Source organism: Lactuca serriola, chromosome 9, assembly GCF_051521515.1.
Source record: "Lactuca serriola cultivar US96UC23 chromosome 9, Lser_US96UC23_V15, whole genome shotgun sequence".
NCBI classification, from domain to species: Eukaryota; Viridiplantae; Streptophyta; class Magnoliopsida; order Asterales; family Asteraceae; genus Lactuca; species Lactuca serriola.
Window position 1 is genome coordinate 117668832 of NC_136416.1, and position 72089 is coordinate 117740920.

The 72089-nt window shown below is 36.6% G+C and overlaps 1 protein-coding gene across 1 annotated transcript; it reads left to right on the forward strand.

Moving 5' to 3' along the window:
* The first annotated feature begins 31165 nt into the window (after positions 1-31165).
* On the forward strand, positions 31166-32519 carry LOC145074580 (Putative AT-hook DNA-binding family protein). The gene has a single exon (XM_079020938.1). The coding sequence runs from the start codon at positions 31338-31340 to the stop codon at positions 32289-32291; it is 954 nt and encodes a 317-aa protein (XP_078877064.1). The 5' UTR covers positions 31166-31337; the 3' UTR covers positions 32292-32519.
* The last annotated feature ends 39570 nt before the right edge of the window (positions 32520-72089 follow it).

Sequence of the window (72089 nt, forward strand, 5' to 3'; positions counted from 1 at the left end):
AGTTATCTACTAAGTGAATATGTCAAGTCACATGTGACAAGGGTTGAATAATCTCAGAGTGATGGATTTGACCCTATTGCGCAACTCTTGTCTGAGTCCAACCGTTGTAGGGATAATTCTGTTACTCGAAGGATTATCTAAGATTTGTTGCATGTGATTGTATTCATCAGGTGGATGACTGGTATTATGAAGAGTTCTTCAACAGCTAATGTCAAGGTGAGGTCGGGAAGCTAGGAAAGCCCAGGGATTGCTTCGGTGGGTTTTGTTGCGTTGGGTAGCGAATGCTTGGTGTATGGAATTTGATAAGGTGACTTAGAGGATTCAGGAGGATTCTTGGGGAAAGTATGGATAGGTGCGGAAGGTGGTATTAGGCTCATACTACTGAAAGCACAGGATCCATACTCGAATCGGGGAGAGTCTTAGTAAATCTAGGGAGCCTATGGGATGAGGATTATTGGGTATATGCAGATCTTTTGCATCTTGTTTTTGGCATGGTGTTGAGCACTCAGGAATGGGATTCTGGTTATGGTTCCGGCTTAGGTGTAGGTACTGAGCCGATCGATGCATGAGGTTATCCGGTTCAACGACTCGGGTGGTTATTTGGCTATCAACGGACTGAGGTGAGAGCGGTTCGAAGGCACCAATGTCGGCCTATGGTTTTTTATACTTAGTATGATTGTTGTCTGCATGACTCCTGCATGTGTTATGTGTTTTATGTTTACCAAACAAGGCTCGATGTTAGGCGGGTCCTGATAAGTATATTGTATGCTGGTTATCTGTAGGTGTTTTTATAATTACCGGGTACGACCCGATGCCGAGCAGGGCCCGATGGCTAGTCTGTATGCTATTTATCTCTGTGATCATGGCACGTGTTGTGTGTTTATATGTTTATATGTTTATACTGGGCGAGGCCCGATGCCAGGCGGCCTGATGACTGACAGATCTATATACCAAATGGGGCACGATGCTGAACGGGTTTCGATGTTGGGCGGGGCCCGATGATAGGGAACGACTCATTATGTGTTTATTTATTTATGTATGATATGTGGTATTTTGGGGAACTCACTAAGCTTTGTGCTTACGGTTTCCAGTTTATGTTTCAGATGCTCCGTTTTTCAAAAATGGAAGAGCTCGGGATGATTGCAGGACACACACAACATGTTTCTGCATTATGTGATTTACTATGATTTAATGATGTTTTGCTAAATCTTGACTACCTTGGTTTTATGGAAATGATATATATTAATGATTTATTAATCTAAAAACGAAAATTTTATGTCATTATTTTTGGTTCGTTTCATTCTCCGTGCTCACTCTCCGAGGAACTCATTTTGTGTAACATCCGGATTTCTAGGTACATTATTTATTCATTTATTTAGGAGATTTTGGAGGGACTCGGCGAGTTGATGCTTAGACTCGCCGAGTAGAGTCACGAATTCCATCCGAGTTAATTACCGGACTCGGCGAGTCGACTAGTGGACTCGGCGAGTCTGTGCTGTTTAATGAAACCCTAATCCCCGGGTTTGAGGCCTATTTAAAGGGGCTTATAGCCACCAATTGCGGCTACCAGACCCATGAGTGAAACCATAAGTGATCTAAAGCGTTTGTGAGGAAGGAGAGGCCATTTTTGATCCTTGTGTGGGTGTTTTTGCAAGAAGAAGGTGACCAACAAAAGAGGGAGCTAAAGTGGGGCGCTATTCTATGGATTTCAGAGCCAAAGAACTTCATATTGAGGTATATATTCGATCCTTCTTCAGTTTTAGGTGTTAATCCTTGAGAGTTAGGGTTTCTAGCCCATTTAGAGTGTGAATGATGGTGCAATTGGTCCCTTCTTGTGTTGAAGCTTCGGATATGGATCCAAAGAGGTCCAGAGACCTTAACTCCCTGATCTTTATGGGGTGACATTGGTTAATATGAGCTTAGGGTGACATATTGAGGCCATTTCTTCAAATAGAGCCATTGGATCTTTGCATGGGCATCAAGATCCAGACTTTACGTGTTTATATTGCTTAAGGAGGCCAGATCTATGGGTTAAAGGAACGGATCTGACCTCAGGAGGTCATTTGAGCTTGAGCATGGCATGAAATCGCCGAGTCCCAAGAACAGACTCGACGAGTAGGGCTAGGGTTTCCCATAGTTCACTCGGTGAGTAACTTGCCGAGTTGGGGGAATGACTCGGTGAGTCAGAGGGAAATAGAGGACTGGAGTTCAAGGCGGAACTCGCCGAGTTCATAATGGGACTCGGTGAGTTGAGTTGGGGTGGCCCCGCGATTCATGCCAGGTGTAACCCGTCGAGCAGGGGAAAGACTCGACGTGTCATGCGAGACTAGAGGGATAGTGGACACGCGTACACTCGCAGAGTCACCCATGTGCACTCGGCGAGCCGGGTCAAAGTTTGACTGTTGACTTTGAGGGTTTGGTCAACAATGGGGTCTTTGTGTCAAGAGAGGGGTAAAATGGTCTTTTACCCTTCTGAGGTTGCCGAGAGAGGGTTGAGACTAGTTTCGAGAGTTATATTTATGAGAGTATTTACTTTATGTGATTAGGCGGAGGCTAGACCATATTTCTACCGAGTCAGAGATTTACCGAGACATCTGAGGTGAGTCTTCTCACTATACATTACCTAGCGTGGTAACAGAGTTATGTGCTAGTGTATTGTATGCTATTTATGTGTTATTGTGATAGGTGATATGCATGATTCAGAGTTTCCAGAGTTAGGACCAGTGGGTCCATAGAGTTAGGGCTAGAGGGCCCACAGAGAGAGTCAGGACTGGAGGGTCCCATTGAGACACACTGACCAGAGGGTCAGCAGAGTTATAGCCTTGAGTGGCTAATATATGTTAGAGTGGTATTTTGGGGAACTCACTAAGCTTCGTGCTTACAGTTTTTAGTGTTATGTGTTTCAGGTACTAGTGAGGAGCGCGGGAAGGCGCCGACATGATTCGTACGCACACACACATGGAGTTTTATGTATTTCGATATTGGGAAATGTTTTGTGGAACAGAGATATGATACAATGAGATTTTATTAATAATTGTGAATGAACAATGTGTTTTGAAAATGTGAAAAATTGCTTTAATTCTTACGGTGTTACAAGTTGGTGTGAGAGCCTTGGTTTGAGGGATTCGAATGCATCTTCGGTCGTATCTGAACTCAAACTGAGGATTTGAGAAAATTTTTGATAACAAAACAATTTTAAAAGAGTAAAAAGAGTTTTGAGACAAACAGAGCAGAGCCGTGGGTACGATCAGCCAGCGCCCGAATGGTGATTTCCCAAAATACCCTTGCAATAAGTGTTATGAGATATATTATGTTATGTTATATGATGAGTTATATTATGCATGCTAGAGTAGACTAGGTATTCTTATTAGGACTAGAGTGGCCTGATATGTGATGCCTTAGTCTAGGAGTTTTGCTGCTAGGGATGCTTGAGAGTGTTTAGATAGCAGCGAGGAGCTTATGAGAGATCTGCTAGTGAGTGACATATGATTAAAGAGAGTAGAGTACTTGGGATTTGGGACTCTGGGAGGAGGACTTGGGATGGAAGTTGATACGGTGTGGACGGTAGTATTGGGCCCGTACTACTGAAGACACCGGGTCAGTGCACAGACCAAGTAAGAATCCTTAGAGTACTAAGGAACAAGTAGGGTGGAGTCATCGAGTGTGGGTATACTTGAGCGAGTCCCTAATATTGTTATGTTATATTTCAGAGGGAGACAATGGTTGGGACACGCCACACACCAGGGAGCAGCAATACTAGTGATGAGGAGATCCGTAGGATCATTCATGAGGAGGTGGCTACGGCCGTCAGGGCAGAGATACCAGAGATGTTCGGGTCTATCAAGACCACACTGATAGAGAAATTTGATGAGAGATACGCTGCTCTTTCTGAGGCTGCGGTTGCTGCGGCAACTGCAGCCATAGCTGCGACTAGGCCGCAGGGTGGTGATGCGTTGCTGCTCCGGGAGTTTAGCAACACAAAACCATCGGAGTTTGATGGGACCCAGGAACCGATTGCAGCGATGAGGTGGATTTCAAACATCGATGGGTGTTTCTTTACTTGCTCATCTCTTGAGCATTTGAGAGTCCGGTTCGCATTGAACCAGCTTCTCTTAGGAGCGAAGGACTGGTGGAAGTTTGTGACGGCGCATTATTCGCCTGCTGAGCTTGCTGCAGTGACCTGGGAGAGGTTCACTGCTATGTTCCGAGATGAGTACATTCCCCAGGTGGAGAGGGAGCGTTTCGCCCAGGAGTTTCTGACCCTCAAGCAGGGTACTTAGTCTGTTACAGTGATTACGAGGATGTTCCATGAGCGGGTGATGTTCTGCCCAGAGCACATGTCCTCCGAGCAGGCTTGTATGAGCCGATATCTGAGCATTTTGAGGAGGGATATACGAGAGTTCGTGGCGAACTCGACGTACTGGACATTTGCTGAGCTTCAGGCAAATGTTCGGAAGAGGGAGATAGAGCTGGAGACCCAGGCTAGGGAGGAGGCTGAGTCTCAGTGGAGAGATCGGCGTCCGGTGCAGTCTCAGCCAACAGCCAAGCGGGCCAAGCCCACTGATTCGAGATCTGGGAGTCAGAGGGGCCGCACTTGTGGCAAGTGCGGCAAGAGCCACGATGGGGTGTGTAGAGCGGGGTCATGCTACAAATGTGGCAAGGAGGGGCACATGGCCAAGGATAGCCCCAAGGGGTTTGCAGTATGTTTTCACTACAGCCAGACCGAAAGCCGGAAATCAAAGTGTCCACATTTGCAAGGGACAACTCAGGGAGCATCTCAGGGATCCGCCCCTGCTGCTGTGAGAGCTACAGACAGTCGGCCCGTAAAGGCCGAGGCACCAAAGGTGCGAGGGAGAGCCTTCCAGTTGACCGCGGAGGAGGTCCGTGCAGCGCCCAGTGTCGTAGCTGGTATGTATTCTTTCATGTATTTATTTTGACGTTTGATATATTGTGTCTATATTATGTTATGTGTAGGTACTTTTCTTGTAAGTTCTGTACCTGCCTTGGTGTTATTTGACTTGGGTGTGAGTCGGTCTTTTGTATCTTTGGATTTTAGTCAGCACATTAGTATTAGCCAGGAGGCGTTGAGTCAACCTCTGAGAGTTTCCATAGCTGAAGAGAGGGCGGTGTATGCCACCGAGGTGATCCGAGGGTGTGTACTCGATATTTTCAACGTTGAGTTTCCGATCGATTTAGTTCCTATTGCAATGGGAGATGTCTGTGTCATCGTGGGCATGGACTGGTTGAGCAAATTTGGAGTGTTTATCGACTGCGAGAGACAGCTGGTGACCATACAAGACCCTAGTGGGGGAGTTCTTACGGTGTACGGCGAGGGTACACGTTCTGGGTCAACATTTTGTTCGGCCGCTAGAGTGAGACAGAGTCTACAGCAGGGATGTAGTGGGTTTGTGGCATATGTGATGGATACGAGGGTTGATTCAGGAAGACCGAGGTCAGTTGATGAGGTTCCGATAGTGCGAGAGTTCCCGAATGTTTTCCCAGAGGAGTTTTCGGGCGTGCCTCCTAAGAGGCAGGTAGAGTTTCGTATCGATTTGGTTCCGGGGGCAGCACCTATCGCTAAGGCGCCCTATCGCCTTGCACCTCCAGAGATGCAGGAGTTATCCTCGCTGCTTCAGGAGCTGCTGGGGAAGGGGTTTATTCGGCCGAGCAGTTCGCCATAGGGAGCGCCTATCCTCTTTTTCAAGAAAAAGGATGGTTCACACCGGATGTGCATTGATTACCGGGAGTTGAACAAGTTGAAGGTCAAGAATCGTTACCCGTTGCCAAGGATCGATGATTTGTTCGATCAGTTACAGGGAGCATCTTGGTTCTCCAAGATTGAATTGAGGTCTGGATATCATCAGATGAGGATATCTAGAAGACAACATTCAGGACTCGTTATGGGCATTACGAGTTCGTGGTGATGCCTTTCGGGCTCACCAATGCACCGACGACATTCATGGATGTCATGAACAGAGTGTGCAGGCCGATGTTGGACTGCTCGGTGATCGTGTTCATCGACGATATATTGGTGTAATTGAAATCCTGAGAGGAACATGAGGAGCATTTGAGGGAGATCCTTGGAGTTTTGAGATCGGAGAGGCTTTACGCCAAATTCTCCAAGTGTGATTTCTGGTTACGAGAGGTCCAGTTCCTTGGGCACCTCGTTAACCAGAATGGGATATTGGTCAATCAGGTCAAGATTGAGGCAGTGATGAGTTGGGAGGTGCCGAGATCCCCCACCGAGATCAGGAGTTTCTTAGGATTGGCAGGCTATTACTGGAGATTTATCAGGGATTTCTCCAAGATTGTTGTGCCACTCACCAAGTTGACCCGGAAGGGTGTTGCTTTTTCATGGGGCCTAGAGTAGCAGGCCTCCTTCGAGACACTTCGCCAGAGACTATGCGAAGTTGTTGGAATAGTGTCTAAGGCTGCAACTATGTTAGGCAAGTATTTGACCCGATTATGCATGGTCCTTTTGGGTTGCCTTCACCATAGCAACCTGACAGGATGATTTATTATGAAAGAATAAATATTATTGATATATTATGAGAATAACATAATGAATAATAATGTTTTTATTTGATTAATATAAGTCATGAATTAATTAGTATTAATTTGGTGATTTAAAGAGATTAATTAAATAAGAGGGTATAAACTGTCAATTGTTTGATAGTTGCACTTTGGGCTGTAAATCCTTAAGGGATAAGGGTTGGACGATTCTAGGGCTTGAGATACCCTCAAATTCTTCCAAGGCTTATCTTTGGAAAGGATTTGGATTGCTTTAAGGAAAGATTATCCAACTAGGGTTTAAGGGTGAAACCCTAGGAGCCTTACAAGTATATATAGACCCCTAGGGCAAGGGAAATCGGCACCTCTGCTAAAGCAAAGAAACCCTGGCTGATTTCTAATCCCTTTCCTCTCTCTCAAATCATCCTCCTTGCTAGTTGGTGTTTGTAATCCATTAGAGGAGTGACAATTGTGACTATAGAGCTCCAAGAAAACAAGATCAAAACAAGAGATTCAAAGGTAAACTTCTAGATCTGATTTTGTATTGTTCTTATACCTAATTAGTCATTAGAAGTCTTGGATTCAAAGAATGTTTAATTAGAGAAACCTAGATCCAATCATTAGGGTTTGTATGTGCACATAGGAATGTTCATATGGCCAAAACCCATCAGTGGTATCAGAGCCTATATTGGTTTCTATTAAATTGTTGCTTGTTTGTTTGAATCTTACCTGCAAAATTCGAAATTTGTGTTTCTGAGTCATGGACTCGGCGAGTTGGCCAGACTCGGCGAGTGCCATGGTGCACTCGGCGAGTCTGAGCGTCAGGAAGGGCCAAATTCGGCATTTTTTGATATTTATCTTATGGAAACTTGCCTTTATCATATTAGATCAACCCTCATCCGATTTTTTGATATATATATATATATATATATATATATATATATATGACTATAATCTTGATCTAATTAAAGAGATTTATCAATTAATAAAATATTTAATTTCCTTATGTGATAATTAATTAATTACTTTGATTAAATTGGTAAATTATTATGCAAGAAATCTTAAATAAATCAAATATGGATAATTATGGAATTAATTGTTAATTAAGATTATTTAGTATTTGATCCTCCATGTTTTAAATGTTTAAAACTTGTCCTCAAGTTTTGAAATTTATGTTTTGTGATTAAAAGTTTAATTTAGACAATTTAAATTTCAAACCCTAGAATTTTACAAGTTTAAAATACAACCCTATACTAATATAATATTATAAGATTAATATATATATATATATATATATATATATATATGTATGTATGTATAACTAAAATGCTAGTCTTACCGTTAGTAGGCCTCATTCACGAAGCCGATCTATAAGGTGGGTATAAGGTTGCGGCCTATAAAATGGCGCTTAATGGGTGTACACTCATACCCACCGCTTGCTTGATCGGTGGAGGGTCGTTAGCCGAATGGGTAGGATAGGGCAACCTCATCCTCTCATTAAAAGTATAATATGAAATACAAAGTAACTACATGTTTTTAAAATTTCCCAATCTTAGTTACTTTAGGTAAAGTGAATTGATGCAATCCCATGAAATTACACTTTGCAGCCTTGCTAAGAAGTTAGTGGAGCGTGTGTGGTTTACCGGCACACAAATTGGTTCTAAGCAAAGGTGGCAAAGGGTGATTCATTGTTTATCATAGTTCGATGGAGCGTGTGTGGTTTACCGGCACATCGAATAGGTGATCGTAACAATGAAGGCACCATGTGAATTTGCATGGTAATTCACACCCGCTTTGTGATCCTCGGTATCCTAGTTACAAACAAGAGGGGCATATCGAGATTTAAACATGCCATTGAAATGTTTCAATGAATCTCATCTAAACCTAGGAATTCTCAAATTCATTTAGAACTTAAAGTTAGGTTTTGTGGTGGAGAATTAGTGAATCATCATTCACTTACCTTCATATTATTTGCATGTTGGATTACGACATCCCTTTTCTAATATGTAAATATTGTTGTTGGATCCTAGCCATAATTTTTCTTATTGGGTGATAATTAGGGATTCATATTCTAATCTATCTTTGTCCTTTCTAATCGTAGATGTCGAAGGCAAACAACGCTGCTGCTAGTTCATTCACATTGATGAGCCTTTGTCAAAAGGTCACCTTCGATGGAATGAACTTTAGCGAATGGATAAGATACATTCGCACTATTGCTCGCTATGAGGATAAGGAGTATCTCCTCGATGAGAAGCTCGAGAAAATCAACCCTGAAATTGCTACTTCGGCTGAAATGACCGCTTTTGAAACTCACGAGCGTGATGCAACGAAGGTTCATTGCATCATGATAGCCACTATGAACTCCGAATTCCAAAAGTCCTATGAGGACATGTACCCGTACGAGATGCACCAAGACTTATTAGAGAGATACCACCAGAACGCGAGACAAGAGCGTTATGAGATTTTCACTAACATGATTTCCGCTAAAATGGGTCATGGAGAGTCTCTTACCGTGCACCTGCAAAAGATGCAAAGGTATGTCGACCGTCTTCGCAAGTTGAATGTTGACTTTGGGGAAGACTTGGCGATCGACATGGTGCTTCACTCTTTGCCTCCAAGTTACAATCAATTTAGGATGACCTACCACATGAACAAAGAAGAGGTCACCCTAAGAAAGCTCCAAGGTCTCTTGAGGGTCGCTGAGAGCAACTTCAAGGACAAGTCTGTTGCACCAACTCCCAATCCACCCGATGCTCCTGTGTTGGCTATTGGACAAGGAAGGGGAAAGAAGAGGAAGGCTTCATCTAAGAACCATCGCAAGGTTAAGTCCCGAGATGGTGCCTCTTCTAGTGGGACCAAAGTTGATCCTACTAAACCCTGCCCTAACCCAAAGGAGGCAGAGTGCCACCACTGTCACAAGATAGGACATTGGAAGAGAAGCTGCCCAGAGTACCTGCAAGCCATCAAGGAAGGATATAAACAATTAAATCTAACGATTCATCTCATGCTATTTCTTGGGTTCTTGATATCGGTTGTGGTTACCACATTTGTTCTAATGTGCAGGGACTAAGAAGAAATAGGGATGTAGAGGCTGGAAGAATAAATCTAATCATGGGGAACAGAAGATCGTCGCCTGTGACCAAGATTAGAGTATATTCTTTAGTGCTTAGGAATGGTTTATCTTTAGATTTGAACAATTGTTGCTATTCGCCAGAAATGGCAAGAAACATCATTTCATTTCATGGTTTGTTTAGACAAGGTTTTAGATTTTCTTTTAATAATGAGAATGCTTCTATTTTGGCTTATCTAAATGGTGTCTTTTATTTTGAAGCTATACCATGTAATGGAATTTATGAAAACGTTATGATTGTAGATAACTTAGGAAATGATGTTTTATGCATGGATTCTTCCAATAGTATGGATAGAGCATCCTTGTGGCATTGTGTCACACCCCAAAACCAAGAACGACGGAAACGTTCTGGGGTGGAGGACATCATGTATAGTATCACAACAATGTAAAGTAGTAAACAAGCAACAACATCATCCATTGCATTAATAATAGAATTATTATACAAGTGTGTTCTGTCAAATTTTGATAAACACTAAAGCATAAATCAAAATGAAATATGAGTCTTGAACAAGCTCCATCTTCCTTTCTCCTTGCATCGGTACCTGTCTATGATGACCTGAGGATACAAGTAATTTTGAAAGCGAGTATTAGCTTTGAAGCTGGTGAGATCATAAGTATTTTAGTGTCTTAATTTGTATGTAAGAATTTGTAAGTTTATGAACGGTAAGTATGGAAAATCTATATGAATTGTAAGTATTGAAAATGTATATGAACTGTAAATGTAAAAATGTTTGTAAAACAACTGTAAACGTTTGAAAAACCCTAGAAATCCCTATGATTCCTACTATTATATAAAGCGTGTCTTCTACCAAGACCTAACTGTTCTCAATGTAGTCTTCTACCAAGACTTAACTGTTCTAAATGTTCGTTTATTGTAAAAGTGTGTAATTTTCCCAAGTGTAACTATCATTATAAAAATATAGTTTTTACATTAAATGTTTAAGTGAAATGATCACTAAATATAAGAAAAGGGAAAAATAAATGTAGTACTGTAGTGTTGTATTATAGGAACTACTGCTGTACTAACTACCTTAAACCGGATTTATATTAAGACATCATGTGATTAATTGTGCCATACTATTGACTGGTAACAACGACATAAGAATGGTCGTAAAAAGGTATGACGTTTGGCACCCGCAGACCTGCAGGTCCCGCTGTAGTTAGCAGCAAGGTGTAGGATAGTCAATCCAGTATAGATCTATACGCAAAATCATGCTCTCCCTTCAAGAGACTCTGGCTACAACTCGGGCCATGACATTTAAGGCATGCTCCGATACATATCACAATAATTAACGTATTCATATATATGTAATGTAATGAACTGTTCTAGCTGTAATGTACGTGCTCTCTACCTAGCAAGTATAGTAATGTACTCGTTCTAGTATCGTTGTATATGTTCTTCCTAGTATAGTTGTATATGTTCTTCTCTAGTATAGTTGTATATGTTCTTCCTCTATTATAGTTGTATATGTTCTTCTCTAGTATAGTTGTATATGTTGTTCTCTAGTATAATTGTATATGTTCTTCTCTAGTATAGTTGTATATGTTCTTCTCTAGTATAGTTGTATATGTTCTTCCTCTAGTATAGTTGTATATGTTCTTCTCTAGTATAGTTTTATATGTTCTTCTCTAGTATAGTTGTATATGTTCTCATAATAGTAAGTATTGACTCATGAATGAACTGACTCATAGTATGATATTGTGTTCTAGTAATAGTTCTAGTACCTTCCTAAACTACCCATATGGTAGTTTACTAGTAACCTAACTGGTACGTATGGACATGGATGTATACCCTTGCTACCCAAGGGCATGGGATGAACTGGAAGGACCTTTTATGACTATATATGTACACATGATATATAACTAATATTTAAACGACCTTCGGACGAGTACCCGATATCCCACCAGACCACATCTCAAGCGCGAAAAGGAAATAGGGTGGATAGCCTTCCTAAGTCTTTTAAACATTTCTTATATAACTATACATATAGAGGCATGCAATTTATAATATAAAAGCATAATATAAGATTTGTAAAACTTTTGAACATAAATATTTTCTAAGAAAAGATCGACTTGATGTCGATCTATAAAATGGTTTCGAAGGCATGGGTTTGGTAAAACGGTTTAGTATAAAGAGCATTTGTTTGAAACACAATTGTAAATAAGTTTGAAATGTAATATATAGATTAAAATGTACAGTGTAATAAGGAGTTTTTAAACACATAAAGTGTTTATGAAAAACATTTGAAGGAAACTGTTTGGTAAAACGGCTAATGAGTAGCCAATCATTTGAATGCTGCTTATTAATCACATGTGATTGATATAATAATTAGCATAATTCTACTTGTATCCCCCCATAAAACATTTAAAAATAGTTTAAAACATTGATTAAGGGGTATGAACTCACCTGCAGTAAGTGACTGGAATTGAACGGACTGTTATCGTAAGGAAGGATCGGACAAGTGCTTGGTGTCAAGTGAAGACTTTAGACACACACAATGATCCTAATTACATATGAAGACATATTTATATAAATAATTAGTGATTAAAACACTAATTATAAAAGTATAAACATTTTAACGCGAGGAAAACACTTTTGGTCAAGTGCTAGGAGGCAAATGGGTTGCAACAAAGGAGTGCAAAACATCTAATGGGAGTTTATGGTCAAATGACCATATGCTTTGGAGTTTACGGCCCAGGGGAGTAAACTCCTGGCCGTAAACTCTCAATAAGGTCTCTAAATGAAGCTTAGAATTAATACAACTTTAGTGGTGAATTGTTTCAAGGCTAAATCAAGTGTTTGGGTGACATTTGCCCCCTTTATAGGGGTTTACGGCCTGGGACCATATCCCATGGAGATTAAGGCCGTAAACTCCTTTGGGGGAAGGTTTATGGTGTTTTCAAGTCCCTAATTTAACAAGGAATGAATCGAGGCAATTGTCCAAGGCTTTAGGGGGATTCATGGCACAATTTGGTACCATTTAATGGAGTTCACGGCCCTGGAACATCTTGGGCCGTGAACACCTTTTTCTTGGTGTTTTAATGGTGTTTGCTTGCTCCAAACACACTAGGGTACTTGTCATAATTCAAGCCTAAGCCTTAGGAAGTGTTTCAAGGCATTTTGACACCTAAAAATGGAGTTCACGGCCCAAGAACCTCCTTGGACGTGAACTCACTTTCATCATTGATTTTAATTGCTTTTGGTGTCCTAAACATGCAATGGTGGGTTCTAGTTCGAGTTCTAAAGCTTTGAGGGTCATTGGGACACTTTTGGCCCTTAAAATGGAGTTTACTCCCCAAGTGTTCTTGGGCGGTAAACTCCCAAATCTTGGTGTCTTGTTCCGATTTTGATGTTTTCTAGTCCTATACACACTAGCATACAAGTCTAAGGTAGTTACAAATCACGGGGAAAGGACTAGGTAGCATTTAAGCCACATATTGGAGTTTACTCTCCAAGAACGTTCTTGGGCGGTAAACTCCCGAATCTATTTGTTTTGTTATGAAATTGATGTTTCTAAACACAATCTAAGCTATATAACATAACTAGATCGAAGTACTCACAATTTGGGATAAAAACCCAAAGATCCGTGAGAGAGAATTTTGGCTTTTCTCTAATTGGAAATGTAACTAATGAACTATTTGGTTCAGTTTTCTATATATAGTCCTGGGATTTTTGACATAAAATATTTTTATTCCCGGAATGAACTATAATATCCTAAAGTTTTGGAATAACAGTGTTGCACAAAACCCTAGTGCATCCACTCTCCTAATATCTTCTTAAGTGTAAATCCTGAAAACTGCCAAACTTATACTCGAAGTCTGAATTTTTCACTGTAACTGTTCTACTTCTATTGGCTTCAAATGGTTTGTACAGAATGGAAATTTCGGGTTGTCACACATTGTCGTCTTGGACATGTCAACAAGAAGCGCATAGCCCAACTCCAAAAGGATGGAGTGTTGGAGTCATTCGACCTTAGGGAAGATGACACGTGCGAGTCTTATTTACTTGGAAAGATGACTAAGTCACCCTTCACAAGTACGTGTGAAAGGGGTGAGGGTCTATTGGACCTAATACATACCGATGTATGTGGACCATTTAGATCAACCACGAAGGATGGGAACCGCTTCTATGTGACTTTTACCGATGACTATAGTAGATATGGGTATATCTACTTAATCAAGCAAAAGTCAGAAACTTTTGAAAAGTTCAAAGAGTTCAAGAATGAAGTGGAGAATCAATTGGGCAGTAAAATCAAGATGCTTCGATCCGATCGAGGAGGAGAGTACCTAAGTCTTGAATTCCACGATTGTCTCAAGGTGTGTGGAATAGTTTCACAATTGACGCCTCCTAGGACACCGCAGTTGAATGGTGTGGCAGAAAGGCGTAATCGAACCTTATTGGATATGGAGCGCTCTATGATGAGTCGTGCTTCACTACCAATCTCTTTTTGGGGGTATGCCTTAGAGATTGCCACCCATATCCTTAACCGAGTCCCTATTAAGAAGGTTGCCAAAACACCTCACGAGATGTGGACAGGGAAAGCTCCCTCATTACCACATATCAAGGTTTGGGGTTGCAAGGCTTTCGTAAGACGAGATACTCACGACAAGCTCGAACCTCGTAGTGAGCGATGTATTTTCATCGGCTACCCGCATAAATCCTTTGGATATCTCTTCTATAGACCGAAGGACAATGTTGTCTTCGTTGCAAGGAGAGGAGTTTTCCGAGAGTGAGAACTCATAGGCCAAGGAGACAGTGGGAGGCAAATTGAGCTTGAAGAGATTCAAGAATCGATAAATGAAGGAACCTCTACCGCTGGCACTCAACCCGAGGAGGAAACTCCGGTTAAACCGATTGACGATTCCTTACCTCTTAGACATTCCGAAAGAGTTAGAGTTCAACCCCAGTTTTATGGTTTTCATATTACTACCGAAGGGGACACGTATATTAGTGATGGTACACTAATAAACCTTGATGAACCTAATAGCTATAAGGAAGCCATGGTAGGCCCGGAGTCTGCTAAATGGAAAGAGGCAATGGATAGCGAGATCCAATCCATGTATGATAACCAAGTTTGGAATTTGGTTGATAATGTGCCCGGACGTAAGACCATTGGGTGCAAATGGATCTTCAAGAAGAAGACCGACGTGGATGGAAACGTACACACATATAAGGCGCGATTGGTCGCGAAGGGCTTTACTCAAACTCCCGGAGTTGACTATGACGAGACCTTCTCACTAGTTGCGAAGATAAAATCTATTATAGTGATGCTAGCGATTGCCGCATTTCATGATTATGAGATTTTGAAAATGGATGTCAATACCGCTTTCCTTAACGGAAAGTTGGCTGAGGATGTTTACATGGCTCAGCCAGAGGGGTTTGTGGATCCGAAGCATCCGAATAGAGTGTGTAAGCTTGAGAAGTCCATTTATGGACTTAAGCAAGCGTATCGCAGATGGAATCTTTGCTTCGATGAGAAAGTCAAAGAGTTTGGATTTGTACGAAGCGAAGATGAATCGTGTGTATATGTCAAAGCTAGTGGGAGTATAGTAAGCTTCCTCGTTCTATATGTCGATGACATATTACTCATAGGAAACGACATCCCGACTCTGCAGGAGGTTAAGTCCTGGCTCGGGAAGTGCTTCGCTATGAAGGACCTCGGAGAGGCTTCCTATATTTTGGGAATAAGGATAGTAAGAGAAAGAAGTAAGAGACTAATAGGACTTAGTCAGAACACTTGCTTAGAGAAGGTATTGAAACGTTTTAGTATGGAAGACTCAAAGAAGGGAGAATTACCAATACAAAGTAATGCCAAGTTGAGTAAGACTCAAAGTCCGAGTACCGAAGCAGAAATAGCAGAAATGAGTCGAGTACCATACGCTTCCGTAGTTGGCTCAATCATGTACGCTATGACTTGTACTCGCCCTGATGTAGCCTTTGCTTTGAGCATGGTTAGCAGATATCAAGGGAAACCTGGCAGAGCTCATTGGGTTGCGGTTAAGAATATCCTTAAGTACCTTCGGAAGACGAAGGAATGGTTCTTAGTCCTCGGAGGGAGTGATGACTTGAAGGTGCGAGGGTATAGTGATGCCAGCTTTCAGACCGACAGGGACAACTACCGTTCGCAGTCGGGCTGGGTCTTTACCCTGAATGGAGGAGCAGTGACTTGGAAAAGTTCCAAACAGGAAACCGTAGCTGATTCAACGTGCGAATCAGAGTACATTGCAGCGAGCAAAGCGTCGAAGGAGGCAATATGGTTGAAGAACTTCATCGGTGATCTTGGAGTTGTACCCGACATAAAGGAGCCCATGGAGATTTTCTGTGATAATGAAGGAGCGGTTTCCTTGACCAAGGAACCGAGGGATCATGGTAGATCTAGACATATCGACAGAAAATATCACTTTATTAGACATTGTGTAGAAGAAGGACAACTCGTAGTGAAGAGGATATCATTGGAAGATAACCCAGCAGATCCGCTTACGAAGGGACTGAGTAGGGTTAAGCACTTGCAGCATGCTAGGAGCATTGGGCTGAAGGATGATATTAGCATAGATTAGATAGTATTATAAACGTGTAATAGATAAATGTAATTAACATTTGATGATTAAATAAAGGAGTTTTATTTATGAGTAATGTTACTGTCTTATGTTAATTGTTTAACTATTGTTTCATTTTTCATGTTTTGACTTCCAGAATAATTGAGTTTATTAAGAATAATCGAATTATTCAAATTGTCCACAATCATTCATATGTTGGAAGTAGATATGAATGAAGATTGTCGTGAATTGATGCGTAGATTGTCTAAATGGTATTAGATATGGCAAAAGATTTCTGCGACGTTCATGAGTGATTATGAACTGGTTTTGAGCATTGGAACAAACCCGTGCTTGCTGGAATCACCTTATGGAATACGACAAAAAGGGTGATCGCAAAATGATAATATCATATAGTCTTAAAACCTAGATATATGGTTTGTTATTTGTTAATTGATTGTACATTGATAATGTGAAAACGCATTGGTAACTCGATGTTATAAAACGCATTGTTGTGTATAGTTGATTAATGAATAAGTAAATGCATATAAGTCGAAGTTTATCTGTAACTTTTTTCCTAAGAGGGTAAAAGCGATATCTCGGCCGCACGATGATTTGATTTGACTTATGTGTCGGGCCCGGTCAGAACTGAATTGATGTGTTCGATTAAGTTCTATGTCGAATAAATCAGAGATCGAGAAACCTAAATGCTTGACTAATCATTCCATAGAATTGTCAGCATGATATCTAACAGAGGACTGTACGATCCCTTATCTAAAGGACAAAATTGATTAGATCAGAGTTTGACAACGTCTTTGAGAGCTATGATTGCGAATCGGATTGTACTTGTGCATATAGTTACTAGACTTATCCAAGTGGGAGACTGTTGGAATAGTGTCTAAGGCTGCAACTATGTTAGGCAAGTATTTGACCCGATTATGCATGGTCCTTTTTGGTTGCCTTCACCATAGCAACTTGACAGGATGCTTTATTATGAGAGAATAAATATTATTGATATATTATGAGAATAATATAATGAATAATAATGTTGTTATTTGATTAATATAAGTCATGAATTAATTAGTATTAATTTGGTGACTTAAAGAGATTAATTAAATAAGAGGGTATAAACTGTCAATTGTTTGATAGTTGCACTTTGGGCTGTAAATCCTTAAGGGATAAGGGTTGGACGATTCTAGGGCTTGAGATAGCCTCAAATTTGTCCAAGGCTTATCTTTGGAAAGGATTTGGATTGCTTTAAGGAAAGATTATCCAACTAGGGTTTAAAGGTGAAACCCTAGGAGCCTTACAAGTATATATAGACCCCTAGGGCAAGGGAAATCGGCACCTCTGCTAAAGCAAAGAAACCCTGGCCGATTTCTAATCCCTCTCCTCTCTCTCAAATCATCCTCCTTGCTAGTTGGTGTTTGTAAGACATTAGAGGAGTGACAATTGTGACTCTAGAGCTCCAAGACAACAAGATCAAAACAAGAGATTCAAAGGTAAACTTCTAGATCTGATTATGTATTGTTCTTATACCTAATTAGTCATTAGAAGTCTTGGATTCAAAGCATGTTTAATTAGAGAAACCTAGATCCAAGCATTAGGGTTTTCATGTGCACATAGGAATGTTCATATGGCCAAAACCCATCAGAAGCCCCGATGTTAGCCCTTTCGGAGGGGATGGAGGACTTTGTAGTGTATTGTGACACGTCGATATCGGGGTTGGGAGCGGTGCTTATGCAGAGGGGGCATGTGATAACATACACATCGAGGCAGTTGAAGCCTCATGAGATGAGGTATCCCACCCACGATCTAGAGTTGGGGGCAGTGGTGTTCACCCTCAAGATCTGGCGTCACTATCTGTATGGGGTTCGGTGTACCATATACACGGACCACAAAAGTTGAAGTATTTAATGAACAACCCTACCGGAACATGCGCCAGAGGAGATGGTTGGATGTGGTGAAAGATTACAATTGTGAGATCCTGTACCACCCGGGCAAGGCTAATGTTGTAGCCGATGCCTTGAGTCGGTGGGTGGAGGGCGCCCCGATACAAGATGTTTGTATGAGGCTGATAGTGATGACCCCAGTGTTTGACGCCATTCGAGGGGCCCAGGATGAGGCCGTGAGACCAGAGAACCGTAAGAGAGAGCGGGTTATCAGGTAGGTATTGGAGTTCGTCACCGATAGCCGAGGGCTTATGACCTTTCAGGGTCAGATTTAGGTACCGTTTGTGGGCGGAACGCGTACCATCTTGATGAAGGAGGCGCATAGATCGATGTTTTCGATCCATCCCTGGGCCACTAAGATGTATTTGGACCTGAAGAGAGAGTATTGGTGGCCCTGTATGAAGAGGGATGTTGCATGGTTCGTTGAGAGGTGTTTGACCTGTCACAGAGTTAAGGTCGAGCACCAGAGACCACATGGTAAGTTGTAGCCGTTGGAGGTTCCCGAGTGGAAGTGGGAACAGATTACCATGGATTTGATCACCAAATTGCCGAGGACTACTGGGGGGGTCGATGCAATTTGGGTGATTGTGGACAGGTTGACAAAGAGCGCTCACTTCCTTGCTATCAGTGAGAGCTCTTCCGCTGAGAGGTTGGAAGAGTTGTATGTGAAGGAGGTGGTATCACGGCATGGAGTGCCGATCTCTATCGTCTCAGATCGAGATGTGCATTTCAGTTCCAGGTTCTGGAAGAAATTTGATGAGGAGTTGGGTACGAGACTGCATTTTAGCACCGCATACCACCCACAGACCGACGGGTAGAGCGAGCGGACGATTCAGATGCTCGAGGACATGCTTCGGTCATGTGTACTAGACTTTGGATGGAGTTAGGACAATATTTACCTTTGGCTGAGTTTTCCTATAACAACAACCATCATTCGAGCATCGGTATGCCACCCTTTGAGCTGTTGTATGGGAGGAGGTGTCGGACTCCCATTTGCTGGGGTGAGGTCGGTCAGTGTGTGATGGGTAGTACAGAGATAGTACTTCAGACGACTGAGTAGATTCAGCAGGTCAGGCAAAGGTTACTGACGGCTCAGAGTCGTCAGAAGAGCTACGCAGACAGGCGTCGCTCGAAGCTCGAGTTCCAAGTTGGTGACTTCGTACTCCTGAAGGTATCTCCTTGGAAAGGAGTGATCCGATTCAGGAAGAGAGGCAGGTTCATAACATAACAACCCATAATGTTACATCCCAAGATCATAACATATAAAACTCCTCATGTGTGTACTGATCAAGTCGGTGCCTTCCTGCGATCCTCACTAGTACCTGAAACCCATAACACAAACACTGTAAGCATAAATGCTTAGTGAGTTCCCCAAAGTACCACATACAACACATACACCTTTCCAGTCCATAAATCTATAGCATCTTCCGATCCGAGTGTCTTAGGGGACTTTCGTCCCGAATCCCGGTAGACCTTCCGGTCCTACCCGCATCGACCTTCCGGTCCGTAACCTCCTGACCTTCCGGTCCATGTCATCTTGACGTTCCGGTCCATATCATACATAACATACATAACAACATATAGCACATACATCTCATAGTATACAAGACCTTCCGGTCACACATAGGTACCCTTCCATGTACAATATAGTGAGAAGACTCACCTCGGTATCTCGGATAGTCTCGCACTCAATCACACTAGTCTAACCCCCGCCTAAACACATAACAATACTCTCAAATAAATAACGGCTCTCAAAGGCTAGATTAAATCCATTCTACAATTTCCTCAGAAGGGTAAAAGACCATTTTACCCCTCCCTGACCCAAAAGTCCAAAGGTTGACCAAAACCCTAGAAGTCAACGACAGTCAACAGAAAGGCAGTACGCAGCGCGTACCTTCTCTATACGCGGGGCGTACTCCAGCGAACTACAATCGGGGTCTTAACCCCTTACGCTGCGTGTACTGAGAGTTACGCCCAACGTAAGTCTCAGTTCAGCCATTTCATAGATTTTTGTCTTAAACGGTTAAGACACTCCTTCAACTTCCAGATCTAACTCTCCTAAAGCCTCTTATCCCATCAAGTCGGAACCTTTAAGCCTTTGCATGGCTGTAAAGGCCCCTACACCCTCAAACCTCTTTCCTTCCTCCTCCAAAGGTCTAGATCTCATGCATGGCTCAATATTTACGTCCAAGATTGCATTTTTATGAACATACAACTCTTATAGTCCTGAAATATGATAGATCTAGGCCAATGGAGACCTTTTTTCTCATAAAGTCTCCATCTTGGGACCAAAAACCCTAGAAATTGGTCCAAGAAGCACACAACACAAATGACAATGCAAGTTTTGAGCTTTTTACCTCAGGAAGAAGCTCCAACCTCTGAAAAGCTCGGATCTACTCTTTCCCACAAACTTCTAGCCTCCAAAGTGACCTCTTCTTTTCTTCCACCACCTTGAAATGACACTAAGAAGCTTAGAACACCAACACACTAGCTAGAAACGAAGGAGGACTCTCTATTAGGGTTTTACTCTCTAGAATGGAGGCTGAGGTCAAGGCCATATCATTCCTTTTATAGTGCACAAGCCCCAAATTAGGGTTTACACCTGGGCTCGCTACGCCCAACGTAACCCTGGGTACGCCCAGCATACCCAGGCGAGTCCGCGTCCAATTTAAGCACTTGAGTACGCGCAGTGTACTCCTCTGTACACCCAGCGTACTCACTAGCCTAACTCTTAAACTAAGGGACTTAACTTGACATCTTAGAAAAGGAGAAGGGTTAAATAGCTTTACCTGAATTTCGGGATGTTACATATATGTTATTTGGTATGATTTGATTTATAAATCTGTGAAGTGTATGCTAGTTAGCGCTAAGGATCTGCTCAGTTTTTGCATGATATAATTCTAAGAGAGATGCCTTGTATGCCTATTGTATGAGCTTGTAGACTTGTATGCTAGTTCTGATTAGCCAGTAATAGGTTGGTATGATATGTGATGCCTGGTAGTCTAGGAAGCATGTGATGCTGGTTTGGGTTGTAAGGAAATCAGTAGCGGGAGTGGGAGCTCCTAGTTTGGGTTATAATATGTGGGATCGGATGCTTGTGATTATTCGGTGGATTGGAGTGCTATTGCACAAATGCTGCTTGCTTTGTGCTTTGTGGAACTCTTAGTCGATGAGAGTTAGCTACTAAGTGAATATGTCAAGTCACATGTGACAAGGGTTGAATAATCTCAGAGTGATGGATTTGACCCTATTGTGAAGCTGTAACACCGTAAAAATTAAAGCAATTTTTCACATTTTCAAAACACATTGTTCATTCACAATTATTAATAAAATCTCATTGTATCATATCTCTGTTCCACAAAACATTTCCCAAGATCGAAATACATAAAAATCCATGTGTGTGTGTGTGTATGAATCATGTCGGCGCCTTCCCGCGCTCCTCACTAGTACCTGAAACACATAACACAAAACCCTGTAAGCACGAAACTTAGTGAGTTCCCCAAAATACCACTCTAACATATATTAGCCACTCAAGGCTATAACTCTGCTGACCCTCTGGTCAGTGTGTCTCAATGGGACCCTCTAGCCCCAACTCTCTCTGTGGGCCCTCTAGCCCTAACTCTATGGACCCACTGGTCCTAACTCTGGAAACTCTGAATCATGCATATCACATATCACAATAACACATAAATAGCATACAATACACTAGCACATAACTCGATTACCACTCTAGGTAATGTATAGTGAGAAGACTCACCTCAGATGTCTCGGTAAATCTCTGACTCGGTAGAAATATGGTCTAGCCTCCGCCTAATCACATAAAGTAAATACTCTCATAAATATAACTCTCGAAACTAGTCTCAACCCTCTCTTGGCAACCTCAGAAGGGTAAAAGACCATTTTACCCCTCTCTTGACACAAAGACCCCATTGTTGACCAAACCCTCAAAGTCAACAAAGTCAACGATCAAACTTTGACCCGGCTCGCCGAGTGCACTTGGGTGACTCTGCGAGTCTACGCGTGTCCACTATCCCTCTAGTCTCGCATGACACGTCGAGTCTTTCCCCTGCTCGACGGGTTACACCTGGCATGAATCGCGGGGCCACCCCAACTCAACTCACCGAGTCCCATTATGAACTCGGCGAGTTCCGCCTTGAACTCCAATCCTCTATTTCCCTCTGACTCACCGAGTCATTCCCCCAACTCGGCAAGTTACTCACCGAGTGAACTATGGGAAACCCTATCCCTACTCGTCGAGTCTGTTCTTGGGACTCGGCGATTTCATGCCATGCTCAAGCTCAAATGACCTCATGAGGTCAGATCCGTTCCTCTAACCCATAGATCTGGCCTCCTTAAGCAATATAAACTCGTAAAGTTTGGATCTTGATGCCCATGCAAAGATCCAATGGCTTTATTTGAAGAAATGGCCTCAATATGTCACCCTAAGCTCATATTACCCAATGTTACCCCATAAATATCAGGGAGTTAAGGTCTCTGGACCTCTTTGGATCCAGATTCGAAGCTTCAACACAAGAAGGGGCCAATTGCACCATCATTCACACTCTAAATGGGCTAGAAACTCTAACCCTCAAGGATTAACACCCAAAACTGAAGAAGGATCGAATATATACCTCAATATGAAGTTCTTTGGCTCTGAAATCCATAGAATAGCGCCCTCTTCAGCTCCCTCTTGCCTTAGTCACCTTCTTCTTGCAACAACACCTACACAAGGATAAAAAATGGCCTCTCCTTCCTCACAAACGCTCTAGATCGCCTAGGGTTTCACTCAGGGGTCTGGTAGCCGCAATTGGTGGCTATAAGCCCTTTTAAATAGGCCTCAAACCCCAGGGATTAGGGTTTCATTAAACAGCGCAGACTCGTCGAGTCCACTAGTCAACTCGTCGAGTCCGGTCATTAACCCGGGTGGAATTCGCGACTCTACTCGGTGAGTCTAAGCATCAACTCGCCGAGTCCCTCCAAAATCTCCAAAATAAATGAATAAATAATGTACCTGAAAATCCGGATGTTACAGCAGCTCTTGTCTAAGTCCAACCGTTGTAGGGATAAGTCTGTTACTCGAAGGATTATCTAAGATTTGTTGCATGTGATTGTATTCATGAGGTGGATGACTGGTATTATGATGAGTTCTTCAACAGCTAATGGCAAGGTGAGGTCGGGAAGCTGAGAAAGCATAGGGATTGCTTCGGTGGGTTTTGTTGCGTTGGGTCGTTTCTGTGACAACCCAATGTTTATTTCGTTATATTACCCCGTTTCCGTTAACGGAATATTCTATTTTATAAAATTTCCGTTAATTTGAGGTCGTCAAATAAATAAATGTTTTATTTATTTATATTTTATGTTGTTATCTTCGTGATAAAATAAATATAAACACGTAATTTACATTTCCATTTCCATTGGAAAAAGTTATTTTATTACGACCATTTAACCCGGGTAAAAAGTTTAAACCTCGATAAGATTTAGCATCGGGTAGTCGTATACCGGGTGTAACACCCAAGACATATATATAGGGAGTTGAACACCCCATAGAACTCTTTTACCACCCTAAACCCATTTCCTCTCTCTACCCTCTCTCTCAAGCTCGTTTTCGACTCAAAACCGCAAGTTTCCGCCTCCAAAACGTAAGATCTCTTACCCTAACATGTTCTAGATATCGATTCTTGTTACAATAGCTCAAAAATCACCCAAAATGACCATCAAAAAGGAGTTCACGGCCTAAGAACCTCCTTAGGCCGTAAACACCTAAAATGGTGCCAAAAGTCCCAATTTTCCTTCATTTGAGCTTAGAAACTAGTTGTGGAATTAACCTAGAAGGGTTTGAACCTCAAAACAACAATTTTTGGGGCATAAAAGAGGGTTTACGGCCCAAGCACATGCTTAGGCCGTAAACACCCTCTAAACTTGTAAATCAAGTCCAAAAACACTTCCAAACCACCCTTGGACTTAAGATATGGCTTAGGGACTTGCTATTTTTGGTTTGGAGCAATTAAACACAAACATTTAAGGGGTGAAATAGAGTTCATGGCCCAAGCATGTGCTTAGGCCGTAAACTCCCCTAAATCATGCAAAACAGGAGTTTAGGCCCCCTAAAGAGCCTTATACCCTTACTAGAATTTGTTAGAATTAAACCAAAGGCCTAGAAATCAAAGAATGGGGGTGTATGAGAGTTTACTACGATAAACCATAGGGTTTACGGCCGTAAACTCCCAAGGAGTGGCCTTTGGGCCGTAAACTCCAAGGGAGTATACTCTTGGACCCTTAAACACCCCTATAGCCTTGTATAATTCCTTAGAACCATTTCTAGTACCACATGAGACTTGAAATCAATCAAAAACACTCCTCCCATGAGTTTACGACCGTAAACTCATGGGGAATGTGGCCTCCCAACCGTGAAATCACTTAAAGTGAGTTTTAGGAGAGTAAACTCCAAGGTGAGGTCTTACACTCTTTCCTTTCAACCCATTAGTCTCCTAACATTCAACCGCAAGACCTTTACTCACATTAGGATGTGTATATGTGATTAATTAGTATTATATTTACTAATTGTATGTAAACATATATTATCATATGTTAATAGGTCACTAAGTGTGTTCAAGTCTTTACTTGACACCGAGCACCCAACCGGCACCTTCGTCGGATCCACTTACATCAGGTGAGTTCATACCCCTGAATTAACCTTTTAAATGTTATTACATGCTTTTATGGGGAGGAGAATACAAGTTAAACATGCCAGTTATCATTCAAGTAAAGACTCCTCCCATGAGTTTACGACCGTAAACTCATGGGGGATGTGGCCTCCCAACCGTGAAATCACTTAAAGTGAGTTTTAGGAGAGTAAACTCCAAGGTGAGGTCTTACACTCTTTCCTTTCAACCCATTAGTCTCCTAACATTCAACCGCAAGACCTTTACTCACATTAGGATGCGTATATGTGATTAATTAGTACTATATTTACTAATTGTATGTAAACATATATTATCATATGTTAATAGGTCACTAAGTGTGTTCAATTCTTTACTTGACACCGAGCACCCAACCGGCACCTTCGTCGGATCCACTTACATCAGGTGAGTTCATACCCCTGAATTAACCTTTTACATGTTTTTACATGATTTTATGGGGGGGGGGGGGAATACAAGTTAAACATGCCAGTTATCATATCAATCACATGTGATTGATAATCCTCATGCACAATAATTTATTACACTGTCAACTGTTTTTACCAAGTATGTTACTGTAAATGGTCTTCCAGAACATCTTTACTTGTACAAAGCTTTTCTCAAATTGTTTTCTCACGTTGTATGTTTCACTTAAAATCCTGTTACAGCAGTATGTTAAATAAAGGATTTCTTTACCCAAAATGTTTTATCAAAGTTTCATTCAAAACTTGTTTATGAAAGGTTTCCAAAGCATTTCTAAAGGTTTTCAAACTTATTTTATAAAAGAATACCATTTCGTGATTTTCTCAAGTATAAAGGTTTTCCCAAAGTTTTCACCGAAGTTTTTTCCATGTTTTATACTCCTACTTCGTTAGAATCTATTGCCTTGTTATACTTCTACTTAGTTAATGCTCCTACTTAGTTAAATGCTACTACTTTGTTAACGCTTATACTTCACGATACGCTTTTACTTCACGATACGCTTTTACTTCACGATACGCTTATACTTCACGATACGCTTATACTTCACGATACGCTTTGACTTCACGATATGCTTTTACTTCACGATACGCTTATACTTCACGATACGCTTTTACTTCACGATACGCTCCTACTTGTTAACACTTATACTTTGTGAAACACTTCTACTTCGTTAAGCACTTAAACTTCGTTAAATGTTCCTATTTGTTAAGTGTATGCCTGTGCTTGTATATATATATATATATATATATATATATATAATGTTTAAAGGACTTAGGAAGGATTGTTCGCCCTATTTCCTTTTCTTCGTTGAGATGTGGTCTGGTGGGATCGGATGTCCGTCCGAAGGTCGTTTGATCATTAGTTATATATTATGTATACAAGCATAGACATATAGGTTTACATTAGTCAGTCGGTTGTGAGTCTCTATCATTAGTCCAATATTTTACATCAGATCTCACTATACGAGATACATCTTCAGCACACGACCTTCTCCGTTGTCAAGTTGGTAACCAGAGCCTCTTGTAGGGAGAGCAGACATTGTGTGTATAGATCTATACGGGATTGACACCCCCGCACCCTGACTGCTAGCTACAGTCCACGGCCTACCAAGCCAAGGGGTGACAAATGTCATACTTACACCGACGCTTGCAGGGTGTCAAGTTCTCTAGTGTCTATCAGTATGGTTACGAGTATCTCGGGGTTACCTTATAATTCATGGCCTTAAGGTAACGGGTTTTAACACTGTATTCACTATTTTTAGACCTTGCTAGACGTATCATTCAGTTGATACTGTCTGGGGTCTGTGTTCACTGTTTTTAGACCTTGCTAGACGTATCTTTCATTTGATACCGTCTGGGGTCTATGTCTCCCTTTTGTTAGACTGAGCCAGGCGTACTGTTCATTCGATACTCTCCTGTAGTCTATGATTTCTTTTTGCCTTAGTCAGCAGTCTTCACTGCTGAGGCATATGTTATTTTCCCTGATATTCTCCTACTTTCTTACAAAATCAATACCACATTTTGATTATGATAGTGTTAAGGAAAAATTACTTTTTACCACATAACTCTGTCCAGCCTTGGTAGAAGACTGCTTTTAATTAGAAAATATAGGATTTTCTGGAAAGGACTCTAATTCACTGTATACTTTAAAACTACTACTTATATAAAGTTATTTGGATAAAATGACACTAAATACATATGAACTCACCAACATTTGTAAAAATGCTGATACTCGCTTTCAAATAACTTGTATTCTCAGGTCAGCAATAGACAGGTACATCTCAGGTGCTTTTGGTGAAGACCTTTTAGTACCAAGCTGCATCTACATTATTACTTGTATTACCTTGATGTTTCTATGTAATGTAAACCATGTAAAACTATTACTATTATTGCAATGGTTGTTGTACTTTGATTACTATACTGCATATGTTGTGATACTTGACATGACGTCATCCACGCCAGAACGTTTTTGCCGTTCCGGTTTTGGGTGTGACTGTTTCATTCTTCGTGCTCACTCTCCGAGGAACTCATTTTGAAGCAGTTATAAGATATAATTACGAATTACCTTGTTCGCCAACGGTTGATAAGGTAAGGTTCTAAGTATATATATATATATATATATATATATATATATATATATATATAAGTTGAGAATATGAGAATCATTCTCAACTAATCATTTATTTTTGCCGCAAAACGCTCCGGCGTACTGGACCGACGGAGGATGAGTAATATTCATATATGAATGTAAATATAACTGTATTCGTATAAGAATACACCACTTCCCCTCCGCCACCAACCACCACCACCACTGCCACCAACCACCACCCCCATCTTCGCCACCCCAACTCTTCCTCAACCAACCACCAGCAAAAACCACCACCACCTCCGCCACTACCCACCGCCGCCATATTCGTATATAAATAATCACTTCTGCTATACTTATTCATATATGAATACTCGTATTCATATATGAATACAATTATTCATATATATATATATATATATATATATATATATATACTTATAAACTTAGCATTTTTACTTGAACCTCATGCATTTGAAACCCCTATAAAAATTTGCAAACACCTTATGCATTTGAAACCTCCTATTTTAATGAATACCACTCAAAAGTCTCTTAATAATGATTAACAATTCAAAGGTTTTATAACTTATATAATATATTTAATAAACAATTACTCTATTATAAAAATATCAATCTTTTTGAGTAGACACTCAAATACAAATCACATACAAAATTCACAAAGAAAACAAGTTTAAAGTTTTTTTGTTGGTTTGAGGGCTTTGAACAATTTTTCGAGCCATGTTATTATGTTGAAGTTTTTAATTTGTAAGTTTGTTATATATATATATATATATATATATATATATATATATATATATATATATATATATATATTGTATTTTCTTGCTTTAAGTATTCTTTTAAGAATATCATTGTATATTGTGGTTGAAATTTTAATGTAATTTAGATTAGATTCATGTTATCGATCATATGTTATGGAATGTGATATATATAATATTTAATTAACTATTGTATACATGTTTGTATGTTCATGTTGCTTCAAAACAATATTTAATTAACTATTATCCATATTATCCATCTAAGCCGTTTTTAAAATGCAAATTATCTATCTTATAACTTTATATAAGCAATAATTATAAATAATAAGATCAAATTACATGGATATGCCATATTATCCATGCAAGTCTCTTTTGAAATGCAAATTGTCTATCTTATCACTTTATTATTTAGTGTATGTTTCACATTTTAATAATAATATTAAGTGTTTCTTAAAAGTCTTCTTTAACTTATTATTAATAATAAGTGGTTTAAAATTAATGAATAACAATTTTAAATGATAATAACATCATTATTGAAATTAAAAAATGATCGCATAAGTAAAAATATAATTAATCAATAATAATAATTTTAAAAAATAATACTAAATAGATAATTATATTTAATTCTATTAATGAGGAATGTGGGTTGGTGTCAATGAATATTATTGTTCAAAATAATTGACATTATATATATATATATATATATATATATATATATATATATATATATATTAGTGTAAAAATATTATCTCAAAGTTAATGTCAATTACATAACCATTTTAAAAAAATATTTTCAATATTTTAACAATATATTTTTAATCTTCGCTGCACAACGTATTCAATATATTTTTAATCTTCGCATAAGTAAAAATATAATTAATCAATAATAGTATATATATATACACACGTATTCATATATGAATATAATCTGTTATGTCGGTCCGGTACGGAGCGCTTAAGTGGCGGATTCGAAATAAATGGCCCAAATTCATTTTCTTATTCTCAACCTTTTTTTTTCAATTGAACCATATATATATATATATATATATATATATATATATATATATATATATATATATATATATATATATATATATATATATTGAGTTCAATTGAGAAAAAAAAAGGGTTGAGAATGGGGAAATCATTCTCAGCCACTCATTTACTTTTGCCGCAAAAGCCTTCGTCCTACCAGCGGAAATGGGAAAAGAATAGACATGTGTTTTCCCACAAAACATATTTTCTTAAACTATGCTAATCATTACCTTAATATATACAAAAACATAGTCTTTTTCGTTTTTTTTTTAATTTTTAAGAAGCTATTTTTATCGAAAAGTTATTTTAAATATACCAAAATTCATGATTTTTTATTCTCTACAAATAGACATTAATATTGATATAGTTTTAAAATAAAATATTTTTTTTTTATATTTTCAGCTATCGTTATTCATAAGTGAATAAAAATGAATCAAGTTTTTTCTACAGTACATTCGTTATTCACTTATGAATAAAAACTATTTTTAATTTTTTTTTTTTTATATTTTAAGTATCATTCATATATGAATATAGCATATACTAAACATAGTATATTCATATTTAAATATTATGAGATTCATTCACTTGTGAATATTACATAGTATATTCACTTGTGAATATTAGATGGTATATCCACTTATGAATATTAGATAATATTTTAATATCTGAATATTACCTAGTATTACATGGTATATCACATGTGACTAATACATAGTATATTCACTTGTGAATATTAGATGATATATTCACCTATGAATATTACACAGTATATTCACATATGAATATTACAATGTGTTTTCACAAATATATATAATTTTTAAATGTTATTCACATATGAATAACATACAGACTTGCATATTCGTTTTTTTATTTTAATAATCATATACTGATTCAAGTGAGAAAACATATTCATATATGAATATAACGTGGTAATTTAGTTTATGCATTTCATCAAACAGTTGGAGTGCATACAAGTTAACTATTTTAAAAATGTTAAAAACATGAAGTTATCAATTCCAAAATCATCATATACTTCCGATTTCGACTTCAGATGCGACACCTATGTCTGATCGATTTCTCATTTTGACTTTGATTTCCGAAAATCTGATTGGGAACCTATGAGTACCGATTCTGAGTCCTTCAATGTCGACCGTGACTGCGAGTCAAGAACTCTGATTCCAATTTCATGAACAGCGAAGAAATTCCGATTCCAACTGATTTCGTTTACGAATCTGGGAAATTCCAGTTCCAAACTTTAACAAATCGATGAAATTGATGAATTTGGGTTGCGAATTTGTCTTGAACGACGAACCTCCTATCTACGAATATTGATGATTGATTAACACTAGATGACATTGATGATGGTTTAGTTGAAGAAATTTGGATGATTGTTGAAGGTTGGAGGAGAAATTTTGAGGATGAATGAACTGTTATCGAATTCTCTATAGTTACGTATTTGACATTGAATGTTATTAACATATTTACAAGTTTGCCACAGTGTCTTTTATACTTAGATAAATGAGTGGCTGAGATTAATTCCCCCATTCTCAGTCTTTTTTATTTTTTCAATTGAACCACCTCTATATATATATATATATATATATATATATATATATATATATATATATATATATATATATATATATATATATATATATGAGACGAGAATTAGTGTTATCATCTGAATTACAAGGTCCGGAAAATAAACTCTGGAACGGATACCACAACTACGAAATGTTATATTTCAGAGTACATAGGTATTTTACCAAAAAAATAAAATTGATTATTTTTATTAAAATAGTCGTAATTATTAGATTACTCAATTTACTTTTAAAATATTTTATTTTATATTATAGGATATTCAAAATTTCATAATTAATTACATGCAAAAATTTGTATTGAATGGATTTTTGGATAACAATAGGCTTGCTCAAATCGTATATATCCTACCTTCGTTTTCTAATCTTTCACATTGTGGGCCCACTTTACCTTTCAACCAGCGGCGCAATCTTTACTTGAATTCCAAGCTCACCCACCGCCACCCCCCTCTTCCACCATATCTTTCTCTCACGCATTAATCACACACACAAACCACGACTTTTCTTCATTTATAAAGATTTAAAATTCGAAAAATTAGATTTACTTCAAAGGAATGAAAGGAGAATATCGAGAAGATAAAGGTTCTCGACCTTCTTCTACTACCATGTTCTCAAAATTCCAGCATCACCACCACCAAGCACAGCAACAAACACCGCCGCCGCAGCATTTTGCCATCTCCAGCCACCAGTTTCAGCTCAGTAACACATCAGAAGAAGCTGATAGCCGCAGCCGTAGTCCCAACGATGCGATCACACCCATCCAAACCAAGAAAGATGTCAGCACCACCGTCAACGACGGAGCATCTATCGAAGTCGCCAGACGACCCAGAGGCCGTCCACCCGGATCTAAAAACAAACCCAAACCACCAATCGTAATTACTCGAGAACCTGAACCATCTATGTCTCCATATGTACTGGAACTCCCCGGAGGAATCGATATCGTCGACGCCGTGGCTCGATACTGCCGGAAACGGAATATGGGGCTCTGTGTCTTAACCGGCTCAGGGACTGTTGCTAACGTTTCCCTCCGACAACCCTCCACCACCCCTGGAGCCACCGTAACGTTCCACGGCCGGTTCGATATTCTTTCAATCTCTGCCACTGTTCTCCCGTCCTTAACTCCATCAACCGCCGCGGCACCCTTTGCAAACGGTTTCACCATATCATTAGCAGGTCCGCAGGGGCAGATAGTTGGTGGAGCAGTCTCCGGCCCACTCATGTCCGCCGGAACAGTCTTCATTATTGCGGCGTCTTTCAACAACCCTCTCTACCATCGGTTACCTTCAGAAGAAGATGACAACCTTAGAAATTCCGGCGGTGGGACAGGGTCAGCTGCAGCAAGTGATCAGTCTCCACCAGCAGGTTCAGCTGGCAGAGATAGCGGTGGGCATCATGGACCGCCATCAACGGCGGCGGACTCTATGACGATGTATAGCTGCCACCTGCCTGCTGATGTTATCTGGGCACCTACAGCACGGCAAGCTCCACAACACCCACCGCCATATTGAAAAAGAAAATAGTTTTAAGTGATCTTCCACGAAAACTGGTTTAGGGAGCTTCATCATCAGCACTTCTTTCTTTCTTTTTTTCAAATTTATTAGGGTTTTGAGTAACTCATGATCTTTATTGTTCAGTCAAATCATCTCAACTTGTCATTATCGTCATGTAGTCAATTAACCAAGAACAAAGTGTGCTCCATTTACATATCTTTCAATCTTTCATTGAGTTTTTGATCAGTTCCTTTCTGTTATTATTAGCTTGTTCTATCTATCTTGCCATTTACCTTCCATTGTAAACTAATTATCGATCTTTTACAGGAAAGAAAAGTCGCGGAAGGTGTCGGATGATTGACTTTTTAGAACACAGATCACCTTTTTTTTCCGTCATAAACGACCATCTTTTTTGCTAAAGTGTTAATGCTTATAGAGTTATAAATATAAAGTATTTACAGTTTAAAAACAGTCTTTATCAAAGGAACTTTTACCCTAATATGTCCACTGTATCTTTGAATCTACCCCAATCCCCACTTCGGATTTGTCTATTATGCATCATGATAATGACGAAGTGATTAACCAAGAACGCAAACAAAAATACACATTAAACGGAAGGCTTAAAGAAAGAGGGAACATTGAAGGCCGTGACATTGACATTGAATGGAGAAAAGATAGATTTTTTGCAGTCTTTTTGAAAGCAGGCTTCTGAATTTTGCAGTCTGGTGACATATAAAGATAAGGTTTTCATGGTTTCAACTCATTGGATGACTCTTCTAACACACATACTTATGGAGAGAGAGAGAGAGAGAGAGAGGAGAGAGAGAGAGAGAGAGAGAGAGAGAAGAGAGAGAGAGAGAGAAGAGAGAGAGAGAGAGAGAGAGAGAGAAGAGAGAGAGAGAGAGAGAGAGAGAGAGAGAGAGAGAGAGAGAGAGAGAGAGAGAGAGAGAGAGAGAGAGAGAGAGAGAGAGAGAGAGAGAGAGAGAGAGAGAGAGAGATGTTTGGATTGAAGTGGGGATGGTGTTTATTTCAGGCTTTTTTGACAGTTTCCTTTTTCAGTTTATACCATTACTGCTTGCTTAACCTGTACTTACACTCTTACACATACCAACACGCTCACTGTGTGTCTCAAAATGGTGAAACAGCAGGTTCACATTTGCTTTTATCGTATGACTATTCAAACCGATGAGACCTACTAATCAATCTTTTGGACTTTTATGTGAACATGATGTCTATGTTTAATTATTGTCGAAGTGTTTATATTTGTACGGAATTTTTTTATAAAACCGATTACAAATTCAAGTATTTACTTTAATAAATAAAAGTTTTTTCCCCTACATTTAATATTATCATTCAATTCGTAAATGTTATTATGTGATGAGTTCATTTTTTTCTATTGTTATTTTATAGGTTTTTCTATTTTAATAAATTCTACATAATACTTTAATATAATAAATCAAAGCCAAAATTGTAAAAATGTGGTATGTATTTTTTTTGGGGTTTTAGTTCAAATCTCGATTTTTTTGGCTTCATGGTCTTTTTGAGCTAGTTTCATTGCGTTTTTGGTCTCTTTAAATAGTGAAATGACTAATACCCTTGAGTTATTTATTTTTCATTTTTCGTTCATTTCTTTTTCAATCTAATATTAATATATTTATTTTAATAATTAATAAATTAAGAAGGGGGACCACCTTATCTCTCTCTCTCTCTCTCTCTCTCTCTCTCTCCCTCCCTCTCTCTCTCTCTCTCTCTCCCCTACAATCGACACCCTCTTTAAACATTATCATCTCCATTACATCAATATATTCGAAATTTGTCAAGACATGCTTCTTCGATCCATCCGTAAACACCTGTAGAAAAAAAAACCTGATTATCTTCTTGCACAATATCCTCCAGCGATCCTAAAACGATATGCAAACGATTATCTTCTTGAAAAAGACATATCTCTTGTTTTAAAACATCAAAAGACCTCTTCAGGAACGAAAACCCAGATTGTATATGTGTCAGTCGGTATCTCCAGTTCTAGATTATGTCATCGAGTCCGATGCTTTCAGACTTAGGGTTCATCGAGTTCAAGCCTTGTTGATTCAATGTTCATCGAGTTCACTAGTAACAGGTACTACAGCTCCAAATCTCTAATGTCGGATGTCACACCCCAAAACCACGAACGGCGGAAACGTTTAGGGGTGGAGGACGTCATGTATAGTATCACAACATTGTATAATAGTAAACAAGCAACAACATCATCCATTGCATTATAAATAAAGTTTTAATACATGTGTGTTCTTTCATTGTAATAAGACACCAAAAATATACAATCAAAATAAAAGACGAGACTTGTCTGCTCCGTCTTCTCAAAACCTGGCCACCGTACCTGTCTACTGATGACCTGAGAATACAAGTTATTTTGAAAGAGAGTATCAGCTTTAAAGCTGGTGAATTCATAAGTATTTAAGTGTCATTGTCTTTCTTACTAAAAGCTGTTTTAAAAGTCATGTAAACCTTTAAATGAAAATGTTGATGTAAGTATGAAAAGCCCTAGAAAATCCCTTATTTTCTATTAGTTTGAGATGTAGTCTTCTACCAAGACCCGAATGTTTTGTTATGACAATGTAGTCTTTTACCAAGACCCGAATGTTTAGTTATGACAATGTAGTCTTCTACCAAGACCCGAATGTTTTGTTATGATAATGTAGTCTTCTACCAAGACCCGAATGTTTTGTTATGATAATGTAGTCTTCTACCAAGACCCGAATGTTTTGTAAGTAAAATGATAGTTTTTCCTTTCTATTGACTAGTACTAAAAGTACTTAGTCTAACTCTTTGTTTAGGTGAATGTATCAAAAAATAAAGTAAACTAGGAAAATGATATGATAGTCTTCTACCAAGACTTAAATGTTCTGTAAGTAAAATGATAGCTTTTCCTTTCTATTGACTAGTACTAAAAGTGCTTAGTCTAACTCATCGTTTATGTGAATATATCACAAAATAAAGTAAATAGGAAAAATATAATCATGTAAGTGTTATCCCCGGGTGATCAGGATTAACACGACATCGCCGAAGCAAAAGGTATACCCTAATGAACATACGAAGATTGTCCACTCATCCTCTGTAGCGACAGCAGGGTGGAGGGAGGGTTAGTCCCGTAGCCGACTCCTAATATAAGAGGTAAGCTAATGATCATCCGAAGATTTTCATCTCATCCTCTGTTGCAATAGCAGGATGGAGGAATGGTTAGTTCCATAGTCGACTCCTAATATAAGCGTTAACCTAATGATCATCCGAAGATTTTCATCTCATCCTTTGTTGCAACAGCAGGATGGAGGAATGGTTAGTTCCGATATCAATCTATCTATGATAAGTGATAACCTTAGACATCTATAGATGTTCATCACCCAGTGTTGCTAACAGCTGGGTTCCGGAATGGTTAGTCCCGTCTAGACATCCCATCGAACAGGGATAGGCAGGAAAATTTACACAGAAGGTACGAATAAATCTTCCTAATAACTCTAGGTACAAGTATCCAGGTAAGTGAATACCGAATAATGTATCTAAGTAACAGTACTCATGTATGGTATTCATGTAAGCGTATTCAGATAAATGTAGCTATGTAAACGTACTCATGTATCATGTAATCCTAAGTAATTGTACTCATGTATCATGTAAGGTACTGGTATAGACTCATGAATGAACTGACTCTTGTGTGATTCCTTGTAATAGGAATAATGTTTTGTTTCTTCTAACTATCCCTATGATAATTAACTGGAAAGTAATTGGTTGTTCAAGTAGATTTATGCACCCTCGATACACCAGGGTGTGGGAAACTGAATGAAGGATGGAAACTATAACATCAATACATATATAAGAACATATGCGTATAAGTGTAGTTTTGTTCAAGAAGGTAAAAATAATGGTTTTGCAAGATATCTAGGAGTTTTGAACAATAATTAACAATGACTTGGTGTCACTTTAATAAACATTTCAAAAGTAATACATTTGATAACAAAGTATTTTTAAGATTTAAAACCATTTCATGCATCACATTTTGTAGTATGTGAAATCTGCTGATTTAAAACACAGTTATAAAATACATATAAATGATTTAATAACATGTTGTTTTCTACTTGTATTCCCCCCCCCCCCCATTAAAGCATTTAAAATTATTTAAAACGTTGATTAGGGGTATGAACTCACCTGTTGTGGGTGATACGGATGAACTGAAGAGGTAGGACTATTAGGTGTCAAGTGAAGTCTTGAACACACTTACAATCCTAGTTAACATATAATTTCACATATACGTAACAAATTAGTCTATAAACAACTAATAAACAAGTCAAGACACCCTAGGACATGCTAAACACCTTTATCAAGTGTTATTAGCCTCTAGGATTGCATCTAAGTGTTTGTAGGGGAAGCTATTGTGTGTAGGGCTCAAGGAAAACTACACCATGAAGTTCACGGCCCTAATAACACTACCAAATGAGTTTACGGTCGTAAAATCATGAGTTTACGGCCGTGAACTCATACCTATGTGTCTATTTGAAGTTTGATGCTCTATAAGGCCCTAATAAGCATTTCTACTTAATGGCTTACTCTATGGAAGAGTTTAGGGCATAATATAACTCCTTTTAGGAGTTTACGGCCCCAGGACTATATTCCTGATGGGTTTTGGTCCTAAGAACATCCTATGTGCTCATACAAACCCTAATGCTTGGATCTAGGTTTCTCTATTGTACATGCAAGTTATCCAAGACTATAAACCCTAATTCTATCATAAAAGTAATCATATTAACATAAGAATGGGTTTAAGATATTACCCTTGATTGTTATATAGCAATAACAATCCCAAATCTCCTTGTATTGACTTTAGAAAGCTTAGAGTCACAAATGTCACTCCTCTAATGGTTCACAAACACCATAAGCAAGAGGATGAAGATGAGAGAGGATGGAGGCTGCCCAAAACGTGTTTTAACCCTAGAAGAGATGTTCCCTACGTTTTTGAGCCTTAAGGGTTCTATATATAGTGAGGCTATTAGGGTTATCTAACAAGGAAACCCTAATTTGGATGCTTAAGCCCTAAGCAACCCATGGACTCCTTTAATTAGGGCCTTGGACGATTTCCTTATGGGTTTTTCCATAGAATTCGTCCACTCCTTAATTTAAGACAATCCATGGCCCAAATTGCAATTATCTTATAATTACAATTCCAGTCCCTTAAGTTTAATTAATCTCTTTTAGTCACAAAACTAATTACCAATTAATTCTTGACTAATATTAATTAAACAATATGATTTCTCCTTTAATATATTATTCCCATAATATATTAATAAATCATATTTAATCCTTTCTCTCCATAATTCATCCTATGAAGTTGCTTTGGTGAAGGCAACCCAAAAGGACCATGCACCATCGGGTCAAGTACATACCAAAATAGTTATGGACTTAGACACTAATCCAACAGTCTCCCACTTGGATAAGTCTAATAACTATTATGCGTATGACTTCAGATCCTGATCTGCAATCGTAGCTTTCCAAAGCCGCTGTCAACTCTGATCCTATCAGATACGCGTGTCCTTAGATAAGGGATCATATATTCCTCCATTCTAGATATCATATAAGATATGATTTCAAATCATTCTCTTTGTACTATATCTCGATTCCCGATTTATGACGACTGACTAATTGAACAAATCAAATTAGCCCTAGCCCGGCCGAGCATTTACGTTTGTCATCACTAAATCATCGAGGGGCCCAAAGATATCGCTTTTATCCTAATTTGGATAAAAGGAACGGATAAACTTTGATACAATGTTTGCTTGCACTCACTCACCGAATCACACACAACAATATGTTTTATAACACCAAGTTACTAGTGCGTTTACATATTATCAATGTGCAACCGATTTGCAAGATACAACTCACACATCTCGGTTTCAAGAATATAAGATGTTATCGTCTCACCAATCACTCGTGATGCAATTCATGGAGTGATCCAAGTGAGCGTGGGTTTAATCCAATGCTCAAATCATATTCATAAGCACTCATGAATGTTGCAACAAACATTTGCTTATGTCTAATACCCTTTTAGACAATCCACACACCAATTCACGACAGTCTTCTTTCATATCTACTTCCAACATATGAACGACTGTGGTCCATTCGAATAATTTGACTGTTCTTTAACCAATTAAATTATTCAGGAAGTCAAAACTTGCAAATGTGAAACACAAGAATAATACTAATCCCATATGGCCTCAAACCTTTGAGTATAAATAAAACTCCTTTTATTTATCACCATATCGATTACTCATTATTTGTCGTTTCGGGTAATCAACTTCTTACTTGAATTATTACACTTGTCCTATGCTCTTAGGATGCACACAATGTTTACCTATGGTTCTCACTTTGTGAAATAGACCAAATTGAGCACATTTCCAATCATTCTCATTTCACAACTCCAAATCCTTTTTCCATAAGTGAAAGAATATCAAATTCTTGCTATTTATAGAATATGTTAGATTCTAACATTTTATGCAACGATCCTTTTGTAATGTCACTGCACTAAAGTCACAATGACTATTGCCAATGAAATTACAAAGTCCTCTATCGGAGATTGTTACAAGATAATTCCTTAGATATGATGTCTCTCACTCAAAGTACATTTCTTTGAACATCCTTTTGCATAAAAGTTTCTAATCTAGTCATAGATTTTTCAATATTCAATTCCCAATATGGACACATTTACATATTTCCATATGACAACTTATTCTTAATAGAATCTTGTCTATTCGTAATGATGTCGATATGGTCCATCCAATATGGAAACATTTCCATAATTTCCATATGACAACTCATTCTTAATAGAATCTTTTCTATTTATAATAATGTCGATATGGTCCATTCAATACCATGCTTCCAACTACTCACAAGCAACCAGTCCTCGTCGAACTTTGGATTGTCCTTTAATAGTTGTTTAATTATTTTAGTCAAAACCGATTCTAGTCCCTTTTCCTTCTAAATGCGCTAGACATTTGGAAAATTTTAGAATGGTCAAACATTAAAGTATTTGCAATCGATCCTATACCCGAAGTGTATGGGACACGACGCATAATATTTTATTTGCTATGTTCTCAAAATTCGAATTGTGAAGAGGAATGTTGTAATCATAATCGAAATTTTAAGAACACACTATGTACCTTTGACTAAATTTATTAACATTTCTCAACCTAATCCTTTATATTTGAAATGAAGCATAATATTCTCTCCCTTAATTATAGCAAAACAACTTTACAACCCTTACGACTTTGCAAGGTATAACTCTTGTTTTCTATAATTAATATTGCCAACTTGCAATACTTTCCATAATAATCATACAATCATAACTTTTATGCTCCCACTATCATGATGATTACTATAAAACATAACGCTTATGCTCCCACTAGCTTCGACATGTATTCATAAACATCTTAACTTTCAGAAAACAATACTTATTGAATTTCTTAAGTCCATGTTTCTAATACTTAATGCTTTGATAACCTTTTATCAAGGCCTTTTGAATATATACACTTTTGCCTTAGATAGTTCATATGTGTGTCTAAACAATTAAGACTAATTGCCAAACCTCACAATTCAAATTATGGAAAGGGATACTGTAACCATAATCGAAATTTGAGAATGCAATTTTACAATCATTATCTTCTTAAAATCTTTCTTAGTGAAAGTATTTCCTCACAATCATTTTCATGAAGGAGGAAATCTTATGACACTTAGATTTAAACGGTGTATGTGTTCCTATCCATGTGAATTTGTTAAAACCAAGGTTTACGAAAAATTCAAAATCATATGGATCGAACTTTCTTAATCTCGATTTCTTGCCTTATGGTAGCATAGCTTCCCACCATGTCTTCCAAGTAGTTAAGCAGCTCACCTTTTCTTATCAATGTACTTTCCATTGATCAAGGTCCTTGCCTTTTATGCATTCAAATGAGAACTCATAGGACTCATATGCATAATTAACTCAAGTGGAACGGCACAGAAACAAAATAATGTCAACACGATAGGTTGTAAACCTCAACTCATGTGCTAGTGATGATCGATAAGGTCTATTTGATCTGTTCTTGAAACCTTTCAAGACCAATAAGACTCCCACTAACTCCTTGACATATAAGATTCTCTTGTCAACAACCATTTCTTGACAAACAAATATTCAAGAGTTAGTGTAGCTTTTATCAAACACTTCATAAATTGGTCCTAGTTGGTCTTTGTCTTATCCAAGACATCACAACTTTCCACATTTGATGAATGTTATAAACCTTCTTAATACTTATCACTCAATTTCACAATCTTAACTCTAAGACTTGTTTTTGGAATGAAGTATGATTGACTTCTTGATTTAACCATTTCTTCAATTCTTGATTCCTCTTCTTAGACATACAATTGTACTAAGACCCACTTAGAGGATCAATTGAGATATGGTTCTTAATCATTAAGACCCATCATAAAGCATAAAAGGTACTCTCCCTTATTCTTAGAATGGAGAAACTTTTATCTTTCTGCCTACTTGATTCTTCTTATTCGTTCTACTATTGATTTAAACTTTTTCAATCAATTCAGAATTACACTTAATCTTGTAAGTATAATCATATTTACTAAACCTTTAGTAAATCATGACGAATATCTTTGTTACTCCTATGGTGGACTTGATCAACACGCAACTTTGTGTGCTCGATCTCCTAGTCCTTCACTTGACACTTTGTCAATGAATTAGTCTAATTTCCAAAATATGAAATTTCTCATTCATTGTGCAACCAAGTTGCATGATTCCAAGTTTCTGTCCAATTGAAACTTGGGCGATGAGAAACTCTCCCTATTTGGTAAACTTTCAACTTTCCATAAATAACATAATAAGAACCAAATCCATTATTGTTAATAATAGAAACATTTTAACATCAATTTTTCATACACACCATTGTAAGGATAATATAAATAATATAAAAATCAAAATTTATTTTATTGCGGAAAAATTTGTCCTTACGATGCAACTCATTGAAAAACTTATGCTAATACATCTTTCTTAGCAATCTAATTCTAACTCTAAGTAGTAGCTCAAGAATCTAATCTTTGAGAAACGCGATCGAAATCCATTCATTCACGGTTAGATTCTGCTCACTTCTTCCCTTAAGCTTCCTTTCTTTTCTTCGATCCTACAAAACATCAATTGTAATCTTATCACATTATGTATTAAGAATCTAGAATAGAAGCTTAAAAGAGTTAGTTAATGGATTTTACCTATATTAGAGCCATACGTTTCGACTCTGCCATCTCTTAGATCTCTTAGGTAAATCGGGCAGCTTCGTCTCCAATGCCCTTTCTCTTGGCAATAAAAGCAAATTGACTCTTTTGGAACATGACATGGAACCACTTCAGACATTGCCTTTCTCTTATGATCAAACTTTTCGATCATAGCATGTTTTTCGTTGCCATTGTCCATATCCATAGAGGTCTTGAAGGCAGATTCACCAATCAACTTTCCTCTTCTATTGTGCCAAACCATTGCTGATTCAGCAACAATAAGCATATAGGTGAGATCTATAAGGGTCACGTTGCGGTTCATCATATAGTACTCTCTTACGAACTCACTATATGAGTTAGGAAGTGACTGAAGAACCCAATCAACAGCCATTTCCTCACAGACACCGGATCCCAACATTCTTAACCTATCAATGTGTGACTTCATCCCTAGGACGTGTGCACACACCGGCTTTCCTTCTTTATGTTTACTTGCCAAAAGGGCTTGAGTGATCTTGAACTTTTCAAGCCTTCGAACTTGTGGGTTAGGGAGAATAATTGGAGGAGGTGGAGGAAGTGAAGCATGATCTCTCGTTCCTCGATCGAATCGTGGAATATCATCTTTATGTGGAATGCTTGTTCCACGGGATTTGAGAAGACCATAGTTGTCAAACTTTGACATCTACAAAACGGGAGAAAACGAATTCAAGTTAGTTGATTGATTGAGTCCTTAGTAAATCACCCAAATGAGATACTAAGGCTAGGACCCAACACAATATTCTACAACTCGGGAGAGGGATGTCGTAACCCAAATTGCAGAACATTTGAAGGTAAGTGAATGACGATTCACTAATTTCCACCATGAAAAACGAAAAAGAAATTTAAATTTTAAGTCTATGAAAATTCCTAGATCCTTTGAGATTCATTGAACATTTCAATGGCATGTTTAAATCTCGATATGCCCCTCTTGTTTGTGACTGGGATGCCGAGGATCACAAAGCGGGTGTGAATAACCATGCCAACTACATGGTGCCCCCACATGTTACAGTCACCTATTCGATGTGCCAGTAAACCACGCACGCTCCATCAAACTATGACAAACATTGATTCACCCTTTGCTACCTTTGTTTAGAACCATTTAGTGTGCCGGTAAACCACACACGCTCCACTAACGTCTTTGTAAGGGTACAAAGTGTAATTTCATGGAATTGCATCAATTCACTTTTGCCTAAGTAACTAAGATTGGGAATTTTATGAAAACATTTAGTTACTTTTATACTTCATTATACTTATAATGGAAGGTTTTGTCATATCCTACCCGTTCGGCTAACGACCCTCCACTAGTCAAGAGTGCGGTGGGTAAGAGTGGATACCCATTCAATCGCCATTTTATAGCCAATTTCCTTAAACACCCCTTATAGACCAGCTTCGTGAATGAGGCCTACTAACTGTAAGACTGACTCTTACTCATACATATATAATGTTAGAATTTTAATGTTATATATAGTATAGGGTATATTTTACACTTTTAAAATACTAGGTGGTCAAATTTAATAATTATACCTTTAATTCAATTAAATTGTAAACCAAAACTTTTATGGATTTATTAAACCTCTTTTAATTATACACCTTAATTAATTAATAAAACCATAAGGGAGTGATTTGAACTTTTCAAAACATTACTAGGGTTTTAGAATTTAACATTCCTAATTAAACTTTTAATCAACTTTTAAATTCCAAAACTTGAGGGCAAGTTTTGAAACATTTCAAAACATTAGGGTTTAGAATTTAAATATACATGAAAATTAAAAAATTAATCAAAATTTAATTTCCAAAACTTGAGGTCAAGTTTTGAAACCTTTTTCAAAACATTAGGGTTTTAACTATTTAAATTTCAAAACAACAAAACTTTTGGGTTCAAATTTAAACTATAAAACCTAAAGGGGAAAATATGAAAACCTTTTCAAAGCACAAGAATCAAATATCAAATAATCTAAATTAACATTTAATCACATAATTATCCATATTTGATTTATTTAATGATTTCTTGCAAAACAATTTACCAATTTAATCAAAATAATTAATCAATTATCACATAAGGAAAACAAATATTTTATTAATTGATAAATATCTTCAATTAGATCAAGAATATAGTCAAATATATCATAAAATCGGATTTATATTGATCTAATATGATAAGGCAACTATCCTTAAGCAAAAACAGCAAGAAATCCCGGTTTTTCCTCCTTCTGACGAGCCGACTCGCCGAGTCAGGCATGGACTCGTCGAGTCAGCATGGACTTGGCGAGTTCATCTATGGACTCGGCGAGTCCAGCCTCCAGAACCACAAAAATCAAAATTTTCAATCATATAATGCATCAATACAATAGAAACCAGTCTAGTCTCTGATACCACTGATGGGTTTTGGTCCTAAGAACATCCTATGTGCTCATACAAACCCTAATGCTTGGATCTAGGTTTGTCTATTGTACATGCAAGTTATCCAAGACTATAAACCCTAATTCTATCATACAAGTAATCATATTAACATAAGAATGGGTTTAAGATATTACCCTTGATTGTTATATAGCAATAACAATCCCAAATCTCCTTGTATTGACTTTAGAAAGCTTAGAGTCACAAATGTCACTCCTCTAATGGTTCACAAACACCATAAGCAAGAGGATGAAGATGAGAGAGGATGGAGGCTGCCCAAAACGTGTTCTAACCCTAGAAGATATGTTCCCCACGTTTTTGAGCCTTAAGGGTTCTATATATAGTGAGGCTATTAGGGTTATCTAACAAGAAAACCCTAATTTGGATGCTTAAGCCCTAAGCAACCCATGGACTCCTTTAATTAGGGCCTTGGACGATTTCCTTATGGGTTTTTCCATAGAATTCGTCCACTCCTTAATTTAAGACAATCCATGGCCCAAATTGCAATTATCTTATAATTACAATTCCAGTCCCTTAAGTTTAATTAATCTCTTTTAGTCACAAAACTAATTACCAATTAATTCTTGACTAATATTAATTAAACAATATGATTTCTCCTTTAATATATTATTCCCATAATATATTAATAAATCATATTTAATCCTTTCTCTCCATAATTCATCCTATGAAGTTGCTTTGGTGAAGGCAACCCAAAAGGACCATGCACCATCGGGTCAAGTACATACCAAAATAGTTATGGACTTAGACACTAATCCAACAATTCCCTTGGATATTACGGCCGTAATCTCCCTTGGGAGGATGTTTATGGTGTTTTCAAGTCCCTAAATTAAGTAGGAACTAAACTAGGCTTTTGTACAAGGCTTAAGAAGAGTTTATGGCACCATTTGGCACCATTTTATGGTGTTCACAGCCCTAGAACCTTTTGGGCCGTGAACACCTTACTCTTGGTGTTCTAAGTGTGTTAGCTAGTCCCAAACTCATTTAGGTACATGCCCAAATTAGTCTCTTGGCTTAAGGAAGGTTTTAAGGGCATTTTGGCACTTAAACATGGAGTTCACGGCCCAAGAACACCCTTGGCCGTGAACTCACTTTTCATCCTTGTTTATAATTGATTTGGTGTCCTAAATATGTAATGAAGGCTTCTAGTTTGAGTTCTAAGGCTTTGAGGGACTTTGGGACACTTTTAGCCCTTAAAATGGAGTTTACTCTCCGCGTGTTCTTGGGCGGTAAACTCCCAAATCTTGGGGTCTTGATCCGATTTTGATGTTTTCTAGTCATATACACACTAGCATACAAGCCTAAGGTAGTTACTTAACATGGGGAAAAGACTAGGTAGCATTTAAGCCACATATAGGAGTTTACTCTCCAAGAACGTTCTTGGGCGGTAAACTCCCGAATCTCATAGATTTGCTATGTAATCTAAGTTATTAAGCGCATGATAAGCATTATAAGACAACTAGAGAAGTGTACTCACGATTTGGGATAAAAACCCGAAGATCCGTGAGAGAGAAAATGGCTTTTCTCTAGTTGGAAATGTAACTAATGACATAATTTGGTTCAGAATTCTATTTATAGTCCTGAGATATTTTTGGCAGAAAATATTTTTATTCCCGAAATAATTTCTAATATAACCGAGTGTTGGAATAACAGTGTTGCACAAAACCCTAGTGCATCCACTCTCCTGATATCTCCTTAAGTGTAAATCATGAAAAACTCAAACTTATACCCAAAGTTTGGAATTTTGTTGAAACTGTTCTAACTTCTATTGGCTTGATATGGTTTGTTCAGAATGGAAATTTCGGGTTGTCATATCGGAGTCCCTTCCCCATTCCGATTTGATGTAATTTTGGCGAAGAAAATGGGTATATAGAGTACCTCAACTTCAAAAATCATCTAGAGGTACACTGATCCTCTTGGGATGGATATATGATCGCAAGAACAATTCCTAGTCTTACACCAATGCCCTTCATTGTCGACAACATGATCTTTCCTCCTCTTGTTTTGTAAACTGGGGCTCAACTACCAGCATGGAAAACCTGCAAATGCATTCCATAAGTGAAGATGGAGATTTTTTTGGTCAATCTAAATCTAATTCAGACGTTTCTCCATCAACTAGAGGTAGCAGTTCAAGCTCCATGAAGTGTTTCAGCACCAAAACAACTGGATTAGGAACAGGGGCATAAGGTATTTAAAGAGAGGGAATTCAAGAAACTTTTGTTTTGGAAATCAATTTATGTATGTTCATCCCAAAAAATCGATTTATGTATGTGTTTATGTGTAGATTTCGTTCTTGCAGATGGGTTTTTAGAGAGAGAGAGAGAGAGAGAGAGAGAGAGGCCTTATATTTTAATTTAATAAAACATTAAATTAAATAGAAAAAAGATAAAAAAAATACCAGGAGGGCATATTAGTCATTTCAATTTGGCAAGGGACCTTTTCCACATACAAAGTAGCTCAAAAAGACCATCAATCCAAAAAAGTCGAGGTTTGGACCAAACCTCAGAAAAAGTACATACCATAGGGACCATTTTTGCAGTTTTGTCTAAATCAAATTCATTAATATACTTACCTTCTTATTTCAAATTTTCCAAATTAAAGTTCATTAGTTTATTTTTTTTATTTATTTAAATTTAAATGATAAAACAAATCATTTTTAATAATTTATTATTTTCTTATAAATCCAAAGTTCATAAATATTTAGCCTTTTATATTTAATTTTTTAATTAATCCATGTAATACACGAGTCTTACACCTAGTTTACATAATAAACCGTTTTTCGTGTGTCTATATATATACATATATATATATATATATATATATATATATATATATATATATATATATATATATAGGGTGAGGTTCAATAAAGAACCATAATTAACCAAGGAACCAATCTTTTTTTCAACTTTTAGAACTTATTTTTTATAAAAAAAAAACTAAAAATATAGAAATTCATAACTTTTTATCATTTTTCCAATGATATAAAATTCGATTTTTTTTTAATGTCAAATTCACTATGTGAATCTTCGAAAATTCACAATGTGAATCCGGATTCACACGGTGAATCCGAAAAATATTTTTCACATTCACAATGTTAATATATGAATTTAGATATTTTTAGATTTTTTTTCGATAAAGAATAAGCTCTAGAAATTGAAAAAAAGATTTGGTTCCTTGAAGAACCCATAATTATAGTTTTCTATTGAACTTTTCCATATATATATATATATATATATATATATATATATATATATATATATATATATATATATATATATATATATATATATATATTATTCTTTTTCAAACAATAACATGGATATTGATTTCAATAAATAATAAAAAGCTAAATATTGTAACCAACTATTGATTACGAGACTTCTCATTTCCATTAGGTTTATGTATTTCATTATAGTGATTATCATGAGGTTTATGTATTTTCTTCATTAGTAGGGTTTAAAAAAAAGTGTAAATGTTTAGATTTAATAGCACTAAAAGTGGTCATGACGGCAATTAAGCTGGAAATAAGAAAAAGAAAACGATTAGGGGCGTAAAAGTAAAATGAAAGTCCAGAAAAATTAGGAACACATTGTTTTGAAGATGGAAATAAAGGAAACGAGAGTAAAAATAGGAAAATAAGCATTTTTAAAGTTTAAGATATATATAAACTACGTAGTTTTAACTAAAACGATGCAAGATATATATTGCATACATAACAATCACATATTCACTTTATATATATATATATATATATATATATATATATATATATATATATATATATATATATACTATTTTATAAAAGAAATCTTACTATTTCTAAAAATAGATTGAATATAATAATAATATTTTTTTAAAACGTTCAAATCATTAAGCTAATAGTACAAGTAGTCATCAATAAAATAATATTAAATTTTAACATGTGTTTTGAATCCTTATATTTCTCAACAAATTCTATCTCTTTCCCTAAATTTCGGATAATTCAAAATTTTAAACCATCAAAAAATACATGTTGATTCAAATATCCCTCTTGTAGATGGCTCTTTCTTAACATGTTTTATTTTAATCCTTATTTGTAATTGATTTCATCATTTTTAACTTTTTGTATTTTTATCTTATAAATATATTGGGTGAAGGCTTTATTATATCAGGTTTGTTCCTAAAAAGGTTTTTACTATGTTTCTTTAATGTGTTGGCTTTGCAGGTTCAAAGAACTCAACCAAGAGGGCCAGTTAGAGCATTGTATTATCATTAGTTTGTATATTTTGACATCTTACTTTTGCAATAAAGAACGGTTAAACACAAGATTTGACATGATTAAGGTAGTTTGTATATTTTTCATCTTGTTTAGTCTAAAAATGAAACCTTTTTCATCATTGGTCTTTATACTATCAAGTTTCATGACATGGACTTCCTGATTACGGTGATTATTGTTCTTATTATAAGGTTCTATATAGATTTTGTTCAATATTTTAAGGTTTCGAGAACCTAAATCAATATGAATCCTTGAATTACATACCATCGTTGAAAATGTTTTAATTTGTGACCAAACTTGGTTTAAAATCACAATGAACAAGTTGACACCTGAGTATTTTGGCTTTCTCAAAGGCCTATTTATCGACTTTTGAATCACAACACCTGATATTCTAAAGGTTTATTTTTATAAACTATTATTTATATATTTTAGCATTTTATTTAGTAGGACATTAAATTAATAAATGAATTAAGGAAAACGAAAAAAAAAGATGACGATAAACAGTACAAGTGGTTTGGGTATGTATAAATGGAAGTAATAACCATTTAGGGGGTGTTTGACAAAAAAACTTATTGCTTATTAGTTTATTAGCTTATAAGTTAATAAGTAAGTGTAAGGTAACTTATGAAAAAATGACGTATTAGAGGTTCCCCACCAGAATAAGTTATTTTAATCCAAACACTTTTTTTAACTTATAGTGATGTGGAACCTATTAAGTTGTTTTAAAAAAAGCTTAGCTAAACACCCCCTTAATATGGTATGGTAATGCTCTTGAAAAATAGATGTCATTTAATATTCATTTCTCGAAGTGAACGCAAAATGGTTTTAACTCTAAAGAGATCAAATTATTCGTCGCCCGCCGCTTTGCGCGGATAGACGGCTAGTATATATATATATATATATATATATATATATATATATATATATGGAAAAGTTCAATAGAGAACAATAATCATTGGTTCTTCAAGGAACCAAATCTTTTTTTTTCAATTTCTAGAGCTTATTCTTTATCGAAAAAAAATCTAAAAAAATCTAAATTCATATATTAACATTGTGAATGTGAAAAATATTTTTCGGATTCACCGTGTGAATCCGGATTCACGTTGTGAATTTTCAAAGATTCACATTGTGAATTTGACGTAAAAAAAATCGAATTTTATATCATTGGAAAAAGGATAAATAGTTATGAATTTCTGTATTTTATTTTATTTTTATTTTTTTTTTGATAAAAAATAAGTTCTAAAACTTGAAAAAAAGATTGGTTTCTTGGTTCCTTGGTTAATTATGGTTCTCTATTGAGACGACTTAATTTTGTGAGACCGTGAGACACAATCCTAGCCACTCACTTGGTAGATAAAAAAAACATTTTTAAAATGCAAAATAATTGAAAATTTTTGAATTTTTTTTTTCAAATATTGTTTTCGGAATTTATATTTTCCAAAAAAAATACCCAAAAGAAATAAAAAATAAATAAATAAAATATATATTTTACATATTTTAGTAGAATATACTAACATTCTACATATTTGACAAATCTAGTAGAATATTCTAACATTTTAAAAATTACATTAAAATATTTACAGTATAATATTCTTTTAGAATACTTCAAAAAAAAAAAAAACGGTAATTTTTTTTATATTTTAGTTTTTTAGGTAATCAAAGTTCCGAAAATAATAATTAAAATTTGTTTTTGGATTTTTCCTTTTATTTTGCATTTTAAAATTATTTTTAGATTTGGTCTCACGGTCTTACAAAATTAACATGGTATCAAATGAACCTGAATATATATATATATATATATATATATATATATATATATATATATATATATATATATAGGGGATAGTTTAAATAAAAACAGTAAATAGTGTGAGAACGTAAAAAATACTATTTTATGTTATTATTTTGCATTGAATTTTGTATCCACAACTTTATGTCATTATTCGCCAATGAATAAAATAATAGTTACATCTTAAAACTAAAATCATAATTTACTACAAAAATGCACATAAATGAATTTATAATAGAATAATAACATTCGAAAGAATATATGAATAATCAAATGTTAATATTCATATTAAAATTACTTCAACAATACACATATACAATATTCATTACAGAATAGTAACATAAACATAGTGTTTTTACGTTCTCATACTATTTGTTGTTTTTATTTTAATTTACTTCTATATATATATATATATATATATATATATATATATATATATATATATATATATTTAGGGAGTGGTTCAAATGAGAACAAAAAAAAGTTAAAAACCGTAAGAACCCCAAATTCATAGTTATTAAACATGTGAATACTTATTAAATATGTAAAAATCCAAATTTTTTTTGTCCTATTTGGTGAGAAAATTGAAAAATTGTAATTTTTATAATCTAATATTTTCATTACTATTTTAACACTGAATATGTAGATAATACACAATTTAATATAGTCCATTGTAGTTTAATAAAGAAAATTCACAACTTAATACAATACATTTTACACTAATTCAAAGATTCAGAAAAGTCAAACTCAAATTTTACCACCACCGCCAACTACCACATGACAAGTTAAATACTACATTCACAGTTTAATATTCACTCATTTTGATTTTAATGCAAAATAATAAAAATCATTACATTCTTACATATTTATACAACACAAATAATAAATATATTCACAAGAAAATTAATACAAACATTGATACATAAAAAATTCATATTTTAACATAAAATTTATAAAAATTCACAACTCAATACAGTAAATTCACAGTTTAATACAGTCAACTTACAGTTTAATATACAAAATTTTACAGCTTAATACAATAATTTTACATTTTAATAAACAAAAAAATTTCATTCACATCCGTATTCTCAACAGAACACTTATATTTATATATGCATATGGAGGCTAATATTTTTTTTCAAAGTTTAATTTACAGAATATTCACTGTTTAAATAGTATGTACTTTATTAAAAAATTAGAGAAAAACATATATGTGCATAATGTTTATTTCATCTCATTGTTTAGAAGCAAACATAAAATTCATAAATAATAATAATAATAATAATAATAATAATAATAATAATAATAATAATAATAATAATAATAATAATAATAATTCAAAGCTTAATATAACTAATTCACAGCTTAATACAGTCAATTCGCAGCTTAAATACGATCAATTCATATTTAATACAATAAATTCTCAATTTAATACAAAAAAATTATATATTCACAACCATATTTTTAACTTAAAACTTACATTCATACCTTGATATTTGGAGGTTAGTGTTTTTTTTTAAGTTTATCATACATAATATTTATAGTTCAAATTTTATGTATTTTATTCAAAATTGGGGAAGACTAGATTTGTGTATATTGCTTCTTTCATCTCATATTTCAGAATCAAACATAAAATTCATAGCAAATTTACAGCTTAAGATAGTCAATTCACAGCTTAATACAGTAACTTCACATTTAATACACAAAAATCACAGTTTAATTTAAAAAATTTACAGTTTGGTACACAAAAAATATATATTTACAAAAATATTTTCAACTTAAAACTTACATTTCAAGAATTTTATTTACAATTTAATAAAACAGTTTATGAGTCTCATTTAGAGAATGCACCACACAAATTCACAATTTAATCGAGTATTTCTAGACTCTTCACAGTTTAATAAATTCACAAATTAAGACAAAAAATTTATATTTGCAACCATATTTTCAAATTAAAACTTATATTTATATGTTAATATAATAAATACACAATTCATAGATTAATATACAAAATTCATCAGATACATTGTGTGCACCACACAAATTCACAGTTTAATTCAACATTTGAGACATTAGTTCATAGCTTAATTCAATATTTTAGACACTAATTCACACTTTAGTGCATTATACATATTCATAGCTTTATAACTTACATATTCACAAATTAATACATAAAAAACACATTCACGGCTTAACAACTTTGTGTGCACCATATACATCAAATCCATAATCACCATTAAACATCAGATCTTACTAGATATATAAGGCGACATTAAATTAACAGTTTATATACTCATTTATAGCTTAATTTACCATATTTACTGTTTAAATTCTAAAAAAAAACTTCACCAGTAGCATTCACATTCACAACTGAATTCACAACTTAATAATTAACCTAATTTCATTGAGGCATTTCATCAAGCACCTTGTGTGCATCATTTTAGGAAAGATGCCTAAAATGCTTTTATGTGCTAAATGTTATATGTTTGCCTTATATGATATTATTTGTTCAGATCTACGTTTTGTTGCCAACCGAATCTGGAGACCTTATGTGTTTAGGATTCTAAGCGTATGATTACGGTATTAGAACTAGCATGTAAACATTTCGGAGTGATAAGGATGATTTAAGTATCTATCGTGAATAAGGATATAAATTCACCTTATTCGGTGTGTAGATCAAAAATGGTAAGAACCAGAAGTGGAGTTGGAAACGTAAACGAAAATAGGAATCAACCACCTGTGATTGAACAAGTAGCTGTTGTAGCAGCAGCACCTAAGCCGATGACAATGACTAGGGTACAATTGATGATTCAAACGATGTTAGATCGTCAGATGGAAGAAACTAGACGTCAATCATGAAGAACTTTCAATACCGATTGAAGAGCCCTGAATGGAGGGCAGTCAGAAGAAGATAACTTCAGTGGGGTTATTGGTCAAGCCAACCCACCAGTTAATAGACGAAACAACCAAGATGGAGGAAATAATGGACTTGGATGCAAGTACAAAGACTTTTTGACTTGCAAACCATCGACCTTCAGTGGAAAGGAGGATCCGATTGGAGTCATGGATTGGATCTCGGAAAGCGAGCTAGCCTTCATGACATGTGGTTTCAGAGGCAAGTTGCAGACCACGTTCGCCGTACGTCAGCTCAGAGGTGGAGCTGTTCATTGGTGGAACACTCTGGGGAAGACCCTAAGCCCTAATGAGCCACTGCAACTGACTTGGGCAGAGTTCTTGGTGGAATTCAAGCGCAAGTTTTGCTTGGCCCAAAATCTGCTAGAGTTGGAGAACAAGTTTATGACATTGAAAAAAGGCAGCATGTCAGTTGATGAATACACAAATGCCTTCACCGACAAAATGGAGTTTGCCTTGCGCATCGTCCCAGACGTGCTGATAAAGGTTGAACAGTATGCAAAGGGACTCCTGTGGGAGTATGCGGTGCCAGTACGTCAAGCACCTACTCTGGAGGCAGCTATTTAGGCTGCCAAATCTGTTTTGGATATGATAAAAGGGAGAACCGCCAACAAGGTTGAAGTTGGTGATAAGAGAAAGTTTGAAGGAACTTCAGGTTCCAACAAGAAAAACAAATTTTCGAAGTCTAATTCGAAGAAGTTTGGAGGCAAAGGGAAATGGTGTGAAAAGTGCAAGAAAAAGCACTCTGGGAAGTGTAGTGAGGAGGTGACTTGCTACAAATGTGGAAAAACTGGGCATTATGCCAATGAGTGTTCGTCCAACAAGACGATGTGCTTTGGATGTAACGAAGAAGAGCACATTTTGAAAGACTGTCCTAAAAAGAAGGAGGCAGCCAAGCCCAATATTTCGCCAAAGCCAAAGGCGAGAGCCTTTTAGATGACACTCGAGGCTATGAAAGATGAAGCAGATGTCGCTTCAGGTACCTTTCTCGTAAACAAATTTCCTGCCCAAATTTTATTTGATTATGGAGCTAACTACTCCTTTATTTCACATGAATTTGGTAGAAAACTAGCTTTGCCTGTCAATAGACTAGATAATGCTTTATTAGTCGAGGTTGCTAGTGGTAAGTTTATACCTGTTAGCCATCTTATGAAAAACATCTTCATTGACTTGAATGGGAATAAGTTCCACGAGAAATTATTGCCTATCGAACTAAACGGTTTGAACATCGTGCTGGGAATGGATTGGCTTAGCGCCAATGATGTCGAGATATTATGCAAGAAGAAGATAGTAAAAGTAAACCCGCCAGGGAAAGAGTCATTTATGGTGTATGGGGACAAACGCAGAGTAAATTCTGGAATCATTTCTCTAATGAAAGCCAAAAAGTGTTTGGTCAAAGGATGTACATCATATTTGGCATTCATGATTGATGCAAAGAAGGAGAAAAAGGAGATGCAGAGCATTCATGTGGTGTGTGATTATCCGGAAGTATTTCCCGAAGATCTTCCTGGGTTACTTCCTGATCGACAAGTAGAATTCCGTATCGACTTGTTTCCAGGAACCACGCCAATAGCAAAAGCACCGTACTGATTAGCACCAACATAGATAAAGGAGCCGATGATGCAACTTCAGGAGTTATTGGACAAAGGTTTCATTAGACCTAGTTCATCAACCTGGGGAGCTCCGGTGTTATTCGTAAAGAAAAAGGATGGGAGTATGAGGATGTGCATTGATTACAGAGAGCTGAATAAGGAAACGATAAAGAATAAATATCCGTTGCCAAAGATTGATGACCTGTTCGATCAACTACAAGGTTCAAGTTATTTTTCAAAGATCGACCTAAGGTCAGGATATCATCAGCTGAAGGTGAGAGAGAAGGATATCGAAAAGCCTGCATTCAGAACACGATATGGACACTACGAATTTTTGGTATGTCGTTTGGACTAACCAATGCTCCAACAACATTCATGGATTTAATGAACAGGGTTTGTAAACCGTTCCTTGATAAATCTGTGATAGTGTTCATAGATGACATTCTGATTTACTCGAAAGGCCAAGAGGAGCATGGCAGACACTTGCAAGAAGTGTTGGAAGTCTTGAGGAAGGAGAAGCTATATGCCAAGTTCTCCAAATGTGATTTTTGGATTCGAGAAGTCCAATTCTTGGGTCACTTGGTCAACCAAGAAGGGATAATGGTTGATCCAGCGAAGATTGAAGCTGTGATGAAGTGGGAACAACCGAAAAGTCCCATGAAGATCCGAAGCTTTCTGGGATTAGCCGGATATTACCGAAGGTTTATCCAAGGCTTTTCTTCGATCGCTACTCCACTAACAACTTTGACCCACAAAGGAGCTATTTATGCTTTGAGTGCTAAGCACAAAGAAGCATTCGAGTTGCTAAAGAAGAAGCTATGTGAAGCACCGATTCTTTCTCTACCCGATGGAGTCGAAGACTTCATTGTCTATAGCGATGCGTATGGTGTGGGGTTGGGTTTTGTTCTGACCCAAAGAGAAAAGGTGATCGCGTATGCATCTTGACAGTTGAAGGAGAACGAAAAGAACTACCCCACTCATGATCTGGAGTTGGCAGCGGTAGTTTTCGCTCTAAAGATATGGAGGCATTACCTCTATGGCACGAAGTGCAAAATTTTCACTGATCATAAGAGTCTTCAATATCTCTTTAATCAGAAAGAATTAAATATGAGACAACGACGCTAGCTAGAGTTACTTAAGGACTACGACTGTAAGATACTTTACCACCCTCGTAAAGCAAATGTTGTCGCTGATGCTCTCAGTCGGATAGTCAATCTTGAGAAAAAGAGGCCATGAGCGTTGAGAATAGAAGTTGTCTCGACAATTGTGGAGAGTATAAAGAAAGCTCAAGAAGAAGCTTTAGAGAAGAATGACTGAAAGGAGGAACGTTTGGGTAAAACGTTAGTGTTTGGTATAAACAGTCACGGACTGAAGGTGTTCCAAGATCGGATTTGGGTACCTAAGTCCGGAGGAATAAAAGATCTTCTGATGGAAGAAGCTCACAAAACCATGTACTCGATTCATCCTGGCAGCACCAAAATGTATAGGGACCTGAAACCCTATTACTGGTGGCCGACGATGAAGCTTGATGTAGCAAAGTATGTGGCCGAGTGTGTGACATGTGCTAGAGTTAAGGCACAACATTAGAAACCGTATGGGAGTTTAGAACCTTTACCTGTACCTATGGGTAAATGGGAGGACATTGCTATGGATTTTGTCACTAAACTGCCCATAACAAAGAGCGGTCACGACATGATTTGGGTGGTCGTTGATCGCTTCACTAAGAGTATGCAATTCATAGCAGCCAACGAAAAATGGTCTATGGATAAGCTTGCGAATTCTTACGTGAAGGAAATTGTGAGGCTTCATGGTGTTTCATTAACGATTGTATCCGATCGTGATAGCCGTTTCACGTCAAGGTTTTGGAAAAATCTACAAGAGGAATTGGGTACCAAGTTGTGTTTGAGTACAACTTACCATCCACATATTGATGGTCAGAGCGAACGGACGATACAAACACTTGAAGATATGCTGAGAGCATGTACCCTAGAATTCCAAGGCAATTGGGATGAACATTTGCCTTTGGTAGAATTTTCCTACAATAATAGTTTCCACTCGAGCTTTAAGATGGCACCTTATTAAGCTTTGTACTGGAAAAAGTGTCGTACACCATCTTGTTAGCTCGAGGCTGGGGAAAAACAGTTTATGGGACCCGAGATAGTCCATCAGACTGCCAAAAAGTTGAAAGTGATTAGGGAGAGAATGTTAGCAGCTCAGGATCGTCAAAAGAGCTATGCTGACAAGGAAAGACTACCGATGACTTTTGAAGTTGGAGATTCGGTTTTGCTTAAAGTCTAGCCGTGGAAGGGACTTATAAGATTTGGTAAAAGGGGAAAGTTAACTCCAAGGTTTATTGGACTGTTTAAAGTTCTTCAAAGGATTGGGAACCAATATTACAAGCTCGAATTACCCGAAGAGCTGAATGGTATTCAGAACACCTTCGAATTCAAGAATTGATGAAAATAAGAGGTTAATTGAAGAACCAGAGGCAATCATTGACCGTAAGACTAAGAAATTGCGACGTAATATGGTCGAATTAGTGTTTGTCCGTTGGAAACATACGAATGGGCCAAATCTGACATGAGAAACGGAGAGTGACATGATGAGTCGCTATCCGCATTTGTTTGTTGATGTGTGATTCTGGGGACAGAATCATCCTAAGGGGGAGAGAATTGTAACGCTCATGTTTCTAGCCTAGGCATTAATGATGATGTAATAGTCTAGGTTAACCTTTGTAACTCATTTTTAAAAATAAGAATGTATTATTTGAGTATTATGTGTTTATTGCTTATTTGTGTGATTTAATTGAATTAAGGATAAAAATAAGCGATAAAATAAAATATTAGATAAGCCCAAAATCTTTTCATAAAGAGGTAGTGGTTGTGACAAGGATTCTGAATATATAAAGAATGCCGGAATCCGAGTGATAACGAAGAAGTTATGACCTCTTGAAGTTTCGCAACAGATTCGGTACGACACTGCATGACGACATTAGTGAGTTTATGATAGAACAATATTTAGCCTTAATGATCTAAACGAATGTTATAGAATACATTAAACCGAGAGCCTACATAAAAATAACGTTTAAATCTGACTTCGTATGAGGAAGTTATGATTTTTTGAAGTTTCGACTTAGCAGTATGCAGCCCAAAGTTCGAATACGAGATCAAGTGATTTCTAGCCGGAACAATCCAAACGAGAATCGAAGATCTCATCGATAGTAATGCAACGGTAAAAACACAGACGAAAACGGACGTTAGATGGAGGAGTTGTGAATTCCTAACGAAGTTTTCCTGTCCCGACCTACTAAAAATAATATAATAAAAGTTAAAGTCAAAATTAGCCGACGGAGTCTAAACGAGAGTTGTAGAGAATAATCTAACCTACGCTTGCATATAAAGAACGTCGAAAATAGAGCTCGTATGCGAAAGATACAAATTTCTGAAGTTCGAGGCACGAACATCAACCCCTGTGTCAGAGCTCACGACGTGAACAGAGAGCTCACGACATGAGCAGGTGATGGACGTCTTCTAGGGCAAGTGGCCTGATGACGAACGCAATGACATTGAGCTCACGATGTGAGCATCGAATTTCAGCCCTATAAATTGAAATCGAAGGGCAACCGGCCATGGTTGCTATTTCCTTCACTCTCTCACTCCCGATACCCTCTCTAGCCGTCTTGAAGTACCCCCGAAGCCCCAGTATCATCGCGACACCCGAATCAAGTCCCGAAGAATCGAAGATCCCGAGAAGAAAAAAGTTTTCAAGCCGAAGCTCTGCCCGCGAGAAGCCCGATGTGTGAAGATATCACAGTTTCACCGAGGAATACTACTTTAAGAGCCGTACTGCTGTCTGAGCATCGTCTTATCAAGTGAGTGCATAGTCCCTTTCATATACACGATTGTTAATACAAGTATTGTTGTATGTATTAAGTATATGTTTTGAGTGAGGGTAGCTTCCCTTTTCTTGTAACACATAAATATGAAGTATCTCATATATAATACGTGCTATGTGTATATATATATATATATATATATATATATATATATATATATATATATATATGAACTGTTTATCTGGAATGAGTATTGAATACATATCCTATCAAGTTTATAAGTTGAATCTGAATGAATATGCATGTTGCTATCTACCAAAATGTTGGGTAGAACTGGGTAGATATGTGACGTGTGATAAACTGATAAGAGGCCTCGCTGTTGTTGTTGATTCAGTCATCTAGCGGAGTTTAGATGAAGACCACAGAGTTTTCTAGACAGTCTAGTGGAACGCTGGTAGGCTCGCCACCTTTAGGTGTTAATGAATTTGAGTGTTCATTTGTTGTACTCCATCCGCTACATCGTTGCCTTGTTTGACATATATTGTTGAGGAACCCCCGAAGCTTGTGTTGTCTCCCCGATGACTATGCTTAGGCTAGGTCCCTTGTGATAGTTGTTTTAGGGACATAAAGTGAGGATAATGGGAATGGGTAATTGGGTTATTGTTGGTTGATGAAATTAATATAAATATTTATTGTGGGTTCAAATCGCTATATGGTCACCAGTCTCCCAAGCCTGACCCACTCAGTTTTTCTTTGTATTACAGGTAGTGGCCCCAGAGCGTAAGTTGAATGACTTATCAACATATTTTGGATTATAGGCTAGTAGTTGTAAATAACTGTTGTAAGGCTTATAATGTGCCGTTTATGCTTTTGGTCTGTATCGGAACATGACATCCCGAGTTTTGTTATATAATGAAAATACATTTCTTTAAGAAATGATTTGGTAAATCTTATTTTATCATATTTCGTTTTGGGAACAAATTCCGCAACTCTTTTAATCAAAGGATTACTCTGAAATTATTTTAAAAGTATAAATTAAAAGGGTCTTTTCTGGCTGTGAATTTGGGGATACTACAAAAGACATCTTGTTGAACATGTGACTTTGATCGCAATCAATCTCATTGGGTGTTAAACTTTACACATAGATGAACAAATCCTATCTTGACTACATAATCCTCTTGCATAGTTCACACCATACCTGGAAATGGCTTTTATAGCTTCTAGTTTAAGGATCAACATTTTACCATATCAAAGCAGAACACTCTTGAAACTTAAGTCCCATTGTGTATCTCAAGTGTTAAAGATAGAAATATAACACCTTTTAATCAAATGTCACTCACGAAAGCGATCCGTGAGGTGATCTTGATGCGGGTCCATACAATACCAGTTCTCTGACAAGTACATATGAAGCTTGGTTACTACCACTTTCCTACTTTCATCTGGTGAGAGTCAACTAGTCCAATTCATATTAGTCTTAGTTCATAATTGTTTCTACAATTACAATAACTATGAACTTTTAGAATAATGAGATTATTCATGGATTAAATATGTTAATATAGAACACAACATGTATTGATGTGATGACCATATCTCAATATATAAAAACAATATGATTGTTGTTGTCTTAATGTTCCAATATCCAAATACTAAATTCAAATCAAAATCTCATTTTTAGAAAAATGAATTCCTATAGCTGAGGTATGACCACTCATAATTAACTTAAAGGGAAGGACTTTATTAATGGTTCTGACTAAATTTAATTTGGGTGAATTCTACGAATACTATCATTTCCATATTTAACTTTACTCTAAGTATAGTTAAATATCTTGGAGAATATGAATGGTGCTACGATGTGAAATAGATTTTGTTAGCTTGATTAAGTAGACTCTATAACCCACAAAAGATTTCTAGGTTATCCCTGCATGGAAGGATTCAACTTAGTTTTTCAATGATCTAGTTCATCCAGTCATATTTGATTTCAACTTCTGAAATATCAATGTATTATTATTTAATAGATTGTACAATTATGTTTTGCTTGAACCTCATTCTTACAAAACTGACTCTTCATTCCTTAATAAAGTCATAGTCTAATTTTAATTCACAATTTTATGTATGTATGTATGTATGTATGTATGTATGTATGTATGTATGTATGTATGTATGTATATATATATATATATATATATATATATATCTGTGTGTGTGTGTGTGTTTTGAAGTTAGTATCTTGTATATCTCTTTACATAAAGATCTTCTTCTAAACTGAGTATCTCATGTACATTCTCTTAGTTCTTTTTAAGTACTCTTAGAATGTCCATATAGTTATCTAGTAACTTAGCCCATGTATCCAATTGGTTCCTTATGATATGTTCATACCATAATCATATACCAGGTTTTGTGTATGGCATAAATGATGGATTTATTTTCCAACCAAATTTAATATAAATCATTCTCTCTATCTCAAACTTATGTTCTAGGTCCTTTTGAGGCCAGCTCAAACTTAGTGCCATGTAGAAGTACCAAGAGTCCTCCAAAGGAATCTTGTATATTGATCCCTTTTAAGACATTATCTATATATGCATAAACATTTTAAAAATTAATATTCAACTTTATCTATCTCCGTAGATTTTACATTCCAAGAATATATCTTCTATTTCCTAAGTTAGTCATTCTAGAAACTCATTTAGTGTCATGGTGAAAAATCCTGGCATGGTCAGAATGTAATTTCTCATTATTAAGTATGTCTCATTAAGTGTCTTAAGCATCATAGTGATGCCTTTACTAGGTATCATGTTCAGTTATATTGCTCAAAGCATGTGGTTTAGGAATAGGTCCTTTAAGAGTGTATAATTTCCGGTCTCTCAAGACCTGAACCCATTCATTGAAATTGTATCTATTGAATGTTATTGTTTTTCATATCATTAAGTAAGTAGTTATTCATGGTTATCAGAATGGATTATATATCTATAAAACTTCAAAAAAATTTGTAGTTTTTCCGATACTTAATCTTTAATAATTAATACCCTTTTAGTTTCCAAAAACAATAACTATCAAAGTCTTGGATCCACGTTGCAAAACAAACAAATGGTTAGGTATCCTTTATCCTATTCATTTCAATCCAACTAGGTAGATATCTATTATCAATTATATACTAGCATATAATTCCTAGATTTATGGGATCGCTATTAACAAAATTTAGTTAGATATGTTTGATCTCATCTATGCCTCATAACTCTCTTTTTTAGTTATCAATTATCACAAAAGATTTCCGATCAAATCATCCAATTTAAAAAACTTGTGTAATCGACCTATAACTTGGTTATAGAAATCACGAAAACACCCACTAAGAGGTTAGGTGACCTTTATCCCATTAGTGCATACTAAAGATGTACGGCTGTTCTTTAAAAATATTGTATAGATTTGAGGTTTAAAAGGGGTCTTTAATGTTTTTATAATTCTAGTTTAAAAAACCTATTATATCATGGTTATTGCATGCATCCAATAAGCCATGGTATCATTTAAAAAAAATCTTATTTTATGTAGAATCACATTTTAACAATGTTCATTTATAAAATCTGATTTTATAAAATTGCCGCAATCAAATTTTAAAATTAATAACTAGTATTAAATTTTACTATTTGATCGCTTTAGAACATTTGCAAATCTTTTAATAAAAATTCATTTTATAAAATAATGTTTGGAGTTTAATAAGTTTATAAAATCTCAATTTTAAACTTATATAGTTTTAATCTTGAAATTTACTGTTAGCTAATTTTAACGATAAAACTTGTTTTTATTGTAAAACTATTTTTACCATCTTATGTTAAAAAGTAAATTTATTAAAACAAAACTCCCTTGTGATGTTATTTATGTTCAAATCTTATTTATCATTTGAGAACTAATTTATTAACCATATCATAATAATAATAACAACATAATTAAACAACACAAACATACAAAAACATATGTGCATAAAGTAACCATGTCTAGTGACATTTTTGTGAGACATCACAAAGATGTCATGTCTATTCCTAAATGGGAATTTAAGGGACCAAAATATTCCTAGTGATGTTGTTGTTGAAGCTCCCACTCACCGCTTCTTTGTGTAGTAGATTGTCGTTAGCCGAAAGGGTTCTAATAGGACACTAATCACGTTAAAAGTGTAAAATAAAGTACCATAAAATTCTATAAAATCCCACTCTAGTTACTTTAGGAAAAAAATATGAATTTGTATGCTAATCGATGAAAATGCATATCGTTTCTTTGTGAGTTGTTAGTGGAGTGTGTGTAGTTAACCAAAACAATAACTTGGGACTACAAACTGAAAATGATGATTCAGACTCGAATTTATGATTGTTGATGCATTGTGTGTGGTCAACCAGCATGTCAATGTGAGATCATAAACAACATCAAGGTGTTACACATGTTTGCATGGTTATTCAGATCTCATTTGTGATCATAGGCATCCCAGTCACAAAAGTGAGAGCATAATCTGAGATTAAACATGTCATTGATAAATTCAATGAATCTCAAAGACCTATGAGTTTCATAAGATTAAAATTGGTAAAAGTCTTACCTACCTAAAAAGATTCACAATTTGACTATGACACCCCTCTTTAAAGTTCGAACTAAAAATATGAACCCTAGCAAAAAGTATTAAAAAAGGTTAAAATATTTAGGATTTAATCAACTAACTAAAAGTTTTTCTCAAATAACAAATGTTTGGAAATGGTGATTTTCCTTCTCCTCTTCCTTAATCCCCATGTTTTCACTCTCTTTCACCATATTTTCCTAACATGCATCCCTCTCTCCTTTCCGTCCTCATGAGGCTGAAAGGTTTGACATCACAAAGTCTTTACTTACATATAAATACAAATACGGAACTCTTTTTTGATGTATGTATGTTGACAAAGTGAAGTCGTACATTGATAGACTGTGTAACATGGGTGTTGAGTTTCCAAAGGAGCAGACAATTGATTTGCTTCTATACTTCCAGATTCTTACAAAGCCATGTGTAACGAAATTTCTCACGAGGAACCTCAATGTATCCTAAATGAAGCTTTCTGAAATGTTGGGGGGTTGTTGAAGTCAACATTATTGAAAAGGCAATCCTATCTCGTTCCAAAACTACTGAATATGGTAACGACTTCAAGAAAAAGGTACTTTCTCTTCTCAAATAAAATGAGAAAGTGGTGATTAAATTGTTTAATCAAGGAATCAGGAGAAAGATAAATTCTGAGATTGCTCCATACCATGATTCAAATGAAGTTGATTGTTATCGATATCAAGAGAAAATTGATTGGAAAAGAAGCTACTAAAGATACTTAAAAGACATGAAGGATGAGATGGTTCAAGCGGCCGAATCTGATTCAGGTAGTCATCAAACTTCACTTACTTTTTGACCAATAATTAGAATCCTCATTGATCAAACTCCTATTGTGATCCAAAAATTTGGCAATCGTGAGCACTACCTAATGATACTCTTGAATTACCTATATATTCAAAGTCAGTAACTACGATTAAAAAATAGAAAAAATGAGTTTGCATGAACATTCAGTTGGTATCATGTACTTCGGAAGAGTGGCTACGAGGGGTAAGCGGATGACCAGAGTTAGTCGGAATGTCATCTGGTGATTATTGTTCAGAGGAATCACCGACTTTGGCTCACTTTTTGGTTTGTAGTTTGGTAGGAGATGTTTTGCGTTTAGGTGCCTTCTTCTTTTTGCCATTAGCCGAGACTGATTTGATCACATCTGTGGGCTGTGCAACAGAGACTGGGGCATACTGTGTTGGGTCATACACAGTCGAAGTCTCTATGTGATATCTCAAAAAAGGAGACTCTGATGGTAGAGCGGCCAGCATATGTTGAGGCAGTCTATGTTTGGGTCCGAAAGATGATTGGTTCGAAAGTATATATGTCTTTATAGCGTTAAAGGTTAGAAATACCTCTTTCACTTCTGTGTTGATTGGAATTGGCTCTTGTTTCTCTCGATAGAATTGCTGAAGTGTAAGAGCTCAAAACCTCGGACTAGAAATTTCTTGTGGCTTCCTCTTAACTACAAATTTCCTAAAATCTTGCCATAGGACCCCGGTCAGATCGACGACGTTCTTCCTTCCTAAGTAAATGTTGTAAACCACATAGAGCCAATATTTGCTCATTGTATCAGTGCCACCATGCTTGCCTAAAAGACCTCGAAGAATGAGGTGCTTGAGTACAATCCAAAGGCTAGGGACGACTTATTTCTTGAATTTATTGGCCTTAAACTCTTTTGTATACCCAATTTCATTAAGAAACATCTGGAACTATTCAGTTATTGGTTCTTGCATTGTAAAACCCTTGCAGTTTCCTGGTATTCCAATCGCCTTGAGGAAGGTTTGGTTTGACACAGGAACAATGCGATGCCTGTGATTTTTGTTTCCAGAACTCCATCTTGGATCTTGATCCTCTCAAAGGTAGTATGAAGGATTCGAAAAGGTATTTGGGGATTTGGGATTTTCGTGAGTGGAATGACGATGGGACGGAGAGACATGAACTCAATCATCATTCTTATGGATTCGTCATAATCCATAGGATCAAGTGAGAAAAGCTGTGTGGTTTCACGAAGAACCTCTGGGGCATTTTATGAAGAGGCCATTTTTATAGGTTGAGAGCTCGAAGAATAGTTTGCAGAGGGAATATTGGTGAAAAAGGTGATAAGAGCATAAAAAAGGAACAATTGGGGTTTGAAATCCTTATATAGTTTGGATATTCGGGTCGGGTTGTGAAAAGTGTAATGATTATACCTGATTGGCAAGTGGATCGAATTATGTGTTGCCAAAATTGGCATGCGTTTGACCTGCAAGGACGAAAGATACGATGGTAATATGTGCGAAAATTAAAATCGTCGTTTTAGTTTGAGATGATGTGTACTTTATCAAGACGTGTGTAAAAAGCACGATTATTTAGGAATTAAGGATAATCATTAAAAAAATTATTGTTATGTCATTTAATAAAACGTTTCAGAATAAAATTTAATGAAAAAACCTTTTAACCTCTCTTGAAACGAATGATCTCAGAATAAGGAAGTCCCAAGATTGAGAGTCATAACATGCTTCGAGGAGAAAAAGAACACAATAGTTGTACAAGATATAGAATTCGAGATGGCATAGACTCGGAGTGAATATCATAGGTAAAATGTATGAAGATCTTAGAGGATATTTTCTAAAAAGATTTGAGATTCCGAGATACGAAGAGTCAGAGCTCGGACATAGGTAAGAGGTGAATGCACATTACCATTTCGGACTTGAATTCCAAGGTAAACTTCATAACACACTTTTGAGGTAGATTCCCAGGTGAGATCAAAGCAGAATACCAATGTAACTATATTAGTCATATGAACTTCAAGAGATGAGGTGATCTATACAACTTAAAACTAGAAGAAGAGGTTAGACAAAACGACATGTAAAATGATCCTATTTATTCTAAAAGGAAATGATTCTGAGATGAAAAGATTTTGACTTTGGAATTAATTCACTTTCTGATGATTCCATTAAAAAGTACAAGTCTCTTGGAAGAATTGAGGATCATACAACATCATACCCATTTTTTTCAGAGCCCATTGAATTTGGTTCCGTCTAACACTTTAGTAAAGGAATCAGCAATTTCATCGTCAGATGGAACCAAAATAAGTTCAGTGTTTCTTTTATAGACATAATCTTTAAGAAAATCGTAGCGAATATCAATGTGCTTCATCATGGAGTGTTGAACTGGATTGTGAGAAATCGCAATGGCACTTTGCGAATCACAATATTTTGGAATCTGTTGAAATCGATAACCTTAGTCCAAAAGTTGAGATTTCATCCAAAGAAATTGAGATGTGCAACTAGCAGCAACAATGTGTTCCGCTTCTACTGTTGAAAGAGCAATGCAAGTCTGTTTCTTAGATGACCAAATAACAAATCTTCCACCTAAAAATTGACAGCTTCCTGAGGTGCTTTTTCGGTCCAATTGAAGACCACCATAGTTTGAATTGGAGTAAGTTTAAGGAGGAAACTCTCATTTGATGGATACCAGATTTCGAGACTCTTTGTACCCTTGAGGTATCCGAATATTTGCTTAACCGACAAAAGATGAGATATCTTTGGGTTAACTTGAAATCTGGCACACAGGCATGTACAGAACATGATGTCTGGACGACTTGCTGTTAGGTAGAGTAGCGATCCAATCATTCCCCTAGACTTCTTTTCATCAACAGCAACGCCTGATGGGTCCGAGAAGATCTTGTGTTCGAAACCTATAGGAACCTTTGCAGAGGCATAGGTGTCCACTGAATATTTCTTGATAAGCTAGAAAATGTATTTTTATTGGTGAACAAAGATTCCTCTATTGGTTTTCTTTACTTGGAGTCTGAGGAAGAAACTTAATTCACGATTCATGCTCATTTGGAAATGACTAACCATTAACTTGGCAAAATCAGCAGCCATTGATGAATTCGTGGATCCAAAAATGATACCATCAACGTAGATTTGGACTAGCATGAGATGTTTACCATTTTATCTTCGGAATATGGTAGGATCGAGAATTCCTCTTTCAAAACCCGAACGCTTGAGAAATTCGGTGAGAGTCTCGTACCGGGTGAGAGGAGCTTGCTTGAGGCCATAAACAACTTTTTGGAGTTTGTGGCAATAATTCAAATTAGAATGATTGACAAATCCGGGGGCTGTTGAAGATACACTTTGGTATCTAGTTCACCAATAAGAAAAGCACTTTCAACGCCAATTTGGTCAACTTTGAAGCTGTTATGAGCTGCATAAGCAAGAAAGATTCTGATGGCTTTAAGACTAGCAACATGAGCAAAAGTCTCGTCATAATCAAGTCCTTCAATCGTAGTGAATCCATTGGCCACCAATCTCTCTTTGTTTCGGATGATAACTCCAACATCATCTAGCTTGTTTCAGAAAACTCATCTCATACCAACAATAGGGTGATGCTGAGGAGGGGGGACGAGAGTCCATACTTCATTCTGTCAAATTCTGCTAACTCTTCCTGCATGGTTGTAATCCAGTCAACATGTTCTAATGCTTCCTTGATGGATTTTGGTTCAACCATTGAGATAAATGCCGATAAATGACATTTGTTTTTCATGTTAGTAGCAAAGCGAGTTTGAACACCAGTGTTGAGATTTCATATAGCTTGGTTTGGAGGATGATACTTTGTCCAAATATGTAGTCTCAGAAGCTCTTGTGCAGCGGCTGATCCGACATCAACAATGGGGTTATGTTGCTCCCCCTGAACAGTTTGAATTTGAGGATGAGGCTCTCCATGAACTTTTGAACTGAAGATATCTACATCATCTTAAATCGGAAAGTCAAAGAAGCTGGCATCGCCTTCGGCGAATTCGACGAATTGATCTACTGCATCTTGGAATTCTTCAACATTTGATTCAAGAGAGGGAAGACCGTTCTCCCCCTTAACCCGAGAAGGTTGAATCTGATTAGAATAAAATGGAGGAAAAGTGAGATTCAGACAATAAACATTTTGGGAAATTTGAGTTGTAGCTAATGAGTACAGTCTTGATTGAGATTCCGAATCAAGAGCTATTTCTGATGGTCTGAACAGGGTTTGAAGTCAACTTCATGGATAATTTTAGGATTCGGACCTCCTAGCGATGGAGCATCAAACTCCATGATGTGGGTTGTGACATGGGTTGGGCCAGAACTCCGAACATAGTTGTCATAAATGGTGACATCAAACCTTTCTTCAAGAACAGGAGTCCGATGATTCAAAACTTGATAAGCTTTGGATTTTGATGAGTATCCTTAGAAGATTGCTTCATCGGATTTGGGTTGAAACTTCGTGAGTTGATCATTATTGTTTTTGATAAAGCGCCTATAGCCAAAGACATGTAGGAATGAGATACTCAACTTTCGGCTATTCATGGCTTCATACAGTGTCATGTTGAGGCGTTGATTGATGATGCTTTGATTTTGAGTGAAGCAGGAAATGGATACGGCTTCGGCCCATAGATAAAGCGGAAGATTTGATATGTTGAGCATCGATAGAGAAGCTTCAATGGGAGTTCTATTTAATCTTTCAACCACACCGTATTGTTGAGGGGTGTAGGGAGTAAAGAAATTAAGGTCAATGCCTTTATCAGAGAGGAATTTCTCAATGGTGACATTGGTGAATAGCGAGCCATTATCACTTCGGATTCATCTTACAGGTAGTTTGACGAGAACTTCAATTTCTTTGATATAATTGATAAGTTCCGAGGCTGTCTCAGATTTCAACCTAAGGAAGAAGACCCATGTGAACCTTGTAAAATCATCAACAATCACATGAATGTACTTTTTATTATGTAGAGTTTCTATAGTGGGGGGTCCACAAAGATCAATGTGCAGAAGTTCCAATGGTTTTGAAATTGATTTTTCCATAATGATAGGATGACCTTTCTTCGATTGCTTCCCACATTCACATGTAGGAAACAAGTGATCATTTTCGAACTTGAGAAGTGGCAGACCTCTGACCATTTCACCGAAAACAAGATCATTCATATATCAGAAGTTTAAATGAGCAAGCCTTCGATGCCAAAACCAACTGACGTCAGGAATGGGCTTCGAGAGTAGACAGAGTTGAGGCTTGCTAATGATCATGTTGACGTATAGAGGATACATCTTCTGGTTGCGATTCGATTTGATTAGACATTCTTTCTGATCTTGTTTCATGATGTAGCTGTGCTTTTTGCAGAACTCAACTCTTCGGTTAGAGTCAATGAGTTAAGCCACAATAATTAGATTGTGCTTGAGGTCAGCTACATATGCCACAATCGAGACAGAGAAATTGCCATTGGTGAGGACGCCATAACCTCGAATATGAGAATTTGAGTTGTTGCCATACGTCACATAGCCAACATTTAGAGAGATTTTGAGATCATGCAGAAAGCCTTTCTGCCCCGTAATGTGCATGGAACAAGAACTATCAGTATCCCATATTGTATCTAGTTTCGAAGCATAGAGTGCCTGCAAAATAAGTGAATTTTGGAATTTTTACGCTCTGAGTTAGGTTTTCGGACTTGGGTACGGGCTTTCGACTTATGTTGTGACTTTTGTGCAACGGAGGTCTCGGAGGGTTTGTTATGAGATAATTTTTGAAAGAAGCAGAAAGCCATGGTCTTTTCATTGATCCATAAATCATATTCAATAATAGGTTGTCTGGGAATAACATTTCACGGACCAACAGTTTTTGGAGTTGTAGGAATCACTGTGTCACTTGAAGTTACAGTTTCTTTTTCAACACGTTTAACTTTCCACTCAAAATTTTGCTTTGAATCATTTGAAATTTTTTGACTAACAATTTTCTTCTCATTCTTTGTTTGCTACTCTTAATGGCACATTTTGTTTTGAAAGTTGCTCGGAACAGGACTGACAACCTTGTTTTGAGCTATTGAACTAGGAGGACTGGATGGCCTTTTAAGAATCTTAATAGGCGCAAATGTGTTGTGGTTACTAGTGGATGGGCTAACATTCCAAGATACTTTCTTCTTGGAATTCTCAATGTATTTGGAATCCTGTCTTGACCTAATTTACTTTTTGAGGGCATTTTTGGCTTCAATCATAGGGTTGACGACATCTTTCTTATTTAACAAAGGTTTCTTCTAAGAGTCAGATGATGACTTGGAAGTTTGGCTAGCTGATGGATTGTTAAACATAGGCTTGATTGGCACTAGGATTGTTTTTGAAATCACTTGAGAATTAGAAATACACGAGCTAGATGAATCATCACTTAAGATTTATTCTTCAACATCACTATCTAAAGATGCCCAAATGAAATCTAATTTATCAGAGTCAGGTCTAGTTGTCTCTGGAATTAATTCCTCCACAACACGATTGTTAGGAGGATCGAGGTTCAGGATTTGAACTTCAATATGGGTGATGCTAGGGAATGATTCCGAGGTCTGATTTAGGTCCAGGTGTATTTGAGGCGGAAAAGGCATGGAATAAGGACATTTGACGATTATATGCTGAAACTCAGGCATCAGAGATTTGAACCGGTCCGAGGTCTCAGGAATAGGTGACAATGGCAAGACAGGGGTAGCCGAATGTTTGTGGTTCGGAATGTCTCTCATAAAAGTTAGATTTTGTAACTCCTTGGAGGGAAGAGCAGTAGGTTTCGGAAACTCGCTTCCGAGACTAGGTGCTTTCGACTAAGGATGATGAAAATTATGAATCATCCGTTCAGTTGCTTCAAGAATATCTATGGCATGATGTAAAGCATCAATTTTGGCATTAAGACGTTTGTTATTGGAAATTAAAATATTCCTTTAAGAATAAGTGATATTTCCATATTTATACACATTTTTAGGAAATATTTTAATACAATTTGATTAATATTTTGGTTATTTGCAAAGATATATGGTACTTATACGATTGAATTGTATTTTGCAGCCAAAATGAGCATTCTTGAAGAAAATGGATCAAAAGTGACAAGGATCGAAACTTTACAGGATTGGTGTTGGGTTTTGAGCATTCTAACACTCCTAAGTGTACATGAAACCCTAAATACCTTGGATCTATGTTTTCTCTATTATACATGCAAATATGAACATCCAAGGTATTATCCTAATCTAAGCTATAAAACAATGAATATAACAAGATAGAATACATACCTCTTTGATGTAGAATGTCTTCATGAAGCTTGAGTGCCTAGTGCCCCAAGTGTGACACCTCAAATGGTTCACACAACACCAAATACAATTGGAATGACTTGAGAGAACTTCAAACTTCATGAAAATCGGCTAGCCCTTTCTTACTCTCTCTAGTGACCGATTTTGGTCAAGAATAAGATGCATATATAGTTAGGGTTACACCATGTAAACCCTAATTAACATGGCCTTTCATTTCCATGATCCATGGGTACAAAAACACCATGGAGCATCATATGGGTTTTAGCCCAACTAGATAATCCATGGAGCATTAGCCCACTATATAAGTATGGATGATTTACACAATCAACCCATATATTTAATTAGTCTTCTTTTGATCACTTAATTAATCCTAGATTAATTCTTGATCAATACTAATTAAATAATCTTATTAATATATTAGAGCTTATAATATATTAACCAACCATAAGTGTTATTTCTCTCATTATAGTCTATCCAAATGCATGATGCCATGCAACCCAAATGGACCATACCGGGTCAGGTCAAGTCTTACCAATTATAGTTATGGACTTAGACATTAATCCAACAATTGGATCTTAAAAGAAGAAGATTTCAGCTAAATATCGACCTCACGACATGAGGAATCACCTCTCATGATGTTAGCATCAATATTCTAAAAGATAAACATTCGGAAGCCAAAGTCCGTGTTCGATACAAATTACAATTGAGCTCACGAAGCGAGCTTCTATATCTCACGATATGAGTAGGGTACTTATCAAAAACTATATATATATTTGGCACTTACAAATTTGGGAGTTCTTTTGGAGACTTGGAGGTTTTAGAGAGAGAATTCTAGAGAAAGATAAGCCAGAGGATTCAAGTGTTAAGCATGCAAGGAAGAAGAATTGATTAAAGAACGAGTGATTGAAGATCATAACCTTTACTTAGGTGGGTGCAAGATTACAAAAAACGATGGAAGGTTCAAAATGTGCAAATGATGATGGAAATTCCTAAAGGTTTAACGTAAGGTAGCACGAAATCCGACT

Excerpts from the sequence above, each read along its gene's own strand:
- LOC145074580 (XM_079020938.1), top strand. The coding sequence starts at position 31,338 with ATGAAAGGAGAATATCGAGAAGATAAAGGTTCTCGACCTTCTTCTACT.